At 37.4% G+C, this 72,089-nt stretch overlaps 4 protein-coding genes across 4 annotated transcripts; 2 read left to right on the top strand and 2 right to left on the bottom strand.

Annotated features, from left to right (window-relative positions):
• The first annotated feature begins 17,169 nt into the window (after window positions 1-17,169).
• On the top strand, window positions 17,170-19,473 carry LOC113296873 (TOM1-like protein 2). Its single transcript, XM_026545231.1, has 3 exons — window positions 17,170-17,817; window positions 18,267-18,536; window positions 18,893-19,473. The coding sequence occupies exons 1-3, from the start codon at window positions 17,332-17,334 to the stop codon at window positions 19,307-19,309; spliced, it is 1,173 nt and encodes a 390-aa protein (XP_026401016.1). The 5' UTR covers window positions 17,170-17,331; the 3' UTR covers window positions 19,310-19,473.
• Window positions 19,474-19,779: 306 nt separating this feature from the next.
• Window positions 19,780-27,133, bottom strand: LOC113296871 (PH, RCC1 and FYVE domains-containing protein 1-like). The gene is made up of 9 exons (XM_026545229.1): window positions 26,824-27,133; window positions 25,989-26,075; window positions 25,267-25,356; window positions 24,987-25,073; window positions 24,804-24,905; window positions 21,790-24,177; window positions 21,407-21,553; window positions 20,365-20,720; window positions 19,780-20,184 (listed from the first exon to the last, which is right to left on the bottom strand). Exons 1-9 carry the CDS (start codon window positions 26,869-26,871, stop codon window positions 20,022-20,024), a joined length of 3,468 nt encoding a protein of 1,155 aa, XP_026401014.1. The 5' UTR covers window positions 26,872-27,133; the 3' UTR covers window positions 19,780-20,021.
• Window positions 27,134-27,899: 766 nt separating this feature from the next.
• Window positions 27,900-33,196, bottom strand: LOC113296872. Its single transcript, XM_026545230.1, has 10 exons — window positions 32,920-33,196; window positions 32,689-32,824; window positions 32,471-32,575; window positions 32,274-32,351; window positions 30,920-30,975; window positions 29,999-30,056; window positions 29,150-29,275; window positions 28,931-29,026; window positions 28,718-28,789; window positions 27,900-28,121 (listed from the first exon to the last, which is right to left on the bottom strand). The coding sequence occupies exons 1-10, from the start codon at window positions 33,036-33,038 to the stop codon at window positions 28,059-28,061; spliced, it is 909 nt and encodes a 302-aa protein (XP_026401015.1). The 5' UTR covers window positions 33,039-33,196; the 3' UTR covers window positions 27,900-28,058.
• A 19,821-nt stretch (window positions 33,197-53,017) lies between these two features.
• LOC113294483 lies at window positions 53,018-53,449 on the top strand. Its single transcript, XM_026542875.1, has one exon. It carries the CDS (start codon window positions 53,018-53,020, stop codon window positions 53,447-53,449), a length of 432 nt encoding a protein of 143 aa, XP_026398660.1.
• Window positions 53,450-72,089: the final 18,640 nt, after the last annotated feature.

Genomic DNA, 72,089 nt, shown 5'->3' with positions numbered 1-72,089 from the left:
CTCAAAGAGTTTAGCCAAAAGGCTCATACAAGGTTCATAAAATGATTTCATACAATTCCCTAGTTATAAATTATGTGAACTATCTAATGGTTCTAAGCCGTTTATGCAACTACATCTTTCATTATCTATCCTCAGCACATATTAAGGTTTACTAATTCGATTAGATTGGTTCTATAGTCTATTAGATAAGTCTTAAGAATATCTACAACTTTGTAGAAGGAACCAAAGGCTAATTCAGACCATAAAGGGTCCAAAACATCAAACTAAGAATACATGGGACTAAGCCCAAGTCCACTAAACTCGTCCCAATACACAAGACCCAATCCACTCGGTTCAACTAACGGTCTCTAACAGTTAAAGGGTCAACTAACAGTCAACGTCCAAGATCAAGGTCCGGTCAAAGATCAAGTCAAACAGTCAGGGTCAACTCAGAGGCAAGGTCAAAATAGGGAACTGGTCAAACTGAGTCCACTCAGCCAGCTAGACTGATTCAAGGTAAACATGCCAAGGTTACTACACACTCAAGTTCACTAACATGGTGCATCACAAAACAGACCAAGACCCAAAAATGCATTTCTAGTTCTATTTGCAAACACACACAGTCTAAACATCTCTTTATTGTTTTCAATTCAATATCAATCCACTCAACAACTATAGTTCCCAAAACAACACTAACATATTCATTTCAACTAAACTTCAGTATCAGTTCAACATCAACTTCTTTCCATATTGAATCTCAATTCAAACACCCCTGCAATATCCTAACATTCATCTTCTCTACTTACACACCCTGTTCTACAACCTATACGTCTTATATCTCAAATTACCTAAACACAACCAACCCCAACTACGCAGACCACAACCATACTAAAGTTACAACTTCATCTCAGCTACAATGAACATCAACATCCCATCTTTGTTTCTCACCTGCAACAATCCACTTATCAAGCTGTCACCACTAAGCAAGCCCTTAAACTTACACAACATCACCATTTTCAGCTCCCTTCCTTGCATTAATAACACAACCACAATCTCTTCCATGTCTTGCATACATTCTTAAAGCAGCAACCTAAACATTCATCTAAACTTAAATCTATTCAAGACCCAGCCGTAACAACACATTCTCTCCTCCCTGTAATTTACTTCAATACTAATCCCTAAAGTTCAATCCCTGCATCATCTCATCTCCATCAACATCATCATTAACATTTCAACTTCAAAATCAGAAGCCAAGCATTATTTCTTCCTTGCCATGCCTTTCATAACCACAACATGTCCTAAACAATACCACCAGCACCACCAATTACAATCATCTTCATCACTATCTGCTCATATTAAACTTCATCAACAACTAGACTTCATTCTTTTCGTTTTGAAGTAAATCAATCTATACTTAATCAAATCTCATCAGCAACAGCCCCCCTGGCATTACTTTGTTCTTACTCCAACCTCAGAAAACTCTTCAAACTCTAATTCTATCACCTGAGTTCAATCAGTACCATTCAGTTCATCTTCTTTATCATTACTTCCCAACTCAGAAACCCTAATCTTCATATTCAATTCAATGAACCCTAACCAATAACTCAAATTCCTAAATAACCCAAAATTAAACTGATATAATACTTTCTACCCTAGTTAACAACAAACCCAAGTAACAGACTACCAAACCGAATTCAATTTCACAAAGAAATCAATCGAAACAGAAACCCCAAATTAAATCTTCAAATTAAGGAAACCCTAATTTACTTGGTTTTGTGATTCTTCAAAAGAACTGCTTCAGAACTTCAATTTAACCTCAATCAGCTAAACCCAATCTTTAATTCTTCTTATACGTCATAATTCAAACTTTAATTCAACTCTCTGAGAAACCCTAACTCAATTAACAACAATCCCAGTTCTTCTCCTCCCGAGATAATTCAACCACAACACAATCACTTACTCCTTCGATTCAACTTACTAACACGTTTCTATGAATTCTCTAATTGACAACAAACTCAATTCTTCGAATTGAGATCGACAGAGAAAAGAAAGAGAAAGAACAGGAAGAAGAAAAATGGAGAAGAAAGAAGAAAATAGAAATGGGTTTCTCTTTAACACGTTTTGGTGATAAGTCCAACCAAAATGATAAAGGCACCCAAGAAATGGATAAGGGCATCCAGACGGTTTAATGGCAAAAACACTATCTTTCCCGTCAAACAATTCTGATAAAATCTTCTTAGTCTGGTATCCGATTGACACGTTCGAGTAGTCCATTTTGGCTAACTTTTCGAGATCTATCTAGTGATACTAGTTTCGTATCTAAATCGTTGTTAGATTAATTTTTATTAATTAAGATTCATCTCTAATTAATCGAGTCAAAAGCGTCTTAGTCACCACTTGACTGGTCTAATAGCATTGACGTGCCTGAGGGTCCTTACATTCTCCCCACCTTATTCATTTTCGTCCTCGAAAATCGATCCATACTTCTGGTTTGCATAACTCCCCACCTTATAGAGAAAATACTATCTCTCAAACAAATGCAAGTATTGCTTATACTTACAAACGCGCGAAAGAAAACAACTCCTTTTGAATGAGTTCGAAGCAACATGAAATGAAACACAAACCTATATGGTTTTCTACAACTACAATCTATAATTTGTAGCTCTAGGTTCAAAAGACTAATTTCTATTTCATAATAAGATTGTCTCTAAGCTCACTATGGTGAATTTGATTCTAACATATAAGTGTCTAAATTCTCCGCGATAATAATTATAGACTAATATTTAATAATTTATCAATTTGGTGCAGTTTTTATATTTTTTATATTTTTGTCCATATAACTAATCTAAATTTGATTTTTAAGTAAATCTATAATATCTGATATTTTAGCTTTGCTGTCATACAATATATAAATTTTCTAAATACTATCTACTATAAATTTGCTATTAACAAAACTATTGAAATACTATTATCGGCAGTGTTACTGTTTTCTATATCTTTATTATTATCGTTATTAGTTTGTTGATAGTCCAGTTGACACACTAAATCTTAATTTTTTAAGTATGATTTTACATCCACGTAAAGTTTACCATAATTGATTTTACTTATTCATATCGAATCCGTATATTATATATTGTATAATAATGACATTGGTAACTTAGTATTATTCTATTTGAGTCTGCATAAAATTTTAATGTATCCTGATAGTCTTTATATTTTTCTATTAATGTAAAGTATCTTATTCATATACAAATTTATTCTTCTTTAAGTCTGGTATTATACTAAGCATTCAAATACTTTATTTACTATTTCATGTGCATTTGTTTTATTATAGTGATTTATCGAATCATTTGCTAGACTAAAGATATTTTAAGTATATGATTACTAAGAAATTTAGCCCTTTTGTCTTTTTTTTTTATGTAATATAGCCGCGCGTTCTTAGATCTAATATTATAAGTCTTATATTATCTATCTAGTTTCATTGCACAAGAATGTATATCTAATTTTATTTAATTTACAAAATCTGACTACATATAATTTCTAACAGTTTTGCGTAGCTACTTGATCCTAATTATTACTTTAATCATTATATATTTACTAATGAGATTTTTAATTAGATAAAGTTCAAGACAATACTATTTGATTAATTTTAATATTATGTTTATTATGATTATTAGTGAGCCTATTATCATTTATTATTATTAACACTAAAGGTTGAATTATTGTCTTAACTACACTTACAACTTAACTTCATATCTACTTTATTAGATTAATGGTTCTAATTACGAGAAAGGTACTTTATTGGTTTCTAAGTAAAATTTGGGATCTAACAGTTCACTAATAAAAGCAAGTCATGCCTTTACGAATGATAATCCAAGTATGCAGTTTCCCTGTCTAGGTTCTGGACGCCTGACAATGCTTTCATACTGCCAAGATAACACAAATATTCCAGAATTACAAACCTCACTATTCTCCAGTGCTAGATTATTTAAGTATTAAATAATTAAGACTAACTAATCTTTATTTTTATATTGAAATTTCCAAAATATCATGTAACTGGTTTCAACCTACAATTTTTACTTTAAAATTATATAGTATCATATATACGCAACACAATAAACAAACAAACCAGCATGTTAAACAAAACAATCAAACAATACAATTTATCTTTTAGTTATTGACTGTTTTTAGTGATTTAAGATTTATCTCACAAACCCAACCCAGTTCTAAACTAAACTCATTTACTAACTGTCACTGGCTATTCCTATTGCTCCCATGTAAGATCTAATAGTGAGCTCTGGTACCAAGTTGTCACGCCCCTAATCAATAACCTGCTTAGCCAATAGGATTATAGCCTAATCCTGAAGTAACAACATCTAGATAATTGGTCTTAAGGAACATAATTACATAAAGTAAAACAAAAACTAATTCCGAAGCTCTCTGATAATTTATAGATGAAGCTCCCAAAAGATATTAATATATATGTGTATTGTTTTACAAAACCACAAGAATTCATATATATGAAAGATACAAGAAACATTCTTAATCGAATATCGGTTTAAACTACTGAAGCAGATGTCTTCAAGTACACCATCTCTTCGTAAAATTGAAACTGAAGTGGGAACAAGTGAGCACATCATCCCAAAGGGGTGCCCAATGGAAACGTATAACTCTCAAGTAATCACTAACATGCTCCACAGTACTAAAAAATATAAATTGAAAGAAAACAAGAATAAACAAATCATACAACAATTTATGCATTACGAAGCAAGTGTCACTCCAACCTCGCCAAACTCATTGGAGAAGACGACACGAAAGCAACCCTAATCAATAATAATAACATCGTCCACACAGAGTGCTCATACAAACCATGATTCAGAATATTACCATCAAGACCAGAAAGTTAGTCAAACAGGTATAATATGCACACGAGTGATTTCCTTCAAATAAAATAGTATATATAATATCATAACGGATGAATTACCGCCCTACTACTGTAATATTCAAACGGATGAGTTACCGCCCTACTATATTAATAAGTATAATATTATAACGGATGAATTACCACCCTACTAATGAAATAGTTATAATAATATTTAAACGGATGAATTACCGCCCTACTAAATAATATTGTCGACGGATGAATTACCGCCTTACTTAACTTAGCTAAGAGCCGTGGGGAACACAAACACTTCTCGCAGGTAAATCTCACAATTCATATTAACACAACACATCATAGCAACACCGTACATATAGATGCAACATATACGTCATACTCAAGATAAAAGAAATAGAACATCACAGTGTATGTTATCATGCACTCAAATAGTAGAGACTCATCATGCTCACAGATAAAAGAAAGCTTAATGATTACAAGAAGGTTACAGAGTTCCCACCTGATTTGATGAAAAACTACTCCTACCTTGAATTCCTCAATTCGCTGGTTCATCCTTTGAATCGATCGTTGTTAATACAGACTAACTGTTAAACACACAATCACTCAAAGATTTTAGCCAAAAGGCTCATACAAGGTTCATAAAATGATTTCATACAATTCCCTAGTTACAAATTATGTGAACTATCTAATGGTTCTAAGCCGTTTATGTAACTACATCTTTCATTATCTATCCTTAGCACATATTAAGGTTTACTAATTCGATTAGATTGGTTTTATAGTCTATTAGATAAGTCTTAAGAATATCTACAACTTTGTAGAAGGAACCAAAGGCTAATTCAGACCATAAAGGGTCCAAAACGTCAAACTAAGAATACATGGCACTAAGCCCAAGTCCACTAAACTCGTCCCAATACACAAGACCCTGTCCACTCGGGTCAACTAACGGTCTCTAACAGTTAAAGGGTCAACTAACAATCAACGTCCAAGGTCAAGTCAAGGTCCAGTCAAAGATCAAGTCAAACAGTCAGGGTCAACTCAGAGTCAAGGTCAAAATAGGGTACTGGTCAAACTGAGTCCACTCAGCCAGCTAGACTGATTCAAGTTAAACATGCCAAGGTTACTACACATTCTAGTTCACCAAAATGGTGCAACACAAAACAGACCAAGACCCAAAAATGCATTTCTAGTTCTACTTGCAAACACACACAGTCTAAACATCTCTTTATTGTTTTCAATTCAATATCAATCCACTCAACAACTATAGTTCCCAAAACAACACTAACATATTCATTTCAACTAAATTTCAGTATCAGTTCAACATCAACTTCTTTCCACATTGAATCTCAATTCAAACACCCTTGCAATATCCTAACATTCATCTTCTCTACTTACACACCCTGTTCTACAACCTATACGTCTTATATCTCAAATTACCTAAATACAACCAACCTCAACTACATAGACCACAAGCATACTAAAGTTACAACTTCATCTCATCTACAATTAACATCAGCATCCCATCTTTGTTTCTCACCTGCCACAATCCACTTATCAAGATGTCACCACTAAGCAAGCCCTTTAACTTACACAACATCACCATTTTCAGCTCCCTTCCTTGCATTAATAACACAACCACAATCTCTTCCCTAGTCTTGCATACATTCTTAAAGCAGAAACCTAAACATTCATCTAAACTTAAATCTATTCAAGACCCAGTCGTAACAACACATTCTCTCCTCCCTGTAATTTACTTCAATACTAATCCCTAAAGTTCAATCCCTGCACCATCTCATCTCCATCAACATCATCATTAACATTTCAACTTCAAAATCAGAAGCCAAACATTATTTCTTCCTTGCCATGCCTTTCATAACCACAACATGTCCTAAACAATACCACCAGCACCACCAATTACAATCATCTTCATCACTATCTGCTCATATTAAACTTCATCAACAACTAGACTTCATTCTTTTTGTTTTGAAGTAAATCCATCTATACTTAATCAAATCTCATCAGCAATAGTCCCCCTGGCAGTACTTTGTTCTTACCCCAACCTCAGAAAACTCTTCAAACTCTAATTCTATAACATGAGTTCAATCAGTACCATTCAATTCATCTTCTTTATCATCACTTCCCAACTCAGATACCCTAATCTTCATCTTCAATTCAATGAACCCTAACCAATAACTCAAATTCCTAAATAACCCAAAATTAAACCTGATATAATACTTTCTACCCTAATTAACAACAAACCCAAGTAACAGACTACCAAACCGAAATCAATTTCACAAAGAAATCAATCGAAACAGAAACCCCAAATTAAATCTTCAAATTAAGGAAAACCTAATTTACCTGGTTCTGTGATTCTTCAAAAGAACTGCTTCATAACTTCAATTTAACCTCAATCAGCTAAACCCAATCTTTAATTCTTCTTATACATCATTAATTCAAACTTTAATTCAACTCTCTGAGAAACCCTAACTCAATTAACAACAATCCATGTTCTTATCCTCCCGAGCTAATTCAACCACAACACAATCACTTACTCCTTCGATTCAACTTACTAACACGTTTCTATAAATTCTCTAATTGACAACAAACTCAATTCTTCGAATTGAGATCGACAGAGAAAAGAAAGAGAAAGAACAGGAAGAAGAAGAATGGAGAAGAAAGAAGAAGAAAGAGAAATAAGAAAACAGAAATGGGTTTCTCTTTGACACGTTTTGGTGATAAGGCCGACCAAAATGATAAAGGCACCCAAGAAATGGATAAGGGTAGCCAGGCGGGTTAATGGCAAAAACACTATTTTTCCCACCATACAATTCTGATAAAATCTTCTTAGTCTGGTATCCGATTGACACGTTCGAGTAGTCCATTTCGGCTAACTTTTCGAGATCTATCTAGTGATACTAGTTTTGTATCCAAATCGTTGTTAGATTAATTTTTATTAATCAAGGTTCATCTCTAATTAATCGAGTCAAAAGCGGCTTAGTCACCACTTGACTGGTCTAATAGCATTGACGTGCTTGAGGGTCCTTACACAATCTAATGCAAACGGATACCCGATATGACGAACCATGACATACACTCGGTATGAATTTCAGTTATACGTGCTGTATGATACTGATTGACAATGGTGGATGTCTATTGTTAGCATGAAAATAGTCGAAATTGGGACTTATATTGATTTTGACTTGCTTAATCTACAAAGTTGGTTGTTAATTGATATTCATTTAAAAAAAAATTAACATATTATAGAAGGACAAGAACATAACATGAAGAACGCAACAAATGATAGTTCAATAGTATACTGAGAGGAGAAAGATCGGAAGACCGTTGATGTACCGATTTTGTGTATTTGAAAAAGACCGATTGCATCAAAGATATAATGGTGTTTGTATTGAAATCCAATCATTTTAAATAGTTTTATTCTTGAAGATAAATTCACATGGTGGAATAATTTGTCCAATCATAGAGAAAGGCGCCATATATCAAAATTTTGGATTTTCATCTTCATTGAGTTCTATTACATACTAGACATGTACACCGATCATCATAAAACCTCCACTAAAATCTACGCGAAGTCACAAAGGACATGATGGTTCAATCGGAAATATCTGAAAGCGCAGAGAATGCCATATATCGGGGACAAGGAACTGAAAAGCAGAATGAACACTAAATAAACAACCGCTAAAATTGAAAGAACATTCAACAAAAGATATAATGAAAAGTAAATTAGAAAATAAAACCTAAATCTAGAAAGATATAAAGACACCAGTCCGGGATCTACGTACTCTGAGGAGCAAATCTGCATTCATTGAAAATAATCTAAATCTGAATTGAAAGAACGCCAAAAATTACTAGAAATGAAGAATTATACGAAAAAAAAGAGACATTTTGTAAAAGGATCATCTGTTTAGCATCTAATTAGGGTATGAGTCGTAGAAGTTGCACTTGTTGCAATAGGGTCGTTGACTGACTGAAGACTAGTTTCACTGTCTATATTTTTGACTAAAATACCCTTATATAAATGAGAAATGAAATTTTATCCTAACACTTCGTTAACAAGATAACCAGGTTCTCTCACCGGCCCGTGCTATCTTCTTAAAATTTTATAGATGTGTTTGTGTCTATCGTTGTTCCTTCAATTGATATTCATGATGAATTTGCAACCATTATAGAATCTATCTTGATTTTATAGCCATAAAATTTGATTTTATATACATCAACTTTTGAAAAAATTTGTGATTGTTTTTCTTTTTTGTATTTACCATACTATAAAATTGTATGATTTGCAGCAGTGGGTTTCTTACGTAAATCTGTAAATTTGATTCTCTGTCTTGTATGTTTGTTTACTAAGGAATTGGAATCTTTATTTTTGATCTTAGAAGTTAAGAATGGTAATGGTGGTGGAAGCTGTTACGCATTAGTTAGATATATATGGTGCGGTCATGCTTATTTTTGTTAAAATATGTTGGATGTGAGCAACTGTACATTAGATTCGTTGTAATTCATATGGATCAGCAACAAATTCTTGCTCAGGGGCAACATGCTTTTGTCGATATACTTTAAATTCATGAGAAACATAGGAGTTCAATACGACGAGGTTGGGTGAGAAGAGAGAAACAAGATGGAGAGTTGCATTAACACAATGGTTAAATAGATGGTGTTGTTGTAGGATTGAGTGATAAGAAAAAATAAGATGATCTCAGGACACGCAGAAGGGGAAGAAGATAAAAGATGACGAAATAGTAAACAATAGTCAAACAATCAACGCCAGCAACTAACTGTTAGGGTGTTTAATTAATGTTGGTAACTGTCTTTAACGGTCTCTGGTCAGTCAACGACCCTATTACAGCAAGTGCAACTTCTACGACCCAGACCCTAATTCGGTGTTAAACATATGACCCTTTTACAAAATAACTCAGAAAAAAAGGTAATTATATATTTTTCAAAAAGCGATATTACCTCTTCTTTAATATAATTCATCGTATTAGTGTGTATTAGGATAATACAAACTAATAAAAGTATTATAAAAGAACTGTCACAGTTTCTTAATTCGATTCACAAAACCGTCATATTGTTACAATTTTCTTTCAAAATGGTCACTTGGCCGTTTGTTTCAGAGTTATTGACAACTTGTCTCACATATCATAGCTAAATCAGTATAGGAATTACCTGGTTATCCCTGAGAACTCCATTTTTCTTCTATCTCCATTAATGGATGTTGAAGGTGGTGCTGGTGTTGATGTAACTCCATTAATGGATGTTGAAGGCTTGAAGATGAAAATAATCGTGTGATTGAAGGGTGTTGGTGTTGCTGGTGAAGGTGGTTGCTGGTGGTGGTGGTGGTGGAATTGTCGATGCTCTTGAAATTGTTTCAGGATCGTTACATAGCACCAGAATTGAAATTTCTTCAGGATCGTAACATCACATTCAAATCAAAACATTCATTGCTTCCTCTTTTGGGTATAGCCGCCTCCACTCCCACCCCGACCACTTAATCACCATCACCTCAACAAATAAGGCTAAGTCATATGGTATTCTAATCTAGCAGTTAGATTATTAGTCCACGTCAGCCAGGGAAACCTCCTAAGTCCTATGGGAGTGCTAATCTGGAAGCTAGATTAGCATTCCACGCCATCTGGGACCACTGTCCAGCGCTGTTTGGTTTAACACTTTAAATCTCAGCCGTTAGATCAAATTTTGTGATTTTTGTGAGCGCTGAACCATTCAGCGGAAAGGTCACTTTTTGAGCGATGAATCATTTAGCGCTTCAGTCTCGCTGCTAGTTCAACTGCGAGCACATGCTAGGAGAGAGAACTAGTGTTAACTTTTAGACCACACTTTTTTTTTAATTGCAACAATTAACTGCTAATCTAGCAGCTCAATCTAGCCCATAGGCTTAGCCTAAAGAGAGGCATTTGGAACATAATTTCAAACTTTTTTTTAAAACAATTAACTCAGATAGAAAAAATGCATTTTTAAGGGCGACCCCAAAAGAATTAGGGGCGACACTAAAAGACAAAAAAAGGTCACCCAAACGTAAATCTAAGCTACCCATTATCTCCGAAATTTTTAAATGGCAACTATGCCCTTCCATAATCGGTAGCCTACACCGTAATCGGTAGGTAAAAAGTGAACCGGTAGGTTAAATTGAAATACTACCTACCGATTAGTGTGTGGATATTTCGGCTAATATTCCCTTTTATAATCGGTAGATAATCCAATTTGTATGACTATCGATTATAAGTAGCCCCATATTCAACCTTGGCCAAATTCCAAAGTTTCTGAGGGGTGCAGAGCCGACCATAACCACTTGGTTCGTGTTTTGGATGTAGCCATAATCGGAAGCTAAATAGGTTACAAACCTACCGATTATAGGTTGCCCCAAAATGAGTTTTTTCTAAAATCCTTCATGTAATGAATTTTGAATTTTGCTATAATCGGTAGAGTATCCAACTTATAGACCTACCGGTTATAAGGAGCCCCAGATCCAACCTTTTCCAAATTCCATAGGTTTTGAGTGTACAGAGTCAACTATAACCATTTGGTTCGTGTTTTGTATGTAACCATAATCGGAAAATAAATATATTACCAAACCTTCCGATTATAGGTTGCCCCAAAATGAGTATTTTCTAAAATCCTTCATGTAATGAATTTTGAAATCTGCTATAATCGGTAGAGTAGCCAACTTATAGACCTACCGATTGAAACAATAATCGGAAGCAAACTCTTGTAATCGGTAGTCTGGGGCATATATATTAGTGTTTGGAAATTGTTTTTGGGTCATTGTGAGATAACTTCCGATTGAGTGAGAGAAGAAGAACAAAAAGAAGAAGAAGAACAAAAAGAAGAAGAAGAAGTGGGTATATGTTGCCAACTTCCATAAACATGGATGGGTACGAAGAAGGACGTGAAGTTGTTGAAGTTCAAGGTTCACTACCGTTTAGAGATGACGATTTGGGGTATATGTTGAATGATTCAAACTTTGATGGAGATGAAACCCTAGACGACGCCTTCATGGAAGAAAATGGAGAATCACCCGAAATCGAAGCTAACGATGCGTCAAACATACAAGTATGTTGTTGACAAACTCTAATACCAATGTTATGTGCGTTTGTGTGTGTTTTTGAACGTGAAAATTCGATTACTGCATGCATCGAATGCCATGAACGACATTTAATCGATAGCTAATTGAGTAAAATATCTACCGATTATCAATAATCGGAGATTCTTTTATGTATTAAGCTACCGAATACGTAAAAAATACCCAAATTGAAAGCTTTAATTTGTCACAATCGGAAGCTTTATACATCAACAAACCTCCGATTGTAAAAAGTCGCCCCAAATACGAATTTCCCCAAAAATGAAATATTTGTAATTCTTGATATTTCATAATCGATTGTTTATGAATTAACTTATCCTCCGATTATTGAAGTTTTTTTTACACAAATCAATTGTACATTTTTCTATTTCATTAATCGGTAGCCTATGGTAGTATAAGACTACCGATTTTTGATAATCGGTTGGGTTGTATAGTACTTGATTACCGATTGTTGTACAATCGGTTATGTATTCTCTAATCTTCCTTCCGATTGCTAATGCATAACTTGTTGTTATGGTGCATAGGATGTTGTAGCGGTTGATGATGATTATTATTTGAGGCCTGATACTTCCCTACATTATGCAAACGATTTGGTATGTTCATGAATTATCTTTTATTTTTCCAATAATGTATGTTAGATGGGTATGCTTATTATTTTTGTTTTGTTATATGCGCATTTATATATTCAGAAGTAAGAAGGAGGCCAAGGAATGGCTTATGGAAAAGGCAAAAGAGAATATGTGCGTGGTAGTTCAGAACCATTGCGTTAAGAAGATTCGGTTTGAAATGATATGTGAGCGAGGTGGGGAGAAGAAGAGTCACGAGGGAAAGAATAATAAGTATGTAAGGAAGACGGAGAGAAAGAAATACCGAACTCATACAAAGAAGATTGGATGCCCATTTAAGATTGTCTTATACAAGCCCGATGGTAGGGAAAGTAAAGAGTGGAAAATGTCTAAAGTTGCTAATGGTTGTCACAACCACGATGATCCGGATACTCTTATTGAACATGTAATGGTTGCGAAGTTAAAACCACATGAAATGGAGACAGTGAGGTCTATGCGGATCCAATTAAGTCGGCCCTAGCTACGATCAAAAGGACGGAATGGGATAGTAGAACGGTCATGCAACAATTGCAGTGGTTAGCTGAGTTACACGGCTACACATTGATAACGGAAGAAAAGGATGGTAAATTGGTACGTATTTTCTTGGCACATCCCGAAATGATCAAATTGGCCCAGTGTTTTCATCAAATTTTGTTGATAGATGCCACATATAAGACAAACAAATATAACATGCCGTTGTTAAAAATTACTTGTCACACTTCGGACAAAAACACGTTTACGATTGCATGGGGTTTAATGGATCATGAGAACAACGTGAGTTTCAGAGTAAAAAGAGATTGCGCATTACCTCCGCTGGGTGGTTGGAGTGATTACTTCCCAACGAATCATTGTAACGATGGTTGAAACAATAAGAGACTAACATGTTGGATTGGGATCGCGTCATGAAGGACAACTTTACGGAAGGCCTACTCGAATTGGTTCCCTCGGATGATGAAGATGAATGATCGTTACTTTTGAAAGATGTATTTTTTGGAAAATACTGTGAAGTATAAAGCTATAATCGGTAGTTATATTATTAATATATCAACCGATTATACAAGATTTTGTAAACGGACTCAACCAATATTATAATCGGTTGTTAACTTTTATAATTTAGCTTCCGAATGTAAGTCTGACAAAAAAACTGAAATTATTTTCCCATAATCGGCAAAAAAACATATTGCATAAACATCCGATTGTCACCAAACTCTGACAAAAAAAAATGGAAATTTTTCCCCAGAATCGGTAGACAACATATTGCATAAACTTCCAATTGACAACAACTCTGACAAAAAAGCTGAAAATTTTCCTAGAATCGGTAGACAAAATAATACATAAACTTCTGATTGTAACAACCAATCAATATTTATACTGTTGCCACAGACTTCAGGAATTCATAACTTCCATCATAAGTGAATTCTTCACCCTTTTCCACTAAATACTGTCTTTTTGCGAGTGTCTTCTACATAAACAAACACAAAATAATGTCAACTTCGTTTTAGTAAGAAAGATTAGACGCCCGGTGTTATTTAAAAGAAGTATGCAAATACTTACAAATTGTTGGATCGACAAGCTTAAGTGGCTAGTGTTAAACATCCTCTTTTGTATCATTATGTAATCATTTACCCCTTTTTGAACAAGTCGGAAACGATCATGAACTTGTTGGAGTGATCTTTGCTTTGGATTTCCATACTCTCGTACAAAATGGCTATATACCCTCGCCCAAAAGACTTCGGGTGTTAACCTTCCTGCTATGACATCTTCAATTTTTGTTTCATGATACCATGTTTTCACAATGACCAAATCTTCAGCTGCGTCAAATGTTTCCATGCTTGTAAGTTGAGATATATAATGAATTCACAAGAGTAGATGATGGGAAATCTATTTGTAGAATACACGATGCTATATATGTGTTGTTTGCTGCATAAATAAGAAGAGTTTACCCTCCTTATATAGATGAGAGTCCCAACGTCTCTTTAATTTGAAAATATGGCCGTTGATGCGTACTTTTACAAGACTGTACTGAAATAACGTACAATTATGACATACAGTTGGTAGGAAATGGTTGAACCAAAGGAACCGATTATGCATAATCGGTAGATATTGATCGTTATATACTACCGATTATAGGCTGTTTTGTCAACAGAGTTCTCAGTTTAGTATAATCGGAGGTTTATCAATATGTATTATCAACCGATTGTGTGTGGTTTTCGAGGCACGTCTAGTTTCTTTTGAACGAAATAGCCGTTGGAGTATAATCGGTATTTAGATAAAGAATTAAAACTTCCGATTTTCATAAATATTTTGAAATTCATAAAAATATAACCTACACATCATCATAATTTTACATTGAACTACCACAATTTTATTGCAAGGTATTGTGATTAGCATCGTGGACGTGTTGGACGAGTCCTAAACGGATTAAATCTTTCCATGACCCTAAGGATTCTAAAATGAGCTTCATAACGGAAGCTTGATCTTTTCCATCTCCGCCATTCCCCGAGAGATCGTTCTATAACCTCATAATTGGTTTCACCCCTCAATCGATATTGACTCGCAAGATAAGTTAAATGGACGAATTCTTCGACGTGTCCGTTTATTGAACCAATTCGGCAGAAAAGATCAGCGGAGTGACGGTTGTTTGGGTTACCGGTGTCGGCGCAGAATTTTTCGTGAATTCTCCCCAAATAACTCATACTCGTTATGCCTCCTTGCCTACGTTCTTCTCCTCGTCTCGGATAGAATTGAACATAACGCCTACATAAAGATAAATCTTCGTCTATCGTGAACTCCGTAGGATTAATGAATGGTTGGGCATTATGTTGAAGATGATGTTGGAGAGAGTTTAAAGGTATTTGTGTTCCATAGAGGGTAAAAGGATACAATCCTTATATAGAGTTTAGAGTTCCAACGACTCTATTTTGTTGGGGCAACTGTATAATCGGTAGCCAAATAAGATATTTTCACTTTCGATTATACAGTTGCCCCAAATTTTGTTTTTGCAGAAATCTCATTTTTTTCGAATTTGAGAACTATAATAATCGGTAGTTAATATGACTTCCGATTATGCGGTTGCCCCAAATTTTGTTTTGGAAGAAATCTCAATTTTTTCGAATTTGGGAACTAGAATAATCGGTAGTTAATATGACTTCCGATTATACAGTTGCCCCAAATTTTGTTTTGGAAGCAATCTCAATTTTGGGAATTTAGGAGCTACTATAATCGGTAGTCTAGTGAGGTTCTTGTTCCTACCGATTGTTATAGAAGCAAGATACGCGTTTGGCACAAAATCGATATTAATCGGTAGTGTCTTTGCGTTACGAAGCTTCCGGTTTCGGTATATTAATCGGGCACAAAATAGCTTCCGATTATGGAAAGGCATTAACGTATTCTCCGCGTTTTTGGACATCTCTTAACGTTGTGTATGGGTTGGGAATAAAAAAATCGCCCCTAATTCTTTTGGGATCTCCCATAAAAATGCCAGGAAAAAAAAGACCCTTTTATAAGAAGGCTATTATTGGGGCGTCACATTCCATTAGAGGGGCGTCACCTAATAGGACAAAAACGGATCACTCATAAGTAATATCAAAAACCCCTTATCTAAAATAATTTTTTAATGACTAAACAACCCTTATTTAGTTAATTTTAATTTAATTTAATTAGATAAAAATTAAATTAATGAATTTTGTTGTACACTTGGTGAATTCTGGGACAAAGTTTTTGTGGGAAGAAAAACTGGACGTAAAATAAACTTCTACGGTTGGAAATAATCCAAATCTAGACGTAAAATCACTTCTACGGTTGGAATTAAAAGGAACCTGGACGTAAAATGAGCTTATAGGGTTGGAACTAATTCAAACCTGGACGTAAAACTACATGCAAATAAAATTCTACGGTTGGAATTAATCCAAACCTGGACGTAAAATCACTTCTAAGGTTGGAAATAATCCATACCTGGACGTAAAATCACTTCTACGGTTGGAATTAAAAGAAAACTGGGCGTAAAATCGGATTCTATGGTTGGAATTAAAAGAAACCTGGACGTAAAATGAGCTTCTACGGTTGGAACTAATCCAAACCTGGACGTAAAATTACATGCAAATAAAATTCTATGGTTGGAATTAATCCAAACCTGAACGTAAAATCACTTCTAGTTAAAGGGTAATCTAGACATTATGTATATGTGTTAGGATATCCCATAACCACTTTTTTGAATATTAAAAATCCAAGTGAAATCCGTCTATTGGAATGTTACGCCCCAATAATAACCTTCTTTTATAAATACTAAATAAAGGTGTGATGATTTTGGAAAAACCTATTTGGAGAGGGTGACCATTCTGAAAAACGCCCAACTCATAAAGAATCTGCCCATGGTACACTCCAATACAAAGGATCCCGATACGGGTCCGTATAAGTCAATACCTACCAATACAGATGCGTAGGGGCACCAATACCACTTATCTTTATGGTCAAAACCTTGGACCTGACAGCTCTGTTAGTGCGGAACACGTGTATGCTAAAGCTGGTCGTGACATGGTTTTGGGAGAAAAGGCCAATTCAAAGATAGAGACCCTCAAATTACGATCAAAACCACTCCACTCTGACTCTCCTTGTAATAACTATTTTTAGGGTTCAACTTTTATCAAATTAGGGATTCTCGATTCTCCAAGTTTTTTCTCAGAAACTTGGTTTCTCTGTCGAAATTAACCTTAACTAGGGTTTCATTTCTGGGTTTTAGAATGGATAAGTTAAAGTTAAGTGGATTGGGTGAAAGATTGAAAACAAGTGGAGCTCAAATGGGGAGAATGGTTAGTGGTAAAATGAAGGAAATTTTACAAACACCAACACAAGAATCAAAAGTTGTAGATGAAGCTACATCAGATAATCTAGAAGAAGCAAACTGGGGTTTGAATTTAAGGATATGTTCTTGGTTAAATTCTGAAGAATTTAGTGGTACTGAAGTTGTTAGAGCTATCAAGAAGAAAATCAGTGGTAAGAATACTGTTAGCCAGAGATTAAGTCTTGATTTGTTAGAAACTATTGCTATGAATTGTGAGAAAGTTTTTTCTGAAATTGCATCTGAGAAGGTTTTGGATGAGATGGTTAAGATGATTGATAGTCCACAGACTCATCATAGTAATAAATTGAGAGGATTGCAGTTGATTAGGGCTTGGGGAGAGTCTCAAGACCTTGCTTATCTTCCTGTGTTTCGACAGACTTATGAGGTAATCAATTATTTCACACTTTATTAAATGTATTTACCTTTTTTTTTGTATGTTTCTAATTTCTATATTAGGATGGTTATTATGTGATTTTCATGGATGGTGGTATTTACTCGATTAACTACCCCTTGAGACGAATTATACTTATACCTAGTTGTTGTATAAATGGCTTTATGCAGATGAAGTATACAACTTTAGGTTTATCGTTAAATGTTGGGTAACACGCGAATACATCATTGATACACTTCGAAAGCATCGTGTAGGATGGTTACTTAAGTAAAATTAGAGTATCAGATCAATCTTGGTGTTGACGGAGACCAAACACAAATATCTGTCCTATTTAATACACAGATATATGACTTGTGCATTGATTTGCAATTTGTACTAACTAAAACTAACAGTTAAGAGCACTGATATGAAATCCATTTTTGTTTCGTCACATTCATTTGCAGAGTGTGAAGGGAAGAGCGATACATGTAGAACCAAATTCCGCAACTCCATATTCTACATTGGAGTCAGAACTTGAACAAGAACGGCTAAATCCTCCTGAAAGATATCCTATGCCTATTATGGGTATGGACACCCTTGAAGATACCGATATCCCATATCAGAACGGCGGTATTTCAGAAGAGGGAAAAAAAGAATTTCTCGAAATTACTCGAAATAGTATCGAAATTCTCTCTAGCATGCTAAATGAGGGAGAGCTGAAGCCCGTTGAAAAGGTAATTGCTCTCTTGTATTGAAATTTCATGAGATCATCACTATTTTGGAAACCTGTTGTTTCTGGATCCCTTACTTGACCAAATTTGAGTTGCAACATAGATCTATTTGGGGTATGTCCTAAAGACTCATTTTTCCTACACCGGGCTTTTCTTTTCTTTCTGTGATTATACTTTTTCTGGAAGATTTAGATACTTTATTCGAGTTTGGGTGGTTACAGAAGCAAGCATGCTTTTGCCAAAACGTGTCTAGTTTCAACTTATTGAAACATCTGGTGGCCAAAATGACTTTCTAAATCTAGGTGCCTTACTACCTACTACCTTGAAGCAAAGCTCAGTTTTCAATATGTTGATTACAGGATGATGATCTGATGACAAGCATGGTGCAGAAATGCAAGCAATCTCAACCTTATATACAGAGGATGATAGAAACTACCACCGACAACGATGGGTTTCTCTTTGAAGCTCTAAACCTTCACGACAGTCTTGAACAAATCCTTTCCAAGTATGAAAAGATGGAGACTGCAGTTAAAGAGACAGAAATGATCCACAAGGTACCTGAGGTGTCCCATACTACCCCCGAGGTGTCCCAGACTACTACTCCTGAGGTGTCCCAGACTACTATTCCTGAGGTGTCCAAAACTACTCATGTGGGAACTTCAACTGATGGCAGTCAGGTTGAAATCATAGCAGGTGAGGCTGAAAAGTTAGATTCCTTGAAAAGGTGGAGCACTGAGAATAAAACAGTGGATGATGAAGGCAAGAAGTCAACTTGAAGATCATTGTTACTTTTGAGAATCAACGGTTCTGTTTTATGTTTGTGTCTGTGTACAGATCTGTGTTCATTAGAGATTATTTCGTGGTGAAAGAACATGGTGTTTGTATTTAAGCCCGTTATTTCTTAACACAGTATGTTTTTCTTCTTAATTTTGTTTGAATATTTCTTTCCACTATTGCTAGACTAGACTGGAAGTGTTTTGAACCAGGATATGCAAATCAATAATGAGCATATGCAGTGTGCGGCTGCCGGTCAGTGCTTAAAAAAAGTTTCCAGCTTTTTGTAAGTGGCCAACAGCAACACAGATTCAGTTTGACTATGCATCAGAAGTGATGTATATATAGTTTGGTCGACGAGCAAGATGTAACTGGGCTCCTGCCAGACCACTAATCAAACTTCCTCTTGGCATGTCCTCATCAGGGACACACTCTTATGCACCTGTTTAAGGAGCACTTAGCTCTGTCTATAAATTTAAGTTTGTTTGGTTACCCCCAAAATAAACAACCTTTAGATGCAGAGCGAATTTCCATGCCAAAGCAAATAATAACATTACAGTGGCGAAGGCATTTTCTCTTCAATACTTCATCTACTGTACAGTACTAGAGTGGTAGGAGGCAAATGGTATAAACAACTCTATGAGAGGAAAATAAAGAATAAAGAATTCTAAACATTATTTTGCGCTGTAATCATTCAATCTAAACTCTATAAAGTCACGGAGGTGGAGGCGCGGCTTCTTCCTCCTCTTTCGGTGTTGAATTCGTAGATGAACTGGTGTGGGTATTGTCTTTATCTGGAGATCTATATCTCCTGAACACTCTATCTTTATTCTCCTTCCACCACTCTTCTGCCTGCTGGTTCGCAAACCTTCTTTTACTGCACAAACATGGGAATTTAATCGATTAAATCATAGTAACAAATATTGACACATGAATTATTAATAAGCTATGCTGTAGGAATGCAAATGTATTGTTATTATGTTTAATATAATACGAAACTATATTAAAAGGGAAAGACAAGATGAGTTCTCACTTCACAGATAAGTTGATAAAATACCTGAATCTAACACGTTTGAAGACTTTGGTTCCATCGATAATGGTAGCAGTTATATACACCCCAGGTTCAAATTGCTCAGTCACTTCCATGCTCTGAGATGTTGAACCGTTCTCAACTTTATGATGAGAAACACTTTCAGAACTGGACGATCTCTTGTATCCCAATTTCTGTGGTGAGTTGGTATCAGAGGTACTTTGGTGCTGTTCCTTCTCCACACACTCTGCTGTCAAGGAAGAAGAGAAGTCTGAAGAATGGCTTCCATTTGGTTTGAGCAAAGAATCCATATGAGCATGGAAGGCTTTGAAAATTTCATTTTCACTGAACTCAGGAGGTAATTTCTCGGTCATGTCGTTCCACTAAGCAAGAAAGCAAGGAAAACATAATTTTAGTACTGTTAGAGATAGAAGGCAACTAAGATAGAGAGGCGTTTACACATGTCATTCCATAATAAGTACTTAAGCATTTTGTAAAAAGAAATCAGTGCACAACAAATGTACTGAGCACAGAAACTGTTGCAAAACTAACTTGCTAAAAGAAGCCTTGCAAAACCAGCTTAGTAGAAGAAGCTATGCCCGGTATGCAACCCTATTAGCAACAGCCAGTACTGCTGTCTAACTTATTGCTACTAATTGGACACTTAGTATGATGTCTGTCCATGACGTATCAAGTACATATTGACACATGGCTATAAAGGTCACTATATCCAAGGCTAAGATCAAATCTGGCATCAACCTGAACTAAGGCACATATTTAATTTACAGTTTAATTTTCAGACAGCAGTTCCAGGGTTGATTAGGTTCTCTACAGTCGATTTATATTTTCGTTTAATGCTGTAATTAAACGGAAGATGGAAATTTCATCAGATGGGATATCAATCAAGCATCCACTGTTATTTTTGTAACTTAAAACTTTCAGGTTTACCAAGCTTTGTTTGTGCAGTTTAACTTGACAAGTTCATTTTGAATTCTTCTATGTTTGGTGGATTACAGTTAAGCTTTCTAACAGAGAGACTGTCTATTTTTTTTGTTTGCCATGGAAGTACCTGGATTGTGATTGACTTGACTACTTCTTTGGCTATTCTACAATTGGAAGATTCTTCTTCAGCTAGAGACAATGCTTCTTGAGTTTTTGTATGAGCTTTCTGCACCTCCACATCTTGAGATTCACACTTTACTTTCAAGCTTTTAACCTAGAGGTAACACAAAACATAATAACTCAGATGTGGCAAATGAGAGTAGCTTTAATATTAACTGTCATACATTCATGTGAGTGAGTGAGTGAGAGAGAGAACTTATTTTCGTTTTAAGTAATTTTTTCCTTTTTCCAGTACTTCTCTTTTGAAATACCATTTGCTTTATAAATAACTTTGCTTTTTTAATGAATTCAGACTTAACCAAAAAAGTGAGTGAGTGAGAGAGAACTTACCTGGGTTTGTAATTTCAGGACTTCTTGGTTCAATAGTTCATTTGTTTTCTTGAGACTATCAATGATGCTCTTAGAGAACACAGGAGCCCCAGAGCGTGGTGGGCTTGGCCTCCTCGAGTATGGTGAAGAAGGTCTTGATGGTGTTTGAGCTGCTGACTGAGGTGGAGGTGGTGGCTGAGGTGCTGACGTAATAACTGGCTTTAGAGCAAATTGAAGTGCACTAAGTGGACTCTGAAAAGCAATATCTTTTAGCTGAAAGATAGATGGAACTTGAGTAATTTGTGTTGACTGAGAAGACTCAGATTTCATCCCTGGCTTAACCATTTTAACGTCTACGAACTTCACTGGTTCGGGGCTAGGAGATAACAAAAACCTAGACGATCTTATGTCTCCCTTGTCTATCCTATCTCTCCCATCTAGTGAACGACGCGGTGCAACCGTCTTTTTAGTAGTAAGAGCTGACGGAGTACCAGCTTCAGATGCTTTAAGTTTTGAATAGCAAGAATCACAAACACGATGTGGTTTTCCAGGAGTTGGAGCCAACGCAGCTCTCAGTGCTTTTTTTGAGCTACAAGCATGGCAATGCACCAGTCCGCAATTGTAACAATTGTGCCGCTTTCTAGTAAAGCCAAATGCTTGACGACAACCAGAGCAGAGGGATTGGTCCGCTCCAGATACCCACTTGTGAATGCATATACACGCCGTGAAGTTTGACCCACATGATACACTTTTTACATGCCTATCTTTTAAACCTTCAACAAAGGTTGGAGCCTTACGATCTTCAGTATCTCCATGTCCCAATCTTCCATTTGCACCTCTTCCCCAAGTGAGAACTTCATTTCTTGATGTTAAAACCGCGACATGTGATTCACCACAAGAAATCTCTTCAATGAATTCACCTACCAATTTATCTTGTACCAAACGAGGTAATTTACCGTCAGAGAGAGGATTACCTACCTGACCATACGCAGTAGTTCCCATCGTAAATACATGGCCAGATGTTGTAAGAGCAACCGTAATACAGTTTCCACATGCAACTTGGTAGAAATCATAGTCAATAAGCGAGGGGATACAGGTAGGAACCAGACGTGGGTCCTTGTCTCCATGACCCAAGCGGTATGTATCACCATCCCCCCAAGTGAACAATTTCCTAGACGAGATATTTGAACCAGCCTGTCCCATGACCTCTACGATTGCCGCAGTGTGCCATACTCCAGCTGCAACCGTGACAGTCTTCAATCCATCCAAAGATTCAACTTCTCTAGGGTACGCAACGCTTTCTCGATCGCCATGCCCCAAAACACCAAATGTTCCATCACCGAATGTAAACAATTTCCCGTCAGAAGTTACAAGTGCTGTGTGCCATGTTCCGCATGCAACAGATAAAACTTGTACTCCTTCTAAAGGACCAGAGACTCTTTTGGGTATCCAGTGGCTAATGTCAGTTCCATGTCCTAGAAGTGCACCATTTTGGGTACCATCTCCCCAAGTAAACACATCGCCAGCCATAGTTATTGCACAAGTGTGATATTCTCCACATCCAACGTACTCTGCATTATTGAGTATCAGATAATCAACAAGTTGAGGGCGACTAAAACCGGAATCAATTTGATGACCAAGCCGGCCACCAGATTCCTCACCCCAAGTAAAAACTTCACCCTGTCTCGTAACTAGTGCAGCATGTCTAAAACCGCAAGAAATCTGATGAACATCCAACACCACATTTGATTCTAAGGACTTAGGAAGAAGAACATCGATTTTTGACAGGGAAGGAGACACAGATCCATCAACTAAACTCCCATCACACCAGACCTCTCCCCAGACATAAACATCACCCAAGGATTCAATATCATCTGGTCCAGAACCTTGACTAGAGCTACTAGGAGCGCTAGAAACACTAATTCGTATAGCATCTGCGTTACTTGCTCTCGGTTGCATATTTCCACGGTCTGACCCCACATCTGAGCTTCTAAAATTCGAAGTATATTCTCGTGAACTACCACCTACTGACTTTTTGTAATAATTACGTGGAATACTTCCACGGTCTGATCCAACATCTGAGCTTCGGAAATTCGTAGTAGATTCTCGTGAACTGTCACCTACAGACTTTATGTAATGATTACGAGGAATACTTCCACGGTCTGATCCCACATCCGAGCTTCGGAAATTCGTAGTAGATTCTCGTGAACTGTCACCTACTGACTTTGTGTAATGACTACGAGGAATACTTGCACGGTCTGACCCCACATCCGAGCTTCTGAAATTCGAAGTAGATTCTCGATAACTGTCACCTACTGACTTTGTGTAAAGACTACGAGGAATACTTGAAGTAACCTCTAGCGCTGCACCAAAAGGACGAAAATTCTGAACGCTACCACCATCAGTGAACTGATATTTGTAACAACATGGTATGAGTTAGTTAGCAGTTTTAGGATAAACAAATGCTAGCAACAATATCAGATCTAAGTAACATGCCCCAACTTGACACAGCCCAGAAGTATACCAACAGTATTCCCACTCCGGTCGTTGCTCATGTTACGGGCCTAGAAAGTCTGTTCAAGAGAGCGCCCAGACACAAAACTTGGTTTAATGCCCCTAGAAAGTCGGGAAATATATGAGTGCAAGATAGACCTTAAGGAGAGAGCTAAAACACCATCCAAACAATGCGATGAATTACATCATTCTATCTCAAATTTTGAGAATGAGGCATCTAAAGCTAACATCAACACTTAAAACATTATGACTTTGCTTGGTATACCGTGACTATATTTCATGATGCAAATAGATGAAATACCTCAAGTTTGTGGGCTTTTGGTGGGAACCACAGTGAATTTACATGGTAATTTGCATTGAGCCATTAATACAACAAGTAAGAAGGCCCATTATTGTGCGTATTGCAAATTACCTGCAAAAAATTCACCACCAAAGCCCCCAATAGAGAATGACCGAATAAGTACAGGATATGAAATTCCACAATGAAAAAAATGCAAGACTGTTAAGGGAAAAGGACTCACATCAGAAAGATCACTTTTACTACGCCTAGCACGTTGACGCGTCAAAACCAATGCCTGGAGGCCTGCAAACCACACCTCTGCTTCAACTTTGTCCTTGCATATCTAATTAGTAGGCAGGGTTAAAAGATAATCTATATGTACTAAATACTACTGAACTTACAATTTTAAGGTTCAATCACTAACCAGATCAAGAGATCTTTCACCACTATTATAAAGAAGGGAAAAAGATAAATACTCTTTTTCAGGACGCAAATATCTCCTAAAAACGGCCTGCAATGTAAGAAGCAACGCACAAACTAAACTGAACGTATAACAAATAGTAAAAACTCTGAAACGGGTGAAAAATAGAAGGTAAAAACAACCAGTAGAAGAACTAATAAGAAATGAATGATATGTTAAAGCATAACTCATGATTGAAAAATTATTGTAACAGAATGTATCACTGAGATATAAACTGACTCACGGTTCTCTGTCCAGGGATGATATGTGAGATGGAAGAAAGCTTCAAATTCCTTTCCTCGCCACGGGAAAACCAAATCAGTGTTGTTTCGTCCTGCAAGTATGGTTGTTACTTAATACCATTGGCCAAAAGATTAAATAATCATATCCGAAGAATATGTACTATTGAAACGAGCATGTGCTAACACATAGTAGTATTTGATGGTTGAAATGCCTTTGAGAAGCCCAAATATTACCAGCAACGATATTATATATGGGAGCAAATGAACCATCACATAAATGACCACCCTGACTGTGGCATGTGGGGCCAAAATGGAGATGACTGTACAGATAATCGTATGTGGAACACAAACAATTCAGCATGTGGTGAAACCTCTAATCCCATCGGTTATTTGGAAATCATGTAACCAATTGTTAAAAGTGTTAATTTTTTAGCAGTAGTTTGAGAAATTAGTGTTGTATCCTGAACTCCTAAAATGATGATTTACCAGGTGAGAAGAACAAAATTATTAGAAACCAGTCTTTACCCATGTACGACTTATTACCATATCGGCCATTATGAAATGGTATCACTTCATGCAATCAAGTCCTTCTACATGTCTACTCTTACGAGCAAATGGCACAACCCATCTAAATTTTTCCTAAAGAGAACCATTGACTGGTGGAAGGATGCAAGCAATATACGAAGAAAGGAAAAAAAAGCCCAAAATGGAGGGAGTTACTTACAGAAGAAATTCTAAAAGGACAAAATTTTGGCTTTCCTTTCCGACTGTACTTGATTAACTGAGTACCTTTCTTCAAAGTAATAAGCGCCTTCGCAAGAAAACATAGAAAAAGAACAATCAATTAACAGAATAAGCATATCGCTACAAACAACAAACCCTTATAACCCAATTAAGCATCATAATAGGCTAAAAGAATCCATGTTTTGCTACATACATGAATCAAATCATTTATGAAATCTATTCTGACCTCAATTCAGTACGAGGAGGTTCATTCCCTTTCTATTGGTTATCAGATAACGAGGTGCACAAATACTTCTCATTTCAAGACTATATAATCCTATCTGTAGTACTATAAGAGCGCAGTGTATATCTTCCAAAAGGGTCATGATAAAAGACAAAGGTAGTGAATTATGTCAGATTAAGCTTTGTTATGCATCAAGAGAACTATTAAAAACCCACCAATGTAGACTAGTAGAAACTAGGTAGAGAACACTGTTTCTGAATAGAACCTCGCAAAGCTAGATGGTGCAACGCAGTTTGTTCAAAACAATGAACAAAGAGTAAGAAATTGATTTTTATATGACAACACCATGGAGTTGCTATGGATTGATACAGGGAGAGATTTACATATGTTAAAGGAGCCAAATTATGGTTTAGAAGATCCATCCAAACAAAAATTGTAGTCACTAGCATAACATGCAAACCCTTTTGAGTAATCTATATCTTGTTTTGTATCTAAGTCAAATTTACCAACAGATCATATCAATGGGGCAATTCAGAATTTTACATAGATAAAAAAAACCAGTAAATAAATAAATAAAATAAAATTGTCTCACCTGTTCAATGTCACGTTCAAGATTTCCATAATTAACAAGATCTGCCATTCCATCTGTAAGATGATTTGTTGTGGAGAAGAAGTAGAATCATTCTCAGGCGCTGAACACACAGTCTCCTTCTTCTTCATAGATGATATAATAATAATTGGCCGTTCATTAATATCCGAAATCCAACCAGATTGTGTGTTTTTTCAGTTTCAAATCATCACATTTTCAGACAAGGAGAAACAAACATGAAAACGGAAGATCTTCCCAAAAACAAGGAACTTATGGGAACCCAATTAGAATGTTTCTTTTTTAATGTTCCAAACCAAAATACCCTCACGTGTATGTCGTGTGATAAGCTTTTAAGGGCAAGTCCTATTATCCTATATGGGACGTGCCTATGACACATGAGCTTTAGCCCGTCCCTGATTTTTTGCCCATGTGAAGGTTTAAGGTTTAGCCATTCAGGCCATATTACCTACTTACTTTTCCCTTTCTTCTTCCAGCATTTGGTGGCAAAGGCTACTATGGTATGAAAGTGCATAGAGCTGCTATTGCTTCTGGAGCTACTGTTTTGGCAAATGACACAGCGGAGGAATTGGCTGCACGGGCTCTCAATGAGGAACATCAATTGTATGTGGAGGTTACAGAGGCACTGCGTGAAGATAGGATAATCTGGAGACAGGACGGTGTACCAGTGATTCGAACAAAAGAATACAGCTAGGAAACCTGCCTGAAGATCTCAGGCTAAGAAAATGATACGCAGCTATCTTTAGTTGTTTTTTTGGGTTTTTTGTAATTGTCTCAAAAGGTGGAATACTTCTTTTCCAGTTGAACTACTAAATTATTATATCTACTTGATCCCAAAGGTGCAGATAAATACGTCGTTCAAGACCTACAAACAACTCATAAGATGAGGAGTTGCTTATGTACATTGAGTCTCCTTCGAACCAATTGAGGAAATCAACCAACCTTCCGGATAAAAATATTTGTGGTACCTCGTATATACGTTCTCCAGAGAAGTCGACAGTTCAGTGCTGGGTTTCAACTTAAAATAAAATGGTTTTCAGCAAAAAAAAGAAGACAAAGAATAAAAAAAAAAAAGGAAAAGGAAGTTTTTTATTGAAGAAATGATAATTGTACCTCTCACTTGCAAAATTTGACACCAAAGATAATAGCTAAGACCTATAACCTCGCAATATTTTGTTGCAAATTAACTCTACCCTTCTTATGAAATACAAATTTCCTGATCATCTATAAAATGAGGCCAAGATGTAGAGCATAACAGCAGTTGCGGAAGTGATAAATAGTTCCTGCATCAACACAATTGTAAGTTTAATCAGATGCTCTATAACATCCAACAACAGCCATAATGAGTACCCTAACTAAAGGCCTAAACTGATTTGAAGAAATCAGTGCGTTCATAAACCAGATTGATACATCCAGTAACATGTGCATCTTTAAGTTGTATATAGTTCCAAACCATCTGTTCAGATCTTACACAGCTACATAACTGAAAATGTTCCACTTCCAGTGTGTTCCTGGATATTCAGTTCTGATTCTACTGTGTCTAACTCTCATGTGCAACGTATACAAGCTGGATCTCCAGCTTGTCCAGTTGTGCATCACTTCCAAATCATACACCCCAATAGGAAGTGAAACGATTCTAAATTATATTATAAGTGGTCAAGGATTCGGCACTGAATGATGTACAATGTAAACTGGGAAAACTAGTTCAAGCTAGACATTGATACCCCCAGATTTATGATGGCTTTGTGGACCTAGGATTCATTCTGAACTTTAGACAGCACAAATTGTGATGATAAACTGTAACACCCTCCTAGGGAAATGATTTAAAAATATCCCGTCCGTTTATAAACTACTCAAGGCCAATTAACTGTGATGTTACCTGGTTATTATAGAGGAAAGAAGGAATGAAACTGCCAAGCATCTCAATCACGTTAAGAATACCAGTGAATCCCTGCATTATAAACAATTAGGAGAGCATATTAAAGTTAAGTCTCATAGGGGAAACAACAATGGCTAACACCTCATTTCTTCACAGCATTGAGGATGGTCTTAAATATGAAGGTAAATCCAATCAAAAAATTAACTCGCGTACCAGTGAAGTAACAGTGATACAACCAAAAACTAATGAAAGGGAACGAAGTATTCGTTTTCCCATTCTCAATCCCCGCCCTTCATCCTCACCTTCTTCCTGCAGCCAAGAGTAACAAAATATTCTAATAAATTGCATCAAGACAGAAGTAGGTTCTGCACTTCTGCAGATAAAAAACCTTAAAGTAACTCAAATAAAAGTTGTAACAACACTGCTACTTACATTAAATGTAGGAGAAACAGATGGTTCTGAAGATTTCAACTTCTCAAATATTCGATATACAAATACGAAAGCTAAAAACTGCAGAGGCTTCCATTCAGCACTCCGTTTGATAACAATCCAAGCGGTCTACATAAAAACAAGAAAACAGTGACGAATTCAGCCCCCATTCAAAGAAGAGAGTGACAACAATGATCACTAACTAATCAGAGGAGAAATTGAGAGAAGACAGTAGCATTTGACTGTAATAGAGTAGGTGCCATAAGTAGGAAGATGACCATTGTGTGTAGTAAACATAATCACGACTCAGGGCAAATTACGTGCCTATTTTCTACTAGTGATCTAAATACACTGTCATAGTCTTATACTTCAGCAAAGGCCATACAACTTTTTTCAAACATATCTCATGTTGTTCATATATAATGTTTCCAAATTTATAAAGTTGTTTTCTCTCAATAGAACTTTCTTAGCTTTAATTATGTTATCTAATCAGAATTTATTTTTCCCCATATTTCGCGTGCAGAGAAGACACCTAGTTCTTAGAGGCTAGACATCCTCCGTGGAGAGACTAGTACTCTGTAATATCTTCTAGAAAAAGGACAACATGAAGCCCGTGAACCATGATATTAGTGTTTTAGTCAAGGATAAGGTTCGTAAACGAGAGAAAATAAATGTTCTAAATCTGAATATGTGATACTTGAAGTTCCCAGCATTCGTAGTCTTTTGTTTGCCGGCAACCACATATGAATGCAATCACAATATAGTCCAACCCCAAAAAATAACAGTCAAATTGAACTGAAGAAGAGAAGGTTGAGAATTGAGATCTATGTTTCAGCACTCTGTGCAACTTACAAAAACAGCAGATATTGCCAGGTTTATTCGCATATCCTGTACACTGGATTTCGAAAACCTGCAGATGAACAGAGTCCATAATCAGCACAAGAGCAATCAAACTAGATACTTTTACTAATTAAGATTGACAGCAGATGTTAATTATGCCTTTTAATGGAAAAAAGAACAAATTTATCTGACACAAGGGTTTAATCTTAACAATTATAATTGATTTACATTTGATAATACAAAGGTTAAACTCTAAGTTGCTCTCCCCAAACATTTAACGAATTTTCATGCACATATTCATCTACGGGGCCTACCCAAAATCTCCATATAAAACATTGAGATCGCAATTCAGTAAAATTTGAAACATTCAAACATTTCTATCGAAGCTATTAAAATGGAAAGACAGTCCTAGACTATTGTATCTAAAGTAGCAAAATATTAACTAGATCCTCTCAACTACGTCCTTTCATTTCATATACCATATAACATAAAATGGAAAGACAATCCTAGCTTACATGACCCTCTCAACTACGTCCTTTCATATACCATATTACATGACCATAAAATGGAAAGACAGTCCTAGACTATTGCATCTAAACTAGCAAAATATTAACTATCAGAAAGGCTTGTTAGAGATGCTATAAAACGGTTAAACCCTCTCAACTATGTCCTTTCATATACCATATTACATGACCATAAAATGGAAAGACAGTCCTAGACTACTGTATCTAAACTAGCTTATATCAAATGAAGTTGCCGATTACCTTGCTCAAACACCTTATCCTAACAATTTCCGCACATTTTTCTTAAAAGACTTTCATCTGTTTATTCCTGAACTTGCCTAGAAAACATTGTATTGCCATGTTACTTAGCCCAAATGGCCAACCAACTGATACAAAGATGTTCCGCTTAACCGAAAGATATAATAAATACCTTGGGCCCCATGATACAATTGGTTGTCTATCAGCATATTTTATGTCCTTCGAGACCTGCAAGATATGGCATTTAAAAAAGAAAGGTCGGTGAAAAATTGAAGCCAATAATATAGAAAAAGAATATACACATAAATGATATACACAAGCGCACAGAAGAACACACAAATGTGCACAACAACTTTGAATAGTTACTGGAGAAGGAATTTAACAGAGCTCAAATGAAAATGGAAAAAGGGTAACACTTGGGGAATTTGGTCGTCTGACGTCTGGTGAACTAATTACTAGCAAAGGTGAGTTGTGATAAATCCCATAGTTTTCCATACCAGTTACATGTTGGTATACAACTATACCTCGCCAAGTTGATGCACAACTTTTCATTGCTTATGAATAATAACTTTAATAAAATTATCCTGGATGTTCTCTTCGATATTGGAGTGGATATACTCTGACAGGGCATCCCCAGAAAGCAAAAATTTTATATTTAGTCAATGTTCTGGAGCAGTGTTTAGGTTTGCATTGCAAGTACTGAAGGAAATGCATTTAACGCTGTTCAAATTTTGTAATGTAAGAAGAACCGAGCAATGAAGGGAGCTCTGATTACACATACCAAAGAAAAGAATGTGCTTCTTTCTAATAAAGCAGACATCACCAGAAGGTTTCCTCAGTTTTCTTCAACGTTACAAGTTAAAAGAATATAATAGTTTATATGTGCCATTTTATGGTCAGATTCAAAACGTAGTACTCCATAAAGAGCAGAGTGGCATTCTAACTCTGAACCCACTACTGAGAGGGCAGAAGAGAGGTAATGACCCAGCTAATCAAAGACAAAGAGCTACTGGTAGCAGCAAGCAAACCTAAATCATGACATGGGAGATGAAAGTAACTCTTAGCCGCCCTAGATGTGTCTTATCCATAAGATGGCATAGCCATCAAAAACCTTGACGTTCATAGCCACAAAATGCCATGCAGAATAATGTGCGGACACTTCAGTATAGAATCTTCACATTATCAATAATGTAAACCGACAGACACATTAAAAGTATCACCACAAGATTCAGTGTGATAGACTAAATGTTAACTAACATTCTTGTAAAGATATTTTTTCAGCACTGAAAATACCGACACAGTGGATGGAGCTATACCAATGAAATAGAACTGTCAACTTTGAAACTAAACCAATGAAATCAGCAGCTTGATGGATACAAATAGAATGATATTCCTTATCATCCGGGTTTAGGCAAATACCATTACCTCACATGCTACAAAACTAAGGCAATTTACTACAAGTCACTCATGTACTCCCCACTCCTCAAGGACAAGAGAATAACAACGCAAGCAAAGAAGAAAACTACCTTAAAGGAACCAACTGTCAAGCCCTTTTTCCGATTTGTTAGCTGCGCCATCATAACTTTATCATATGCCTTTTCTAACTGGAAAATAAAATAAAATAACAACAGACCATTACACCTCCAACTTAATTACAGCCCTCATTGTCCTCGACAACATATAATAGACAAAACATAGAGCAATGAGATGATTAGTAACATACTCGAGCTACAGTGGCTTCATCACCATTTCTCTCAGCCTCCCTTCGCCTTCTTGTATATGCTGCCTTAATCATTTCAAATCCCTCTATGGAACTTACACCAAGAACCTTTCAAAATAAAACAGAATAATCAAAAATTCTGTGTAAACAAAAAATTCGTTCTATCACTCTAACTATCTTAACCAGGCATGGTATAACCTTAGTTAAATTCTTAAAATTACCTCATAAGGATTTGCGTCACTATCTGAACTAGAAGAACTTCCTGCAGCAGATGCAGCTGCACAAACCACTCCAGCATTCCGTTGCCGTATCAATGGACAACCCACTTTATAATTTACTTGTTGTAACTTTGGAAACCTAAAATCATTACAATAAAAACCCACTAGAAAAGCATTCCCCTGGGATGTAAACCCTATCTGAGAAATAAGAATGAAAGAATTTGCTCTTGTTACCTTAATGATGATGAGGTACGAAGAATTGAAGGAGAAGCGGCATTTTTGAAGCAATTGATTCGAGAAACATGTAATTTAGGGAATTGAAACGCACTTGATATAGTAGTAGTTGTCGCCATGGGTTCTGTGAGTGGGTGAGTGGTGAGAAATGGAAAGGATTTGTTGGAATTCTTCGGAACTAGGGTTTTGTTGGGTAGAAGTGAAAGAGAACGGCCATTAGAGGCTTGTTATTGTTTTCCTGTTTATCGTAAGTACTGCCTACTTCTACTAGAAAAACTCAAATTTATCCGTAATGGCCCGGCCTTATTCTGATGCCCCTTATTGTTCGCAGATGGCTTGGCTGGCTATATTATAGTGGCACTGGCAACTCCCATGGGAAACAAAACAGCCCACTCCACAACTAGCTAATGCATTGTTTGTTTGTATCTGACTCGTGATCCGAATCTGATTCGGGTTGTGTCAGATACGCCATATTAATTATTTATTATTGTTTTTATTTATTCGAGGTTTAGTTCTGTTCATATATCTTATTCGGATCTATTTGAATTAGGTATCATGTATCTGATTCGTTGGACAAAAATCTGACATGATTCGAAAATATTTTTGCTACTTTATTGTCTAATACTTTTTGTTTAAGAAGTAATGTGTCAGATTCAGATCATTCACCAGTAGAGGCATCACATGTCCATATGCACGTCATTAACCAACATCGACAGTTGATGTCACGTATCTTAGCGCTTACTTGTACTTGCTGAGACTTGACATAAGAGCTAGCATGCCTTACTTGACTCACTGAGTCTCCACGAGACTTGCTAGTCTCATTAGACTCGATGCTTGTTACTAATGAATTGTCATAATGAGTCTTGACTCAGTTAAACTGATCAAGTAGCCTCCAATATGAATCAATAATTTGACAGTAGCGGCACTTGGCTCTGCTATTATTTTTGTAAGAGCCATTAATTATGTCATATGGGGGATATTTTTAAGCTTGTGGTATGTGGTCTACAACACGTGCAATGTAACTGTAAATTCACAATGGGAAAAATATCATTTCATGCGAACAATGCAATGATGAGAGAGTAATAGGCATGTGATTCTCAGTCTTCCTTACAATTACGGCATGACTTCAACCACGTTCTCCACTTTCCAGTTTTTCTGCTTCTTACGAAATCTCGGCGAGTTCAACTAATAAAAGACATCTCAGTCTAACATCAAAAAAGTTTGAACTCAACCTCTATAGAAACTTACGTTTTTACGTTAGAATTTGAACACTCTGATCTCATTCTTTCTCCGCTTTCCTCCTTAAGATCAACCATTTTCCTCCTTTGTGACCAAAACAATACCCGAACGATTATTTCTTGTTTAGGCAAATCTTATTCAATTTTGATTTCTCTTTGTCACAACAAAATTCAACCTACCCCTCAGTTCACAAATATTTATTTTTACCCTAAAACAATTGCAAGTAGAAAAATTAAGTTGTTAGATACTTGATACCAGTCGGTTTAAATATATATATATACAACTTTGCACCAAACTGAACCGAAAACGATGTGGTTCTGCACCAATGGAATTTGTAAAATCTACTCCATTTTTCATTGTGAATTTGTAAATGTAATCTTATTTTGAAATTGTATTCTCTTTTCTTGTTATTGCAGGTTATTCCAGAAGAATGAATAAATTTTGGTATGGACGAACGAAAATATATTTTTTATTGCATTTGCAGTTTTTTGACGATTCTCCTCTGTAGGATATTTGGAATTATTTTATTATACACCATATTTTTCTTTGAAATTTTCACCGCATATTTACTCATATTCACTCAGGTAGCTGCATCAATTGCTTTCAACAAGAAATTTGCCGCTCAAAAAGGGGTGTCATTTGCAGTATGTTTGTGGAGGTTATGTTTCTTACTTAGTAAGGGAATACAAGAAAGCCAAGAATATCCACCTCATTGTTAATGATAAAGAGAAGTCATAACTTATATGAAAATGAGAGGGTACAAAGTACACCATCTGTTTTTTCGTTCGTCAACATGTATGGACAAAACTTAATACAATTGCAAGTAGATATAATTAAGATTCTTGAACAATATGTATACAAAATTTTTTCTTGTCTCTTCCACAATCAACATGTCTAGACAACAATGTCCGTGAACCTGGTTGTGTAGAATAGTTCTTGGACGATCTCAAAAATCAATATCCAAGATCAATCAAGTCGTATCTAAATCAAGAGGATCTGAATTCTGCTAAGTATGAAACTTGTTATTTATCTTTCAAGATAGAAATTCTACAAGAACATGTCTCGTAATTGATCACAATTAATAAGGGCTTAAACTACCTCGCTTGAATACTAACTACTTGTGTTATTCCTATATATTATAAAGATAAAACAATATAATTCGGAAAACGAAAAACACAAGACACCAGAAGTTTTGATAATGAGGAAAACTGCACCTGCAGAAAAGACCTGAGGCTTCGTCCAGCTTTGAACACCAAACTGTATTAAGCCGCTACAGACACTATCAGGCTTCGGACTATAATGTAGTTGAGACCAAATTAACCCCCAAGAAATTCAGCTGCAATGATGCTCCTTATGTCTCTTGAATCTCGCAAGGCTTTACGCAATTGATTCCCTTAGCTGACATCCTTTACAGACTAAGAGTTGATTCAACCTAAGTGAAGACTTTTGATAACAATCTTCCTCTATCTGATAAGCTTGTTTAATTTCTCTTTAAATCGTTTAGATCAAGGCTTGGAAATTTGTTTGTAATAGACAAAGCTAGCAAACCTCATGATCCGGAACACTTGCATTCAGTTAGCTGAGAAACATGGTTTAGTAACCACCTTTCAATAACAATCTAAACCGATCAAGAGTTTTAGATATCTATCTTGAGGAATCACAATGTCTGAGACGAATAGAATTTTGTGATTTCTATCTATCTCGTTCCTGATTGGAGATTGACGAAATCCTCGACAGTCAATAAGAACAAGATCAGGATACACGAACTATCAAGGTAAAGATAGTCTGACATACCTTCCCGAATCCCTAAGTGAAGTATTTAATTCGTAAACCTAATTATGCTTCTTAGAAGATGACTCTAGCAATCAACTAGCACACAGAAGTGTCAGGGATTGATTTTCCGAATTTTTTGAGTCTCTCTATTTATAAATTTTCATGTGAGCAAACACTTTCTACTTTACTATTCAAACTTTCAGAATTCAGTGTTAATCAAGTATTCAAACTCGACCATTTTTTTTTTGTGTGTGTGTGTGTGTGGGGGGGGGGGGGTGATTAAAAATAGTCCCATGCTTGTTGGAGGAACATCCGGTTGCATCCATTGCTTTTAATGTATCTGATCCTAAATATACATCTGAACTTTTACCCCATGCCATATAAGTATAACTTCATACAATAGGAATCGTCAGCGCGAAAGATACCAGTATAGTATCCCAGAGATGGCACAATTTTATAAAAGTACCAATTATATGGTAACATTCTAATTTAATGTTATCTAATGTCTAATCGTTTTTTTTTTTAATTCTTGAATTGATATGGGCTGATGTGGCTTTATGCCATAAATTATGACCAAAAGTACATGGAACTTTTTCAGCAAGCTAATAGAGGTCGTCGAGGCGATGCGAGTTCTTGTAGAACCAGAAGGACATTAGTGCCCAAATTTCAGTTACTTGGGTACATAACTTTAACGGAACTCTAAACTCAGTTGCTTGGATACATATCTTCAACCGGAACTCTAAACTTTACAATTTTCACCTCGGGTTTAATAAGATGTTGTGTATGTTAAAAGGCTAGAAATTTTATTAGAGCTTGTACTACAGGGGAAACTTGATGGTATGGTCAAGCCACAGACTGATTATTTGGTTTACGAAAAAGAATACATCTGCAATTGTTTTTAAAGAAGACAAAGAAACTTTTTGTTAACAGAATCAGGAAGCTTTTATATTTTCAAGAATGAAATAATCTAAAATACACCACTACTGCACCTTTTCTTTTTCTTCTTATTTTATTGAACCAGTGTTGTAGTATTTTTGGTTATGGTTAATCATGCATAATATCCAACAATTTGGTACGAACATCGAATATGACCGGTTCGACGACGATGTGGTCGGGCCACATACTCGAAGTATGTGGTGAAAAAGTGGGGGTACAACAACCACACCCAATATCTCGCTTAGCAATCTGTATGGACAAACTCCAATATACTTTCTAGAAAATCAACTAGACAGTCAGACTCAATCTAGATAAAAAAGTATATCAAAGAGTTTATATCTCAATCTCTCGATTTGATATATACTCAAGCAAATAGAAATCTGCGAGTCTTTATCAAATACTAGAGAGATAACTTGGATGGTACCAAAGACCAATATCCAAGTGTCAATCAATTTAAATCAACAACCAAAAGGTCGGATATTCTAATTGATTGAACAACGCACAACCTGTGATATTTCAATTATATAACAAAATATAATGCGGAAAAGAAATGACACAGACACCAGAATTTTGTTAACGAGGAAACCGCAAATGCAGAAAAACCCCGGGACTAGTCCAGATTGAACACACACTGTATTAAGCCGCTACAGACACTAGCCTACTCCAAATTAACTTCGGTTTGGACTGTAGTTGAACCCCAATCAATCTCACACTGATCCAAGGTACAGTTATGCTCCTACGTCTCTGATCCCAGCAGGATGATACGTACTTGATTCCCTTAGCTGATCTCACCCCCAACTAAGAGTTGCTACGATCCAAAGTCGAAGACTTTAATAAACAAATCTGTATCACACAGAAAAGTCTACGGTAATAGATAAATCCGTCTCCCACGAATATACCTACGAGTTTTGTTCCGTCTTTTGATAAATCAAGGTGAATAGGAACTAATTGATAAACCGGACTTATATTCCCGAAGAACAGCCTAGTATTATCAATCACCTCACAATAATCCTAATCGACGCAGCGAAAAAAAATATTGTGGAATCACAAACAATGAGACGAAGTGTTTGTGATTTCTTTTGTATCTTGCCTATCAGAGATATCAATCTCAAGCCAATTATTACAATTGTACTCGTACGATAGAAACAGCAAGATCATATCACACAACTACGAGAAAGTAGTATCGGTCTGGCTTCACAATCCCAATGAAGTCTTTAAGACATTAACCTGGTTTAGAAGAAGAAACCAAAGGTTAAAGGAAAATCGACTCTAGCTTAGCACAACTAGTATCACACACAAGGTGTGGGGATTAGTTTTCCCAGTTGCTAGAGTTCTCACTTATATAGTCTTTCAAATCAGGCTTTGCAATCAATGTTAGCTTGGTAACAAAGCATTCAATATTCTCCGTTAGATGAAAACTTGATTTAGATTCAAGTTAATATCTTTCAACCGTTAGATCAAAAACTAGCTTGTTACACACAAATGAAATGCACGTTTCTAGGCTTGTGTAACCGTACCCAAACTTGTACATTTGTTGGTTCAACAATAGTCAACCAAATGGTTAGCCATATGATCACTTTCATATCAACCATATTCTTCTTCACCATAACTAGTTCAAATGACTCAAATGAACTAGTTAGAGAGTTGTTCAATTGCAAGGAAATCTTATGTAACTACACAAGACACAATCGAAGCAAAAATGATTTGATTCACTTGAATCGGTTCATGAACTATATATCCACGATTTGCATTTGCATTACTTAGTTTATATAAGAATAAGTTCACAAACATCGTTTTTAGATATAACCTACTCAAGTTCGCGGACTGGGTTCGCGGACTTAAGTTCCCGGACGGAGTTGACAAACTCCAGCAGAAATTATCTGGACAAGAACTTACGCCATTTCGCGGACTTGGCTCACGCCACCATGCCGGTTCTCTTGATCAACAAAGTTCGCAAACTTCGGTTCAAGGAATAAGGACTTATACATATATGTGTTTCCACAACAATGCTTATATCCTCCAATGGTTATATAATCTAAACTCTCATTTCAATCATTGGAACATTCTTAGAGGAAGTTGATATTCTATAGTTGTTATTCACAAACTATTTTTCGTCAATGTAAGCAATTTCCAAAGTGGTTGAAACTTGTCATGACTTTCGTCACTAGGTAAAGATGAACTTGGTTAAAGCGAAAGCTTACCAACACATATTTCGAGAAATAGATAGGCGAGATAAACTCAGCGCGAAATAGCAAATGTGTATAATCTAAGTCTATATAGAAAAACGACTTTTGTCTCAAGATAGGAGATAAATAGACTTTTGAGTGATAATAAGTTCAAGTCTCCACATACCTTTTAGTCGATGAAGATCCACCGGTTCCTTGAGTAGTCCTTCGTCTTGTATGATGATTGCCATAGAGTTCTTGAGCTCAATTACACTTTCTATCCTAGTCCGAGACCTTATCTATAGTAGACTAGAAATCAAGACTTATAGTTTTGATCACTAACATTGACAACATGCTTGAGATAGCAACGCATGCGAGTTCGACCGAGCAATGCTCTAACAATCTCCCCCTTTGTCAATTTTAGTGAGAAAACTATCAATACATATGGAATACAAAAAAATAAATAAATTAACTTTTGTAGCTCCTATTCCATATGCCTAATCTTCAACATTAATTGAAATCTTCGTCACTTCCAATTGTACTCCAATAATCCCAAAGGTTGTAAGTTCAGCATCATCGTTGTTAAAAATCCATAGCTATAACAATGAGAAAACAAGAGTTCTCAATTATTGTTATACAGTGTCATAGTATCATTACACAACGTCAAAGTTCAATTGTATCACAACTTCAACAACAATACTATGGTGATATGTATCACTCCCCCTTAGTCAATACTCCATCTCACATGGAAACCACTCCCCCTTACATAATGATCCGAAAATCATATGTATTTTTAGTGTGAACTACATATTAATTCTCCCCTTTTTTGTCAATAAAATTGGCAAAGGTACAAGAACGGGATCCTAATGAAATTTCCGAAAGAGACATTTCTTGACCAAAAGAAAGCAAAAATATATCATCTTATTTAGATGCAATCATAAAGCCGAAGCTAAATGCATTCATCAAGGAGTTTGTAAAGATACAAGATAACCCCTATAATATTCCACAACCGCGCTCCCCACAAAGATTTGGCAATTAAGCACAAGTTCAATTAAGAACTCTCCCCCATAAAATGTCATTCCCGAAAGAACAACAAGAGCGACCTTAATTTCGAAAGAAACTAAGGATTTTATTGGACAAAACAAATCACATACAAGTATGAATTTGAATCCAAAAAATTCAATTAAACTAACCACAAGAGAACCCATAATTAATTTAATCGAGAAATGCTCAACATAAGTGAACTTATGGAGACTTAAAAACATACAATTAGATTAATCACAAGAGAAACCATAATTAATCTAATCGAAATACACAACCAAACTAATTAGAAAAGTAATCAATTTAATTGGTCATGCTCGACATAAGAAAATTTACGGAGCAACAACTAAATAACCAAACAAGATGATTGATTTAGTTGAATATGCTCGACATAAAGTACCTCACGGAACAACAACATAGCTAATCATAAAAATAATCAACTTGGTCGTTCTATGCTCAACATAAGACACTTTACGGAGCCTCACAGTAATACATAAAATATGGATCGGGGAAGATCAATACTGCGGAATACACAAGGATTCATTTTATTATCTATCACTATTCACATAACGACATTCGATAGACATAATCCTTGCAAACAAAAGATTTTAACCTATCTTCCATCAATAATTGACATAATAGGCTTAACTTTTGTATTTGTCAAAAGTCTATTCATTCTTTTATCAATACATGCATATCGACATACGAAATACTTTACTTTTGACAAGATATGGGACAATCTAAGTTCACGGACGTAAACACACATATCCCATAACAATATTGCAATATATAAAACCATAAAGATTAATACTGCAAAAAATTATCTTCCAAACAAATTTAGAGTTTAAACCAATAAATCTAAAAACATGAAGATGAAAACGTTGGATATAGCTATGTGTAATCACAATAATGGCTATTCCAAACTCTAGTTATTCTTCTAACAAAAACAAGAAAATAAAAGATTTACTAGGCAAAAAAACTCCTATAAAGCATTTCACTTACTTTGAATACTCTTCTCATATTCTCTGTATTCATCAAGCTCATCTTCGATCAGATCAATTCTCGACTCCAGATGATCCATCTTTTCTTCAAGTTTCTTGGAAGAAGTTTCAAGTTCACTTTTTAGGAAACGAACTTGTTCCAAAACGAGATTCATGGTTAAAGAGAGCTTATCAAAATGAGAAACAGAGACGTTCCCGTCCAGAGAAGAGCCGTGAAGATCAGGGATCATCGCATTATCAGAAGAATTAAACCGTATCTTCTTAGATGGAAAGAGAACAGTCCAAACATCACTTTCCTTGCTTGAAAAACTTGAAGAGGACATGATGGAAGAGATAGATGAATGTTTATGCAAAGGATAAAAACTTCATTTAAAGAGGAACTGAGGATAAGGGATAAATATCCAAAATAACCTTTGACCAAAACCCTAAATGATTATCCTCAGAACGAGTCTTAAGAAGAAAATCCGTTTGAAAACAAAACAGTTCTAGGCTAAAATAACAACAGAAATAACTTATCACAACCCTCTTGAAGATCATTATTTTTGTCTAAGAGGGATAGACAAGAATCATTAAAACAGTATTACAAACTGTTATTGTTCAAATCCTTTGCAGGACTGGGTAACTTCTTTCGAGGGGATGAAGTATTTGATATACTTTGTTTCTGTCTTGTTTTTAAGAAAGAAAAGTTATGTACTTCATCCTTTATTTCTTTTAGCACATATTTGAATACCTTGATTGTTGATTTTCGTAAACTATGCATTCTTTTTGAAATCTCTTTTACAAAAGATGAGAGTTTTGTACGAGATTTCTTTTTCTTCTTCTGCAAACGATGTTTGACAAAGGAGTACTTTTCCTGTTTCAAGGTGTCACAGGTTTTAGGATGATCTTGATGATCACATGAGGAAATCTTGAGATTAGATAAATCCTTGTGATCTTCTGTATGATTCTTGTCGTCAAGATGACTTAAGAATGATATAGAATCAGGAGAAATTTACTGGTAGTGCAAGGTCGTCTTGTAAGAATCACGATTGTTCATCTCCAATTTTAAGTTATACAATTGGCATTCCAGATTTTCAATCCTTTTAATTAAGACTTCGTTTTCAAGTTGAAGTATTTCTGAGGAAGTAAGATTGTTTATCATGGAATAATCAGGACTGTTAGGAGGACACACGTGATTATCAGCAAATAGATTAAGAGAACCTTCATAGATTTCATCCTCAGGACAGTAGTCAAGAGTAGCCATCCATGCTTTAGTTATGTCGCTTTTCTCCGTATCAGGATGAATAGAAGCATTGTGAACACTTCTATAGCACTTGAAACTAGAATTGTTGACATAGTTTTTCTGAACTTTTTTATTGATTGACTGAGCTTTCTTTTGAGACTTTCTTTTCCTCTGTCTAAGGGCTTTTTTAAGCTGTTGTATAAACAGTGACAAGGTCGAATTGAAGCAATTCTCATTACTTTTATCAGTCAATTTAGAACGTCGAGAGTTAGGGTCAGATGCAACAACATGATTTCTAAACTGATGACTTTTCTCTCTTTGTTCAAGTTCAAGATCGAAAATTTTCAACTTTCCAACAAGAGTCTTTCTGGATAGTATATCAAGGTTATTTCCCTCAACGATGGCATGCTTCTTAGAGTCGTATCTAGATAGCAGCGATCTGAGAATTTTCATCACAATGTCCTTTTCAGGAATAGTCTTACCCAATGTAAAATATGCATTAACAATTTCAAACACTTTGTGATTAAATTCATCAAATGTTTCTTCATCTGCCATACGAAGGTTTTCCCAATCGGAATTAAGGTTTTGAAGCCTAGCTTCCTTTTCACTGGAGTTACCTTCAAATACGGTTTCTAAGATATCCCACGCATCTTTAGACCTCGTGCAATTTGACACATGGTGTTGAAGATTTGGGGTATTGGCATGTATAATGGCATTCAAACCGTCAAAATTTTGGGAAGATACTTGTATGTCTTTGGAGTAATACTTGTATGTCTCAACATTCCTAGACTTTCTAGTCTAACCTAAACGAAGTTGACTATAATGTTTAATCAAACGACTCTGAATGAATTTTGATACTAAAATATGACAACCAAACTTGACATACCAAAGCTTGGTGAGTTCAACCGAGTTATGCTCTAACAGAATCAATCTTAATAATTTTGATGTATCTCATTGACGATTGGTTATGTGAACTTGTGTTTTCCAGTTCAATTATCCTGTCTTTGATTTGATTTAGTTTCTTTCTCATTTAGTGGTGCCTTTAAATTTTTTGGTGATAGTCATGATCTAAATGTGGATGTTAGACCTGAACCCCAATGTTTGATTGGGTACTCCTATATCCTCTCCCAAATTTCCTTCGAAAAGTCCTTGTTGGTTATCTCTTTATTTTCCAAAAACCAAAATTCAAGTTAATCCTTTAACTTAAAAACCAACATCAATTCATCTAGGTCATCAGTTTTTTTTTTAGAATCTTTATTCTGGATCCATGAGAGGTTTGTAATCTTCAGTAATTTCAGGGATGATAATCTTTGTCCAAGTATATGTGCACTCATTCAAATTTTTAAAAAATAAAAAACAAAAATCCGGTATATTTCTGTATGGTGTGTTTTACGAAATAATTGTATATGTACTTGTTTAATGGAGTAAACCTTTAAAGTTAAATCTTAATTTATGTGTCGTTGTTCATAGATTAGATGGGTCTTCCCTCATGGATCATCCAGAGTTTATTTAAAGAATGAATCTTGTTACCTCTTTTGTTGTGAAAATTAGAGTTAATGTGGTGTTTTGCTTGTTACTTCAATTTCTTTGGTTTTCTTTGAAATTATTTCTTTAGGAAATCTTTAGAAAAGGGTTGGTGATCTGGGTATTTCCTAAGTGTATATGCCCTTAGTCTATTCATACTTGAGTTCTTATCTTCATGGTTATTTTAAAATTGATGGTATTTTCCTAGATACTTTAAGTGTATGGAAGTCTTCGATCTAACTTTTAATCATTTTCATTATTTGACTTCTTTGGCCTCCCTAAAGGATGGTTTGGTTCTTGGCTTATTTTCTGTTGGCTCAAATTTGTTGTCTGTTAACTAGCGATTTTATTGGATTAAGTGTCAGGTGGGTAGAGTGAGTTTAAATGGGGTTCCTCTCTATGATTAAAGGTTACATGGTGGATTAATTGGAAATTAATGGAGTGTATTTTGTCATCATATATCGCTCCCGTAATTTTCCCTGTTTTGGGGAATTTCACTTGCTAGATTTCCAATTTGCTTAGTTGAAATTGTGGTTGGTGTCAAATAGTGATAAATCCCAGGCTTTGTTTAAGGTCTTAAAATAGGTGAGTCTTTTGTATTTTAGCTAGAAAAAAACTGTTAGAACATTGCTCGGTTGAACCCACCAAGTGTTGGTATGTCAAGTTTGGTTGTCATATTTTAGTATAAAAACTCAATTAGAGTCGCTTGATTGAATGTACTAGAGTCAACTTCGTTAAGGTTAGACTAGAAAGTCTAGGAATGTTGAGACATACAAGTATTACCTTGAAGATCTGAAGATCGTGAAGACGTATCGACTACATTGAAGACATCATCCTTCCACTTGAGGTACAGTGATACTTGTTAGAGCACCGCTCGGTCGAACTCGCAAGCATTGCCATCTCAAGCTTGTTTTTCAATATTGGTGATCAAAACTATAAGTCTTGATTTTTAGTCTACTTATACTGATGTCTCGGACTAGGATAGATTGTGTAGTTGAGCATTAGACTTCACGACGTTCATCAATTGAATACGAAGAACTACTAAGGCGAGCTTGTGGAACTCCATCAACAAAAGGTATGTGGAGACTAAAATTCATTTATCACTTAAAAAGTCTATTTCTACTCTATCTCCTATATCGAGACATAAGTCGTATTATTATATGGTTTTCGATTATGCACATTTGAGATTTCGAGCTGAGTTTAACTCGCTTACATATTTCTCGAAATATGTGTTGGTAAGCTTTCACTTCAACCAAGTTCATCTTATATTCTTGACGAAAGTCAAAAGATGATCATATGAAAATCTCCGAGTAACATCTTACATGGTTTGTGTGATACAATCATTTGGCGTAGACTTGGAATGTTTCGTTATGATTATTTCAATAACTTGAAAATTGCTTTGATGCTAATAGTATGTGAAAACGGCTATTGTCATCCTATAAGAAAGTTTAAATGATTGAAATAAGAGTTTAGAACACTTAACCAACATTGGATTATAAAAATGTCGTGCACTCTTGCATATATGTGATCCATGTCCGGGAACCATAGTATGCATACCCGTATGCGTACCTGTTGGTTTGAGAAGTCCGGGAACCTAAGTACGCGTACCCGTGCGCATACTGGCGTAGGTTTATGACCGAAAATTTCTGCCGGGTTTGGAGGTATGCGTACCCGTTCGCATACTGGCGAAAACCAAACTTGGTCCGACTATTCAACCATGCGTACCCGTTTGCATACTTGAGTGGTTAAAGTTCTAAAATCGGTTGTGACATGAACAAATACATTTATATAATAAGGAATGCATTCTTTGCAAATTGTGGCTATAATGTTCATGAATTGATTCGAGTGAATCAAACCGATTTTGCTTCAATTGTGTTCTTGTATACTTCTATGAGAATATAACAATTGAACAACTCTTTAACTAGTTTCATTTGAGTCATTTGAACTAGTTATGGTTAAGATGAATAAGGTTGATATGAGAGTGTTCATATATCTAACCTCGGTTAACTACGGTTGAGCCAACATGGTATACACGTTTAGGTACGGTTACATAAACCTAAATGAGGGTACATTTCGTTTGTGTATAACAAACTAAGTTCGATCTAACGGTTGAAAGATATTAGGCTAAGTCTTATGGGCTAGATTGAGCTGCTAGATTGGCAGTTAAGTGTTGCAGTTCAAAAAAAAAGTGTGGTCTAAAAGTTAACACTAGTTCTCTCTCCTAGCATGTCCTCGCAGTTCAACTAGAAGCGAGATTGAAACGCTGAATGATTCAGCACTGAAAAAGTGACATTAACGCTGAACGGTTCAGCGCGCACAAAAATCACACGGATCACAAAAATAAAAAAATTCGATCTGACAGCTGAAATTTAAAGCGCTGAACCAAACAGCGCTGAAAAAGTGACCTTAGCGCTGAACGGTTCGGCGCTCACAAAAATCATACGGATAACAAAAATCACAAAATTCGATCTGACGACTGAAATTTAAATCGCTGGTTAGTGGTCCCGGCTGACGTGGACTGCTAATCTAGCTGCTAGATTAGCATTCCCATAGGACTTAGGAGGTTTTCCTAGCTGACGTGGACTGCTAATCTAGCTGTTAGATTAGAAGACCATAGGACATAACCTTAGCTTGAATCTAATCAGGATTTCATCTAAAGGTGAATATTGAATGCTTTGTTATCAAGGTAACTTATATTGCAAACCCTGATTTGAAACTATATAAAGGAGAACTTTAGCAACTGGGAAACCTAATCACGACACCTCCTGTGTGATACTAGTTGCGACTAGAGTCGATTCTCCTTTAACCTTAGGTTTTTCACGAAACCCTGTAGGTTAACGACTTGAAGACTTCATTGGAATTGAGAAGCCAGACCCAACTATTTTCTTTGTAGTTATGTGTTCTGATCGTACTTTTACTATCGTGATTGAGTATTATCTTTGTGTGAATACCAATATTCGGTGGAGCACGTGTCACGATCTTAGTGGTCGCATACAAGATAATTGTGTAGCCCTCGCTATTCGGAGAAACCTAAGTGGCAGAGGATACCCTCGAAGATCTACTTTATCTCATCCCAAGAAGGGACACCTCGACGGCCAAGATGGATAAAGTAAATTCTAGTCTAGAGAGAGGCAGCTAGCGAAGGGACAGAGGTAGATGACGCATCTAATCAGCATTAAATGCTCAAATCTCTTATCTGCACGCATAAACAAAGGGCCTGGAGAGAAGTGACGTGGCGGAATCTGACTGGAAAAAGTTAGCGGTGAACGAAGGTACAATCTGTACTAAGGATGGGAAGTTCCAAAAGGAACGTGGGTCAGCTGAGGTGGCAGATTTCGACTGGAGGAAGCACGCGACGAACGAAGGTACCATTTGTACGGAAGGTATATCAAGAAACTATGGATCCAAAGACAACAAAGATATATCTGGAGCAGAGGGGGCTATAAATACCAAGCCTCACCAACAAACTAAGGGCATTCAATATGTAGGAGAAGGAGATCTAGTCTTAAGCTTATACCTCTTTAATGTTTAGTACTTAAGTATTTACTTCGACTTGAGTTCTCTTTATTACTTTGGGAAGCATTTAAGATCTTTGGAACCACCACAACTTAATATAAACAAATCACTCATTACCCCGTGGACGTAGACGAAAGTCGAACCACGTAATATCTTGTGTCTCATGATATAACTTAGAAGTATTTACGTTACATTATTATTCTTTGTTATTATCGTGATATTAGATATCGTTTATTACTTAGCATCATCAGTTCAACAGAGGTATCATTATTACATAGTATCCGATTCTCTGAGTTGTTTACATTACGTAGACTATGGGAAAATTAGTAGTCACAGTTTGGCGCTAAGGTTTTGCTCACCAACTTGAGTTTTTATATTCAGTCATTTATTTTAACTTACACATCTTCTTTAACGAAGATATCTGAGTTCAACAGCGATGAATATCACTCTCTAGTGATTTTTTCATCCATTATTTTCACAAGTTCTTGGAGTTCATAGCCTCCAAAGATTAGCAATCTTACAGATCTACAAAAATTTCTCCAACAACATACTCAAAAAACGTTAAAACTTTTGTTTTGTACTAAAAAACCTTTTCCGACAGAGCATCCTTCAGATCTGAGTACCTCTTAGCACTAAGGAATCTCAGCGAGAATTTAAGGATGCCAAAATCTTTTCAAGCATTTAATACCCTATCTTTTGAAAAGATCTGGCACCTTTTTCAATTGTTTTCAACATTTAAAGTTGTTTTTTCCAAGGGTGTCATAAGAAATTTAATACCTGTCTTTCCAGACGTCTTTTCAGTCTTTTTTTTTTTTTCTGAAAATGCTGCTCAGCCGTCTTCTGTGTCAGAGCATTAAGTGCCACTTTTGACGTACACCCAAGTAGCAAATTTTGTTATTTTTTCTGTAACCGCATGATAACAAAAACCGAAGGCATGCAGAAACCAAGTGATGTACCAACAAGCTCACGACCAGCAATTACGAGAGGAAGATCTCAAAAGCCGTCTCAAGCGAACGAAAGAACAAAAGCAGAGGACGGGAAAAGTGAAATAGCAAGAAGAATAGTCGCTAACAAGCCACCTATTCCTGCTGAAGGGATGGGGCAAACATCAGGAGCACAACCACTATACGGTATGCCGTTACCGGAGCATCTTAATATAACAAAGCCACCTGCGGCCAACGTAGGGTTACCTAGAACCCCAGCTCCTACGGGACGGCGGTTGGGAAACTTAACTCTGATCCAGATAAATCCTGACGCTCCGATCATTGAAGAAGGAGTGGATAACTTTGAGGATCCGGCCGACAACACTCCTCAGGGTGGTGGAATCCACAATGAAGAACAAATAGCAACACAAGTAGCAGCTTTACTACTCCATAACAAGGAGCATGAGGATGAAATGCACGTGATGGCCCAAGAGAACCAGAACCTGAAAGATATGTTGGATGTACAGATTGAGGGTTCCCAAACTCACCCTCCGTTAAAGAGGCGTGAGAATGGAGCTATCTCAGGAAGACGAAGGGTGGATCTTAACCCACTAAAGGCTAACCCATCATGGGGAGCCAGAAGAACGCAGCATGAGCCAAACAAAATGGATCCAACTTACAAGCCCTCTCAGTCTTACTTTGATGATACATTCTCAAGAGATCCTCACAATGTGAACATGGTCATAGAGCAAATGGAGAAAATGCGAAAGGATATACAAGGGTTGAAAATCGGTCACGCAGGAGCAAGGCTAGAAGAGGTGCTCCAAGAAGTGACAACATCTCCGTTGTCTTTTCGCATTTTGAGGGAGCCTATCCCTTCGAAATTTCCAGTGCCTACGTTTCAGGCATACAATGGAACCTCTGATCCTGCAGCCCACTTAGGGTATTACACTCATGTCCTTGCCCATTGGGAAAAAGATGAGGTAGTACTCTGTAGGTACTTTCCTGCAAGCTTAACTGGATCAACGTTGGCTTGGTATGACAACTTACCAGCAAACTCAATTATCTCTTTCGAGCAATAGTCTACGGTGTTGTTGGAGACATACATGTACAACAAGTCAACAAATGAAGGGTTAGATAGGATATTTGCTTTAGCTATCAGACCCCGAGAGACATTAATGTAATACACAGACAAGTGGCAAAAAATATTCCAAGCAATCGGGAAAGTCAACCCAGAAATTAGCATTAATTGCTATAAGTATGGACTTCACAGAACCTCAGCCATCTTCGTGGAGCTTCACAACCGAGCCCTTGATTCCGAAGGAGAGCTTAGGGTTGTCCAAGATCGCTACATCAGACTTGAAGAAATCCAGAAGGACAACCCCAGGGAACAAGCAAAGACGTCAACAAATCCAAAACGAACCAACTCTCTGGAACCGATTCCGGAGATACCTAAGAGGCAGAATGAAGTCGGGGGAGGAACCAGCTCTCGAGACAAAAGGCAGAGGAAGAGGAAGAGAAGAATTCGTAGATAAAGTCTACACAAAGCTAAACACCACATTCTCCCACATTCTAAGCAAGCAGGAGCGAGGCCGGGCTTTCCATATCCTAACACTAGGGGAAAGCAACCAGATAAAACAAAGAAGGCTAAGGAATACTGTGAGTACCACCAGTACTACGAACATACAACTGATACATGCTATCACCTAAGGAACACGATCCAGAGATTCATAGACGAAGGCAAGTTCATGGAATACGTGCAGATACAACCAGCAGATACTGAGGTAGCCCCCAAGAAAAGGGTAGAACTACCTCAGGACGGAAAATACATCAACATGATTACCTTCTCCAGCGGAGGTCAGGAAGATCTACTCGAAGACATCCTCGAGTTAGCTCGAAACAGAAGAAAGCTAGAAGCCCACGAGGTATTCAAGCTAAGTGGACCACCTACTAGCACTTGGGAAGAATGGATGGCTACACCATTGACATTCTCAACAAGAGACGTCAATTAGGAAGTCGAGATGCACAACGATCCACTTGGGATCACTCTTCCAATACATTGATTTTACGTTACGAAGGTCCTCGTTGATGGGGGCAGCTCGTTAAATGTATTGTTTTACGAACCCTACCTACGTATGGGTTTGACATATGAGAAAATGGATTCATCCACTTGCACAATATACGGTTTCAATGGAGCAGTCTCTAGACCAAAAGGAGAAATTGTATTACAGGTGCGCGCCTGACCCTTAGTAACCAGTACAAGGTTCCGCGTTGAGGAAGCACCTTCGCCATACAACGTAATCATGGGAAGGCTATAGGTCCATCGACTAAGAGGAAAAACTTCAACATATCGCCAGTACCTTCGATTCCCTACACCTATGGGTGAAATGGAGATTAAAGGTGACCAGCAAGATGCAAGGTTATGCAATCTGTCTGAGGTAAAGCTCAACGAAGAAAGAGCCGCTGCCCAACAACACGAAAGAAAAAGACAAAAGGCGAACACCAAGGAAGTGAAGGACGGAGCCTTCTTAGTACCCGAAGCCACCTCAGTTCCGGAGGAAAGCACCTCTGCCACTCCGGGGGTGAACGTCTACGCCAAATGACAATTACAGAAATGCACTCCTCTACGACCTCAAAAACAAACCTTCTCCCCAGTGGAACCAACGAAGAAAATCAACATCGGCACCGAGAAGGAACCAAAGATGATCAACATTGGAACTTTGCTAGAAGAAGACGAGGAGATGCAACTACAAAGGCTACTACGGGATATCTTTGCATGGTCGACGGAATTGATCCGAATTTGGTCTCCCACCATCTTCGGCTCAAACCAGAAATGTCACGATTCAAGCAACATATCCGCAAGGTGGCCGATATCTACCAAGAAGCGGTAGAAAAAAAGTTGCAAAAGCTACCAGCAGCAGGATTCATACGTTAAGTCAAGTATCCCACATTGATATCCAATATGGTAATCGTACCTAAGAAGAACGGAGGCGTACAAATCTGCATCGATTTTAGCAATCTCATCAAAGCCTTCCCCAAGGACAGCTACCCGCTGCCAAACATTGACCAACTGGTCAATGCAACCGAAGGTCACCAGAGGCTATCCTTCATGGATGGATACTCCGGTTACAACCAAATCGCCCTTGCAGAAGAAGACCAGGAGCATACTGCATTCTTTACCCCACGAGGCTTGTATTGCTATACAAGGATGCCTTTTGGACTAAAGAATGCGGGGGTAACATACCAGTGATTGGTAGACAAAATATTTAAGACATGGGTAGGAAAGATACTGGAGGTCTACGTGGACGATATACTTGTCAAAAGCAAAGAGGCGAAAAATCACCCGTTAGACCTAAGGGGAATATTCGAAGCCATGAGAAGCTTTCACATGAAGGTGAACCCATAGAAATGCATGTTCGGAGTAACCTCAGGAAAATTTCTAGGATACTTAGTAACTAAGTGAGGAATAGAAGTGGACCCCGAAAGGGTCAGAGCAATAATGGAAATGCCATCTCCACAAACACTAAAAGGAGTACAAAAGTTAAATGGAATCTTAGCCTCCATGGGAAGATTCATAGCAAGATCATCGGATAAATGCAAAGCATCTTTCGATACACTAAGGAAAGGAATCAGGTTCATATAGACCACGGAGTGTGAGCAAGCTTTCCAGAAGATCAAGGAATATTTGGCTTCAGTGCCCATTCTACAGAAGCCGAAGCCAGGTGAAATTCTCACCTTGTATTTAGCAGCAACAAGCTACGCTGTGAGCGCAGTATTGGTACGAGACCAAGGACAAGGAAAAAATCCCATATACTGCATCAGCAAGACACTCAGTTCAGCAGAGCGTAACTACACCAAGGTGGATCAACTTATATATGCCTTAATAGTGGCAACACAAAAACTAAGGATATATTTTGACGCACATACCATCCGAGTCTTCACGAAGGCTCATATAGGTCAAATCCTCGACAACACGAAAAATATTGGAAGGGTGGCAAAATGGAATGCCATGATCAAACAGTTCCACATCATCTTTGAAACCAGGAAGGCTGAGAAATCACAAATCTTAGCAGACTTTTTGGCGGACCTACCTCTCAGCGACGAAGCGGAGATAGACGACATCCCAGGATGGAGGAAGACAAGCAAGAACCCGAAGACTTGTTGGAACCTCAGAATTCACGAAGGTGGGAGATATTCGTAGATGACTCCTCAAACGGCGAAGGCGCAGGCATAAGGGTTGTAATCACAACCCCCACTGGAGACCGACTCATCTACGCATTCAGGTTAGAATTCGAACAATACACCAATAACATCACAAAATACGAGGCGGTCATACATGATCTACGCTTAGTACATGATCTAGGCCTATCAGATGTTCGTTTGACTAGTGACTCACAGTTAATCATTAGACAAATCGAGCTCAAATACCAAACTTTGGATCCAGTACTATCTTCGTACCTAAGGTTAGCTTAGGAGCATGCGTCAAAGATCATCAACGTAACATTCAAGCATGTCTGTCGAAAAAATAACAGACATGCAGATGCCTTAGCATTCATATCATCAATGCTAAGGGATAGAAACACCACCGCCGTACAAATTGGAAGAATATATGAACCTTTGATAGAAGGACCTATCTCAGACATTGAGGAGGATTTGGTCGTTCAAACTTGAGCCATGAGAGAAGCTGAGAAAGAAAAAGAAGACGAAGAAGTAAGAGGACTAGATAACGAAGTCTAAGAGTCTGACAAAGACCAATCCATGTCAGACGAAGACAACGAAGATGAAGCGGAGGATTATTGGAGGATTCCAATTCACCAATACCTTGACAAAGGTATCTTACCAGCCGATGTCAAAGAGGCTCGGAAACTTGAATCAAAAGCAGCAATGTACAGCCTTCGTGATGGGATACTATATAGGAGGTCATTTCTTGGACCTCTGATGCGGTGCCTCTCACGAACCGAAGGAAGGAAAATACTCCACGACATACACAGCGGAGATGCCGACAACCATAGCGAAAGAAGGTCCTTGGCGGTCAAAGCCAAAATGCAAGGATACTACTGGATAAGCATGGATGAAAACTCAAAGAACGTGGATAAACAGTGTGCGAGATGTCAACTCTTTGCCAGGAAGATCAAAGCTCCAGCAACGGAGCTAAACTCGGTCATCATCCCTTGTCCATTTGTCAAATAGGGGGTGGATATTGTCAGACCCTTGATAGAGGGAACCTCGAAGAGAATATATCTTATTGTGGCTACGGATTATTTCACCAAGTGGGTAGAAGCGAAGGCTTTGGCAAGAATTAGGGACACATATGTCTTTAAGTTCTTGTTTGAGCAAATCATATGCAAGTTCGGAAAACCAGCCGCTATAGTATCTGACAATGGCAAACAACTACAAGGAAAAAACATAGACATGTTGTTCAATACTTTCAACATCCAGAAAAACAAGTCAACTCCTATATACCCTAAGAGCAAATGGACAAGCAGAGGCAACCAACAAAACAGTAGCGATGAACTTAAAGAAAAAGCTAGGAGCATACAAGAAAAGATGGTGCGAGCAACTGCACAATGTCCTATGGGCCTACCGAACTACAAGAAGGGAAGCTACGGGAGAAACTCCATTCTTGCTGACCTACGGAGCCGAAGCAGCATCCCAACAGAGATAATACTTCCAACAACGAAAACAGAGGCATGGGAGAAAAATCTAACAACAGACTTGATGCTGGAAAAGCTAGATGACCTTGAAGAAAGAAGATAGGTGGCCTTACAAAAGACGGTGAATTATCAACGTAGGTTAGCTCGGGAATACAACAAACGAGTCATCCCTAGAAACTTTACGGTGGAGGAATATGTGATACATCAGATTCCACCATATCAAAGAAAGAAGGAGCGAGGAAATCCAGCTCCAACATGGGACGGGCCCTACATCATACATGACGTCGCCGGAAAAGGGTCTTACTACCTGAGAACCCTAAAAGGTGTTACAACACCCTTCGAATGAAATGTACCTAAAAAAATACTACTCGTAAGAGAATGGTGATTAATCAGGAGAAGAAAGGAATGGGCCTTAACCCACTGTTGATGGTGGATTTTCAACAAAGGGAAAAACCGTAAAATCATGAGGCATGTTTTTGACACGGCTTTCAGGCATGCAACGATTCATATTTGACGAAGCCATGATGAATATTTTTCCTGAAAGACCTCCACTAGCTGAGCATTCAGTGCCACGCATTTCATCATGTCCTCTATGTAGAATAACGTAATTGGGCGGTTCTCCGTAAGATTGAGAGCAACAACGCCTTCAGGACGTCGGTGACACTCATTGTTCCCTGACTACATGAGAGAGACCCGCCTCTACATAGAAGAACGATTGGGCGGTTATCCGTAGATTGAGAGCAACAACGCCTTCAGGACGTCGGTGACACTCATTGTTCCCTGACTATGTAGAAAGACCGTGTATAGATCCAGGCGGTTCTCCGTATATTGAGAGCAACAACGTCTTTAGGACTTCGGCAACTCGCTGTCTTCTGAATATGCACCTTCGGAATGGGTATGACGCTTTAACTGGCTAATATTTCTTTTGTAATAGATTAATTCTGCCGTGTCATTTACCACTGAATTCCCATAATGATCTATTATTGCTCCTATTCCATGGTCGAATCCACGACCTGATCCCATGGAATGACAATAACAATTGCTCCTATTCCATGGTCGAATCCACGGCCTGATCCCATGGAATGGCAATAACTATTTCTCCTATTATATGGTCGAATCCACGGCCTGATCCCATGGAATGGCAATAATAATTGCTCCTATTCCATGGTCGAATCCACGGCCTGATCCCATGGAATGACAATAACAATTGCTCCTATTCCTTGGTCGAATCCACGACCTGATCCCATGGAATAACAATAAACAATTGTATCATCTCATTATTTCGATTTCATGATCGAATTCACGGCTAATCTCATGGAATGATAATAGATAATTTTATTACTCTGATTTCATGATTGAATCCACGACTGATCTCATGAAATAATAATATTTAATTACTCCGATTTTATGGTCGAATCCACAATCCCATGGAATGGTAATACTTAAATTTATTATTCCGAATTCATGGTCGAATCCACGACTGATCTATGAATTGATAATAGAACTACTCATTTTTATTGCTCAGTTTCATGAATTATTCTCCACTGAATTTCATAAACTAATAATAATACTCAACAACCGGGAATCTGGATTACCACTGAGTAGGCCCCACAAAAATGGTACAAATGTACTCGACAATGATGCACGACTGAGCACCCGGATGCACAAACGAGCATTCAAAAATATGGACAGATGAGGAATCCTACGCAAAACAGGAGAAAAACAACAAATAATAATAACATAATAAGAGGCGCTCAGGGGCCGGGCCCACCGGACGGCCGCCCGTGCCCTGGTCGTGGCCGGTCCCATGCCTCTTCCATTATTTTCCCTATTTTGTTATTTTCTTGAACTCATGAAAACTCCTTGATTTTAGCAACTTTCCTTGTGTGAGCAAAAATCATGAATTCTCCATAACTTCATGGATTCGTGAAAAATAATATTATAAAATAGAAAAAGGTGTGCGGGACCGGGCAACCTAGCCGGCCGGCCATGCCCAAGCCGTGGCCGGTCCCAACACCTCACAATCCCTAGTTTTTTTATAATTATTATTCCCTAAACTCATGAAACTTCTTTATTTCAACAAAAACTCATGGATTTTCCATAATATCACGGTTTCATGAAAAATAATAATATAAAATTAGGGAAAGGCATGTGGGACCGGGCAACATAGCCGACCGGCCATGCCCTAGCCGTGGCCAGCCCCACACTTGCAATGCCTAGTCTTTTATAATTATTATTTTCCTCAATTCATGAAACTCCTTGGTTTGAGCAAAATTCATGATTCCTTCATATTACTCAAATTTTGCTCGAATCATGAAAAACTAAAAGCCAACATGGTCACAAGACCGGCTAGCCTCTCACGGAAATTCTAAATGTTAAAATACTCTTATTTTAATATTTACAAAATATTGATCAATTGAGCATACATGCTCATTCCAACAAAATCAAGAATTTCAGTCAAGATGAAACTCTTCTGAAAATTCACAATATTGCTCGAACGCACATCAGAAAATACTGAAACTCTCAGTTTGGAGACACGGACACTACGAAAACACGTGCATGCCTTCATAACCGACCAGAGTCATCCCTAGGGCTTGCACAAAGCCGATCCCACACATTTTCATAACTCTGACCTAATTTGCTCAATTGCTCATATTGGGCTCAAACTCTTTCCAACCAACCTGGGGATTGCTCAAACGGCCAACAACTGGTCATGTGATCACCAAGAGCCGGTCCCCACTTCTCTTACTTAGGTTTTATCACCTAATGCTGAATCTAGCAATATTTCAATAAATGATGAAACCGGCATTTAATCATCATTCTTTCATCTAACCCTCCAACTGAGGACCCTGGTGCACGCTCACTCGAGCATTCAGGAACCACACGGTCGTCCATCATCCCATGTGGTCGGTCCCTCTTCACTCATGACCAATTTTAAGCAATTCGTCAATTAATGAAGGATTGATCAAAAATTAGGGTTTCGAACAAACGCTCCACGAATCACCATTATGAGCAAGTTCAAACACTAAATTATGTTGATCCAGCGAGCAACATCTGGATTAATTATACAATATTCGGTAATTTACCAATATTTTAATTAATATTTTATTGGGTCACGTCACCAGTAAATAATTCGTTGAATTGAGCAATACTTGCTCAGTTGCTCTAATATTGATCCCACTATCAATATTCATTAATTTATCAGTAATTCGTCAAATTGAGCAATACTTGCTCAGTTGCTCGAATATTGATCCCACTATCAATATTCAGTAATTTATCAGTAATTCGTCGAATTGAGCAATACTTGCTCAGTTGCTCTTATATTGATCCCACTATCAATATTCAGTAGTTTGCTCGAAAAATCCACATGTATTCAGTAACTCATCAATATTCAACAACTCGTCGAATTTACAATATTTGCTCAAACGAGCAATATTAATATTCATGAATCGCTGAGCATTTGTCAATCATGCTCGATTCAACAAAATCTAGACTCACTGTCTAATCAGTCAACAACTGACTAACTAAGACATGTTTGTCATACAGACTCCACGATTCGTGAGACATCAATCACGTCACAAATGGGGGGATATCACTTAGGGTTTTGGTCTGGAGGTCTACGGCACGTGGATTCATCCACGACGAGAAATGTGCGTAAGTCGTGCAAACAGTTGAAGGAGTTAGCAAAGTAGTGGGTTCACGATCAGTCAAGTATCCACACGACATGAAACTGACTTTAACACGATCTCCCACTTTCCCACTCTTTCACTCAAGAAACCGTCACACTTACAGGGATCAGTGTGTTCACAACTCTGACAATATAAATAAGTCTCTGAATCCATGATTGAAGGACAAGATTCGAACACTCGAACACTCGTCTAACAAGAATTTTACAAGTAATCACTCTCAAGAATTCATCAATCTTTCAGAACTTATTCAAAAACTTCACAGTTTATCAATTATTGCAGAAACCTTCAACACATCAACAGTCCTTGATCATCATTGATTCCACACAATTCTCAGCTTCCCTCCTATAGATCAACCCATCTCCCTCTTTGCGGCCGAGTTGACTCTGGAACGACCATTGACTTGGTTTAGGCCGGAGTCCTACAGATTGATCTCTCGAATCTAAGCACTCCCTTTGAAGTGCATCTGTGTGAGGTTCAGCAGTTTGCTCGGTCGAGGAGTCTCGACCGCTCGCCCGACTCTTCACTTTCCTAAAAAACCAGCAAACTGTTTTTCCCCATCCACACCCACCATGTTCTATCCCTGATCAAAAGGTATTATAAACCTTATTAATCAATGAAAGAAACTTTTTGCTAAAGAATTAGTTTCAGTTAATACAATTGGGTTAGAATAGACACCCTCCGTCAGGATTAACGATGAGACAAGGTAAGACATAACTGCGCATATGTCAATACTCGGATCCTTGAGACGATAGTTCCCTTCATGAGGCAGTAAGAAAAAGTAAGATATCCCCTATAGAGATACCTTGTCGAAGTAAAGCAGTCTTCGCGCTGAACGCATAGGGTTACAGGAAAACTATTGCCCACGTAGGAGCCTTCGCCACACGATACCTTTTGGCCAAAGGATACTTAGGTAGGACGATGAATGTTCCACCCAAGGTTAAGCATACCTTAGCACCTTGTGACGACTTGAATGTGCGATAAATTAGACACAATATGTCTACAAACAAAACATTTATGCAATAACATAGGTAAAGTAATAATGTTACCAATATACGACTGACGTGTCTTAAAAAGTTACAGATAAAGAAGGTTCAAACCAACACGAAGCAATGTTTCAAGAAAAGGAGACAACACAAGGGCACCTCAGCTGAGGGCATAATACAACAAAGAGTTCAGTTAAGATAAGCTGAATACAACTGGATCAAGGGTAAGGAAGACGAGGAAAGACAACTCCTTCAGCTTGGAGCTCGGCTTCAGCAAAGGCAACATTAATATAATCTAATGGCCGAATGCTAAAATTGCACCTTCATCTTGGAGGACTGAGCCTCCAGATCCGAATCCGATTTCTGACGAAGTTCCATCACCTGGGCACTAAGCTGATCGTTAGCTTCCTGGAGAGCCTCAGCCTTGAACTTAGCAGCAGCATCAAACTGACGAGATATCTCCAGTGAAGATATTTGGCCTTCAAGATGACTGATCTTGGCGTTTGCACCCACCAGCTACTCCTGGAGACCTACGGATACAAAAGAGTAAGTAATAAGCAAAGGCAACAAAGAAAACAAAGGATTCTTCCAGAAATATAAAGGACCCTAAGATACCTCCTGCATGGCTAAGGGATTCTTCTAAACTATGTTGGGCCTCAACAAGGTCCACCTCAGCGGCTTCGAGATCTTCTACAAGGGTATCTCTTTCAGTGCGAAGATCATCAACATCGATCTGGAGCGAAGCATTCTCAGAGGATAAAACTTGGTAAATATTCTATAATTATTCCAATCTCCTAACCAAGGATACATGGGACATGGCAGACGATGTGGAGCCAGACTCAACAAGTCTCCTCTTAAGAGAGTAGACCTCATAAGACAAAACGTTACGCTCTGCAGTAACCTTAGCCAACGAAGCACAAGCATCTTCAAAATCTACATGATATTTCTTGCGGATGATTTCTTGGGTTGAGAGGCGTTTCTCAACTAAGGCAATATCCTCTTTTTGCTTTAAAATGAGACCCTCTTTCTACTTAATGGCTTCGTCACATTCCTTGCGGAGCAAAGCCATCTGCTTCACGAGATCTGCGTTATGAGCAGACTCGAGAGAAAGTTGGGCCTCGTTATGAACAGTCACGTTCATTAACCTATCAGATTTCTTCTGATAATACCAAACATCGGAGGTCAACTTGGATACCTTCTCCCGGAGATGTCTAAGCTCACTAGGGCTACCAGCTGACAGGTGCAGGATGTCTTAGGACTATGCAACCAAACAGAAACAAAAACAAAGCTAAGGGAAAGAAGAAACGAACCTATGGCTCTGGAGGACTCAGCAGCCAAAGCAGAATCAGCATCTTTGCGCCCATCTTCAGCAACTCTAGCAGCATTGTTTTCTCTCTCAAGGGCCAGCAAACAAGCCTCTAATGATCTCTGAGTCTTTCTCAGATCTTCCTCCAACAAGGATAACTTAGCAGCAGAAGCAGTATCACCAGACGAAGGCTGTTATGTGCTAACATGGGCACATTCTTGACGAGCGCGCTCCAGCAGAGCATTTAAGTGAGTACACTTATCCCTATAAAACTTGAAAAAGGTACATCCCACATCTATTTGTTTGCAAAGCTGCAAACAACGAAGCATAAGAACGTGCAAAGGTTCAAAGCAAAGCATGAAACAGTCAAGTAAGAAATCACTTACTGAAAACACCGAAAGACAGGGAATAAAATCATCATAGGTGTCCATAAAGGCATCCATCTCTCGGATACTACCCCTGCGGATTTCACCAAAGTTCTGACCAGAGCGAAGGCAGTCCGGGTCAAAGAAAAGATCCTTAGCCGCACGATACTGAGCAGACGGGACGTCCAATTGCGAAGCTATCTCCAAAGAACCAACCAGATGGTGACGATCAACCTCAGCAGAAAAGGGACCCTTTGATTCCCGCAAGAATGGCTTCAAGAATAGCATCGTCAGAACTCCCAAGGCTCAAATTCTCAGGAAACTTACCCTTCTCAGACCCAGCAACGGTTCCACCAATCACTTGGGAGCGAGCGTGGGGAACGAGTACTGATCCTTCACCACGGTGGAGAGACTACATGGTGGACGAGTTAGGAACTGAAGAAAGAGCTTGAACACCACCTAAATCCATATCACCAGCAGTGTATGGCCCAATCTCGTGACGAAGACGGAGGTCCAACAACCTTACTAACAGGAGCAGTAGAAACAGACTGAACACTCCCCAATGAGGTGGGTGTAGCATTGAAGGAGAAACTGGGCAGTGAAAGCACGACACTCTTCTTCGACTGTGAAAAAGCGGGGGTCTAACAACCACACCCAATATTTCACTTAGCAATCTGTATGGACAAACTCCAATATACTTTCTAGAGAATCAACTAGACAGTCAGACTCAATCTAGATAAAAAGTATATCAAAGATTTTATATCTCAATCTCTCGATTTGATATATACTCAAGCAAATAGAAATCTGCGAGTCTTTATCAAATACTAGAGAGATAACCTGGATGGTACCAAAGACCAATATCCAAGTGTCAATCAATTTAAATCAACAACCAAAAGGTCGGATATTCTAATTGATTGAACATCGCACAACCTGTGATATTTCAATTATATAACAAAATATAATGCGGAAAAGAAATAACACATACACCAGAATTTTGTTAACGAGGAAACCGCAAATGCAGAAAAACCCCGGGACCTAGTCCAGATTGAACACACACTGTATTAAGCCGCTACAGACGCTAGCCTACTCCAAACTAACTTCGGTCTGGATTGTAGTTGAACCCCAATCAATCTCACACTCATCCAAGGTATAGTTATGCTCATACGTGTCTGATCCCAGCAGGATACTACGTACTTGATTCCCTTAGTTGATCTCACCCACAACTAAGAGTTTCTAAGACCCAAAGTCGAAAACTTTAATAAACAAATTTGTATCTCACATAAAAGTCTACGGTAATAAATAAATCCGTCTCCCACGAATATAATTACGAGTTTTGTTCCGTCTTTTGATAAATCAAGATGAACAGGAACCAATTGATAACCCGGACTTATATTCCCGAAGAACAACCTAGTATTATCAATCACCTCACAATAGTCTTAATCGACGCAGCGAAAAAAGATATTGTGGAATCACAAACGATGAGACGAAGATGTTTGTGACTACTTTTCTATCTTGCCTATCGGAGATATAAATCTCAAGCCAATCATTACAATTGTACTCACAACGATAGATTCAGCAAGATCAGATCACACAACTGCGAGAAAGTAGTATCGGTATGGCTTCACAATCCCAATGAAGTTTTTAAGTCGTTAACCTGGTTTTAGAGAAGAAACCAAAGGTTAAAGGAGAATCAACTCTATCTTATGCAACTAGTATCACAAGTAAGTTGTGGGGATTAGGTTTCCCAGTTGTTAGAGTTCTCTCTTATATAGTCTTTCAAATCAGGGTTTGTAATCAATGTTAGCTTGGTAACAAAGTATTCAATATTCACCGTTAGATGAAAACCTGATTAGATTCAAGCTAATATTTCTCAACCGTTAGATCGAAAACTTAGCTTGTTATACACAAATGAAATGCATGTTTCTAAGCTTGTGTAACCGTACCCAAACATGTACATTTGTTGGTTCAACAATAGTTAACCAAATGGTTATCCATATGAGCAATTCCATATCAACCATATTCTTCTTCACCATAACTAGTTCAAATGACTCAAATAAACTAGTTAGAGAGTTTTTCAATTGCTTAAATCTAATGTAACTACACAAGACACAATCGAAGCAAAAACGGTTTGATTCACTCGAATCGGTTCATGAACTTTAAAGCCACGGTTTGCAAAAGAATTCCTTAGTTTATATAAACACGAGTTCAAGAACAACCGTCTTTAGATATAACCAACTCAAGTTCGCGGACTGGGTCACGGACTTAAGTTCCTGGAAGGAGTTCACAAACTCCAGCAGAATTTCTCGGGTCGAGAACTTCCGCCAGTTCGCGGACTGGGTTCGCGAACTGAGTTCACGCCACTATTCCGGTTCTCTTGATCAATAAAGTTCGCAAACTTCGGTTCAAAGAATAAGGACTTATACATATATGTGTTTCCACAACAATGCTTATATCTACTAATGGTTATGTAATCTAAACTCTCATTTCAATCATTGAAACATTCTCAGAGGACGTTATATAGTTGTTATTCACAAACCATTTTTAGTCAAAGCAATTTTCAAAGTGATTGAAACATAACATGACTTTCGTCACTAGGTAAAGATGAATTTGGCTAAAGCGAAAGCTTACCAACACATATTTCGAGAAATAGATAGGCGAGATAAACTCGACTCGAAATACCAAATGTGTATCATCAAAGTCTATATAGCAAAACGAATTTTGTCTCAAGATAGGAGATAAATAGACTTTTGAGTGATAGATAAGTTCAAGTCTCCACATACCTTTTAGTCGATGAAGATCCACCGGTTCCTTAAGTAGTCATTCGTCTTGTATGATGATTGTCATGGAGTTCTTGAGCTCAACTACACTTTCTGTTCTAGTCCGAGACCTTAGCTATAGTAGACTAGAAATCAAGACTTATAGTTTTGATCACTAACATTGACAAACATGCTTGAGATAGCAACACATGCGAGTTCGACCGAGCAATGCTCTAACAATCTCCCCCTTTGTCAATTTTAGTGACAAAACTATCAATACATATGGAATACAAAAAATAAATAAATTAACTTTTGTAGCTCCTATTCCACATGTCTAATCTTCAACATTACTCGAAATCTTCGTCACTTCCAAGTACTCCAATGATCCCAAAGGTTGTAAGTTCAGCATCATCGTTGTTGAAAATCCGTATCTATAACAACGAGAAAACAAGAGTTCTCAATCATTGTTATACAATGTCATAGTATCATTATACAACGTCAAAGTTCAATTGTAACACAACTTGAACAACAATACTATGGTGATGTGTATCACTCCTCCTTAGTCAATACTCTATCTCACATGGAAACCACTCCCCCTTACATCATCATCCGAAAACCATATGTATTTGCAGTTTGAACTACATATTAATTCTCCCCCTTTTTGTCAAAAAAATTGGCAAAGGTACAAGAACGGGATCCTAATGAAATTTCCGAAAAAGACATTTCTTGACCAAAAGAAAGCAAATATCAACTTATTTAGATGCAATCATAAAGCCGAACCTAAATGCATTCATCAAGGAGTTTTAAAGATACAAGATAACCCCTATAATATTCCACAGCCGCACTCCCCACAAAGATTTGGCAATTAAGCACAAGTTCAATTAAGAACTCTCCCCCATAAAATGTCATTCCCGAAAGAACAATAAGAGCGACCTTAATTTCGAAAAAAAAGAAGGATTTATTTGGACATAACAAATCACATACAAGTATGAATTTGAATCCAAAATACTCAATTAAATTAACCACAAGAGAATTCATGATTAATTTAACCGGAAATCCTCAACATAACTGAACTTATGGAGACTCAAAAAATCAATTAGATTAATCACACGAGAATCCGTAATTAATCTAATCGGAATACACAACCAAATTAACCACAAAAGTAATCAATTTAATTGGTCAATCTCGATATAAGAAAACTTATGGAGCAACAACTAAATAACCAAACAAGATGATTAATTTAGTTGAACATGCTCGACATAAAATACCTTACGGAGCAACAACTAAGCCAAAACAATGACTCGGTCGTTAGAGCTTAACATAAGACATTTTATGGAACAACACAGTATTTACACAAAAATTGTGGATCAGAGATCGACCTAATACCGTGTAATAAGCAAGGACCCATTCTATTTTCCATCACCATTTGCACAATGACATACAATAGACATAATCCTTGAAAACAAAAGATTTTAACCTAACTTCCATCAATAATTGACATAATAGGCTTAACTTTTGTATTTGTCAAAAGTCCATTCATTCTTTTATCAATATATGCATGTCGACATACGAAAGACTTTACTTTTGACAAGATATGGAACATCCAAGTTCACGGACGCAAACACACATATCCCATAAACAGTCGCAATATATAAAACCATAAAGATTAATACTGCAAGAATCATCTTCCAAAATTTTTTAGAATTTAAAAAAATAAAACTAAAAACATGAAGATGAAACGTTGGACATAGCTATGTGAAATCACAATAATGGCTATTCCAAACTCTAGTTATTCTTCTAAGAAAAACAAGAAAAATAGAAGATTTACTAGGCAATAAGACCTTTGAAAAATTCTTTATCGTCCCCGAACTCCTTGTTGACAAAAACCATTGGGACATAAGGTTCATTAAGGTAGGAGTTTATATCAATAAACCTTCTTGGCTGATGATGTCGAATCAGGGACTTCTGAATTTTATGAGTCTTAAACACAAAAGCCTTTATTTGTTGAATCTCCTTTCGCATCTCCTTCAACACTTCAAGAACATCAGAAAACTTCTGAGAGTTTGAAGGAACGACTCTTGGCTTCCTCACATTCCTTCTTTTTCTTTTCAATGTCGAAGCTAACGGAGATTTTTATTTTTCCTTCATGATTGATGTCTTAACAATCATATTAACATCTTTTCCATCAGAAGACATCATGCTTGGAGTATTTATAAACGTATGGGTTTGTGAGAGGAAATCACAATTTAAGCTCAACAAGTAGTCTTGAGCTAAAAAAGAGATTACAGAGAATGAAAAAGGAATGTAGGGTTACGCAACCTTTTAATAGGTTTGTGTACGCACAACTCTGAACCCTAGAGAGAGTAGAATTGTCGAAAATAACCCTTTCTTTTGTTGATAGACAGGGGAAAACTAAAACTAAGAAAAGAAGAAAAAAAACTTTTCCTAAAGCCTGGGAGGTACAAAATCATTGTCTCTTTTGATCAGGCACATGAGACAAGATTTACAACAACAACATAATTAAGTTGCGTTGCAGTGAACAATAATTTGTCCACCATTTTCCTTTTGAGAGGAATCCACAGACCTTTGTCTATCAAAACGACTCGACCAACCTTTCTTTTCTAATGGACTTGGTTTATCCTTGGAAACTAACTTCTTAGACGAAGATAAAATCCTACATACCTCAGCTGTCTTCTGAGCAAGTTTAAGCTTATTTGCTAATTGATTTGCTCTTCGTTGAAGTTTGTTGACGTGCCTCAATTGGTGTTTATACTTGTAACACTTTGAAAGTTCATGACCCTTTAGAGAACAATATGAGCACGTCAATCTTGGATAATACTCAGGCTTCAGAGGTGTGCACGCAGCTAGACACATAGTGGAACCTGAAACATTACAAACAAAGTTTCCAAGTAATGGGTCAATTTTTTCTTCCAGATTAGTTGGATTTTTTTCTGAAAGAATATCAAGATTGATGTATGTATTGCTACAATAATCAAAATCAATATTTTTACCAAGAAGTGCAACACTTGATTTCTCGTCTTCATTAGAATCATAGTTGTCAGACATTTCATCAAGAGTTGCAGCAAGACCTTTGTTCCCAGTGTATTTTCTACGATTTGGGCACTCGTTTGCAAAATGACCAAATCCTTTACACTTAAAGCACTGAGGCATATGCTCATCATCAGTTTCATATGTTTCCCTATTTTTAGGAGGAATACGATTATGAGGTTTAACTGATGCTTTAGGCTTATCTCTGGAGAAGCATTTACTTCTCTTCAACAGAAGATCCCTAAACTGTCTTGTGAGCATCGAGACTGACTTGTCAAGATCTTCATCTGATGAATCTGTCTCAGAGTGATCATCTTCAGAGAAATACATTTTTTTTAATCTTATCAAGTAATTTAGTGTCCTTTTGTGCTTTCAACGCAACATCCTTAGTTTTGGATGAATGTTCGTGATCAAAGATCTTAAGCTTCCCAACCAGCGTGTTTCTGGAGAGATTATCTAGGTTATTTCCCTCAACGATGGCATGCTTCTTAGAGTCGTATCTAGATGGCAGCGATCTGAGAATTTTCATCACAATGTCCTTTTCAGGAATAGTCTTACCCAATGCAAAAGATGCATTAACAATTTCAGACACTCTGTGATTAAACTCATCAAATGTATCCTCATCTACCATACGAAGGTTTTCCCAATCGGAATTAAGGTTTTGAAGCCTAGATTCCTTTTCACTGGAGTTACCTTCGAATACAGTTTCTAAGATATCCCAAGCTTCTTTAGACTTAGTGCAATTTGACACGTGGTGCTGAAGATTTGGGGTAATGGCATGTATAATAGCATTCAAACCGTCAGAATTTTTCTTTGCAGCAAGTATCTCGGCAGGAGTGTATTCACCAATGTCCTTGGGAACATTTACATCTCCAACTGCTACAACGGGAGCATTATAGCCATTAACAACATATACCCATGATTGAAAATCACGTGCTTGAGGAAAAGCTCGCATATCAGTTTTCCACCATAAGTAATTAGAGCCATCGAAGATTGGTGGTACGTTAATAGAGACAACACCTCTGTCCATAGAGTCATATCGCTACAAACACAGACTTGCAAGGTCTTAAACGTGTTTGCCTGCTCTGATACCAATTGAAAAAGCGGGAGTCTAACAACCACAACCAATATTTCGCTTAGTAATCTGTATGGACAAACTCCTATATACTTTCTAGAGAATCAACTAGACAGTCAGACTCAATCTAGATAAAAAGTACTCCCACTGTTTCTGAAAGACCGTCCTCTATTCCTTTTTCGTCAATTTCAAAATTGTGTCCAACTTATGTTTATAGTCATAATTTTTCAATGAACTCTCTAATATACCCTTGAATTTTTTTTATATTCATAAATTCATTTTTAACGTGACCCAATCTAAAATATTAAAGAAATTAGTATAATTGAGGAAACAAATATATCCTTCATTCCTTTTCAGAAAATTTACATATAACTCTAACATTAAATTCCTTATAAAGTTTATACTACATAAATTAGATATCTTTTAAATTTTCCTTTTATATTTCGTATTTATAATTCTCACAACAATTTTGGATAGTCTTTATTGCTAGCATTTTTATTAAAATAAAATAGGTAAGTAACTAAGGGTAGTCAAGTAAAATAGTATGATCTCCTTAATATTTTGAGAAAGTCAAAGTGGACTGTCTTTGTGAAACGGAGGGAGTATATCAAGAGTTTATATCTCAATCTCTCGATTTGATATATACTCAAGCAAATAGAAATCTGCGAGTCTTTATCAAATACTAGAGAGAGAACCTGGATGGTACCAAAGACCAATATCCAAGTGTCAATCAATTTAAATCAACAACCAAAAGGTCGGATATTCTAATTAATTGAACAACGCACAACCTGTGATATTTCAATTATATAACAAAATATAATGCGGAAAAGAAATAACACAGACACCAGAATTTTGTTAACGAGGAAACGCAAATGCAGAAAAACCTCGGGACTTAGTCCAGATTGAACACACACTGTATTAAGCCGCTACATACACTAGCCTACTCCAAACTAACTTCGGTCTGGACTGTAGTTGAACCCCAATCAATCTCACACTGATCCAAGGTACAGTTATGCTCCTACGTCTCTGATCCCAGCAAGATACTACGTACTTGATTCCCTTAGTTGATCTCACCCACAACTAAGAGTTGCTACGACCCAAAGTCGAAGACTTTAATAAATAAATATGTACCACACAGAAAAGTCTACAGTAATAGATAAATCCGTCTCCCACGAATATACCTACGAGTTTTATTCCGTCTTTTGATAAATCAAGGTGAACATGAACCAATTGATAACCCAGACTTATATTTCCGAAGAACAACCTAGTATTATCAATCACCTCACAATAGTCTTAATCGATGCAGCGAAAAAAGATATTGTGGAATCACAAACGATGAGACAAAGATGTTTGTGACTACTTTTCTATCTGCCTATCAGAGATATAAATCTCAAGCCGATCGTTACGAGTGTACTCAAAACGATAGAATCATCAAGATCAGATCACACAACTACGAGAAAGTAGTATCGGTATGGCTTCACAATCCTAATGAAGTCTTTAAGTCGTTAACCTGGTTTTAGAGAAGAAACCAAAGGTTAAAGGAGAATCGACTCTAGCTTATGCAACTAGTATCACACGTAAGGTGTGGGGATTAGGTTTTCCTAGTTGCTAGAGTCCTCCCTTATATAGTCTTTCAAAACAGGGTTTGTAATCAATGTTAGCTTGGTAACAAAGCATTTAATATTCACCGTTGGATGAAAACCTGATTAGATTCAAGCTAATATTTCTCAACCGTTAGATCGAAAACTTATCTTGTTATACACAAATGAAATGAACGTTTCTAGGCTTGTGTAACCGTACCCAAACATGTATATTTGTTGGTTCAACAATATTTAACCAAATGGTTATCCATATGAGCAATTTCATATCAATCATATTCTTCTTCACCATAACTAGTTCAAATGACTCAAATGAACTAGTTAGAGAGTTGTTCAACTGCTTAGATCTTATGTAACTACACAAGACACAATCAAAGCAAAAACGGGCTGATTCACTCGAATCGGATCATGAACTTTAAAGCCACGGTTTGCAAAAGCATTCCTTAGTTTATATAAACATGAGTTCAAGAACAACCGTCTTTAGATATAACCTGCTCAAGTTCGCGAACTTAAGTTCCCGGAAGGAGTTCACAAACTCCAGCATATTTTCTCGGGTCGAGAACTTCTGCCATTTCGCGGACTGGCTTCGCGGACTGAGTTCGCGGACTGAGTTCATGCCACTATTTCGGTTCTCTTGATCAAAAAAGTTCGCAAACTTCGGTTCAAGGAATAAAGACTTATACATATATGTGTTTCCACAACAATGCTTATATCCACCAATGGTTATGTAATCTAAACTCTCATTTCAATCATTGAAACATTCTCAGAGGACCTAATATAGTTGTGATTCACAAACCATTTTTCGTCAGAGCAATTTTCAAAGTGATTGAAACATAACATGACTTTCGTCACTAGGTAAAGATGAATTTGGCTAAAGCGAAAGCTTACCAACACATATTTCGAGAAATAGATAGGCGAGATAAACTCGGCTCGAAATACCAAATTTGTATCATCAAAGTCTATATAGCAAAACGACTTTTGTCTCAAGATAGGAGATAAATAGACTTTTGAGTGATAGATAAGTTCAAGTCTCCACATACCTTTTAGTCGATGAAGTTCCACTAGTTCCTTGAGTAGTTCTTCGTCTTTGTATAATGATCGCCATGGAGTCTAGAGCTCAACTACACTTTTTATCCTAGTATGAGACTTAGCTAAAAATAGACTAGAAATCAAGACTTATAGCTTTGATCACTAACATTGACAAACATGCTTGAGATAGCAACACATGCGAGTTCGACCGAGCAATGCTCTAACAAACTGAGAACCTGAGCTACTAACCTTCAACACGGGGGAAACACCCTTGGAAAACGATCCACTCGATTGAAACGAAGTAGCATGAGACGAAGGAAGACTCTTGGAAGCTACAAAAATATCCTCAGTAGTAGCCGAGATAACATGTAATGCACCGCTAGGAGCAGAAAACGAGGTTACCTTTGTAAGCGAAGTAGAAGCTGGAGCTCAAACACTAACAGGGCTCACCAGTGAGACATCACCACCAACTAGGAGGTTCTCACCCTCAACAGAGGAAGCACGAATGGGACTGGGGTTTTCCTTTGAAAAATCTTCCTCAATATCGTTTAAATGAGGGCTGAGGCTAGTATCCTCAATGTCCTCCATATCTTCGTCATTCGACACCTCCTCACCAGCCTTGGGATACTCATCAGATTCTTCAAAATCAATAACAGCCTTCAACTTGCCCTTTCTCTTGGAAGACTGTGAAAAAACACATGCGCCAACTAAGGATCAGGGGCAAAGTACTAAGGAATCTACGGAAACAAAGGTAGGGTTATGATCCTTACCTTTGCAGGTGTTGGCGTGGCTGTTTCAGTCGAAGCCTTTCTCTTCCTAGTCCTAGTGGCTACGGAGTTACCAGCAGAACCCGGAGCAGTCCTAGCAGCAGAACCTGGGGCAGTTCCAGCAGAAGAAGCAGGGGCAGACTACAAAAAAAAGCCATCAGGATACCAAACAAAGACTGCAAAGCAAAAGACGAAATGAAAAACCTCCAAAGAAATCAAATGTTACCTCATGAGAAGCGGCAGGGTTGAAAACCCAAGGCTGATACCCATCATACTTCTCAGGCAAGGAGAAAGCTACACGAGGGACGTCGGGATCTGCGGTAGTAAAACCGTAGGCCCAAGGACCCACCACACGAAGGGAAGTACGAGCCCAGCGATCATCATGATCAAGACGGATGCGGTCATATTTCGGCAAAGGTAGCCTAGCAGAATAAGGGATAACAGTCAAACCAGTCTTATCAATCTCTTCCAACAGACGAAGGCTGTTACTTTCCCTAATTTTCCTAGCAGTAACATGGATATGACGAGGCCCAACACTCCAAGGAAGAAGATTACTCTTCTGAATAGCATCAACATACGTAGCATTGAAATTGGCAGGGGTATAATCCTCTTGATTAGACCTCCCTTCAGCAAAGGGGTCATAAGACTTCAAAGTAGTCTTTCCCTTACTACGGTACCAGCTCTCACGAAGGGCACGCCACTAATTACCAGTATACTGCATAACTCCTCGGACCTGAGTCTTGTTCACCGGGTCATCCCTGGTATACAAACGTCATAGTAGAAGGGATCCTTTCTACTAAACAAAGGGAGGAGCATACCTGCGGCCAGCTGACCAACACCAATCAGAAGGTTGTTCTCATCATAAGGAAAACCCCGATCAGGGACTCGGTGATAATGTCAGGGCCATAAACGAAGGAAATCTCGAACTTATGGAGGCGAAAAGACTTGGTGATCTCATTTAAAGATAAGTGAGCATAACTATCCTTCTCACGCAGCTGAAGCCTGTGAAGCTCATAGTGAGGAGGAGGTGGTGGAAGATCCTCAACGGCAACCTCTTGTACCTCGGGTTCCTCAGCACCTCAGGGACCACAACCATCTCAGTACCAGCAGGTACCTCAGTATCCTCAGGAGGATGAGACGACGTAGCATCAGGATGGTCCACCCGCGGAGGTGGGTCAGTAGACGAAGAGGTACTTTGTCCCTTCTGCGTAGGCTTCTTCGGAAGTCTCATGATTTCTTACACCAGCAGGCAGAACATATCATCAACAATGGCGGACTGAAAATCACAGTCGACTCAAATACAAAGTGGGGGCAAGAATAAGCATACTTTGGGCATGGGTTTAACTAAACCAACCAAAGGAAGCAATTTAAACCCACCAAAAGGCAAAATCGAAGGATATTCATCACCATGAATAAAATTGCAGACGAAGAACAATCATGGCAAAATCAACATCAAAATGCGAAATAAAAACGAACCCAAACTTTCATGCAACATGAAGAACACAACAAAAGATTCAAATAACGCATGCAGACATTCAAAAGCATCAATGACGAACAATG

The sequence above is a fragment of the Papaver somniferum genome, chromosome 7 (genome assembly GCF_003573695.1).
Source record: "Papaver somniferum cultivar HN1 chromosome 7, ASM357369v1, whole genome shotgun sequence".
NCBI lineage: Eukaryota > Viridiplantae > Streptophyta > Magnoliopsida > Ranunculales > Papaveraceae > Papaver > Papaver somniferum.
Note: the sequence above shows the minus strand (reverse complement) of the source record. Positions and strands in the feature narration are given on the sequence as shown.

Bases quoted from the DNA above. Each gene is read 5' to 3' on its own strand.
- LOC113296873 (XM_026545231.1), top strand. From the start codon at position 17,332: ATGGATAAGTTAAAGTTAAGTGGATTGGGTGAAAGATTGAAAACAAGT. The intron at 17,818-18,266 runs GTAATCAATTAT...ATTCATTTGCAG, and splicing joins TGTTTCGACAGACTTATGAG to AGTGTGAAGGGAAGAGCGAT. The intron at 18,537-18,892 runs GTAATTGCTCTC...TGTTGATTACAG, and splicing joins AGCTGAAGCCCGTTGAAAAG to GATGATGATCTGATGACAAG.
- LOC113296871 (XM_026545229.1), bottom strand. From the start codon at position 26,871: ATGGCAGATCTTGTTAATTATGGAAATCTTGAACGTGACATTGAACAG. The intron at 25,074-25,266 runs GTGAGTCAGTTT...CTTACATTGCAG, and splicing joins TCATCCCTGGACAGAGAACC to GCCGTTTTTAGGAGATATTT. The intron at 20,721-21,406 runs GTACTTCCATGG...TTTCTTGCTTAG, and splicing joins TCAAGTCAATCACAATCCAG to TGGAACGACATGACCGAGAA.
- LOC113296872 (XM_026545230.1), bottom strand. From the start codon at position 33,038: ATGGCGACAACTACTACTATATCAAGTGCGTTTCAATTCCCTAAATTA. The intron at 28,790-28,930 runs GTACGCGAGTTA...TTTATAATGCAG, and splicing joins GTATCACTGTTACTTCACTG to GGATTCACTGGTATTCTTAA. The intron at 28,122-28,717 runs GTAACATCACAG...GTGTTGATGCAG, and splicing joins CTTTCCTCTATAATAACCAG to GAACTATTTATCACTTCCGC.
- LOC113294483 (XM_026542875.1), top strand. From the start codon at position 53,018: ATGTCAGACGAAGACAACGAAGATGAAGCGGAGGATTATTGGAGGATT.